The sequence below is a fragment of the Cetorhinus maximus genome, chromosome 21 (assembly GCF_964194155.1).
Source record: "Cetorhinus maximus chromosome 21, sCetMax3.hap1.1, whole genome shotgun sequence".
Classification (NCBI taxonomy): domain Eukaryota; kingdom Metazoa; phylum Chordata; class Chondrichthyes; order Lamniformes; family Cetorhinidae; genus Cetorhinus; species Cetorhinus maximus.
The window spans coordinates 88,694,469-88,766,557 of NC_135899.1; the positions used below are offsets into that span (position 1 = coordinate 88,694,469).

General features: G+C 44.1%; 1 protein-coding gene across 2 annotated transcripts; it reads left to right on the top strand.

The window, feature by feature from the left end:
• The first annotated feature begins 41,932 nt into the window (after window positions 1-41,932).
• On the top strand, window positions 41,933-50,364 carry LOC144696112 (transcription cofactor vestigial-like protein 2). 2 transcript variants are annotated; one of them, XM_078567412.1, is made up of 4 exons: window positions 41,933-42,108; window positions 43,930-44,197; window positions 48,400-48,909; window positions 49,767-50,364. In XM_078567412.1, the coding sequence occupies exons 1-4, from the start codon at window positions 42,028-42,030 to the stop codon at window positions 49,805-49,807; spliced, it is 900 nt and encodes a 299-aa protein (XP_078423538.1). In that variant the 5' UTR covers window positions 41,933-42,027; the 3' UTR covers window positions 49,808-50,364. The 2 variants fall into 2 exon arrangements, with proteins under 2 accessions (XP_078423538.1, XP_078423537.1); XM_078567411.1 differs by having other exon boundaries at window positions 49,659-49,805.
• The last annotated feature ends 21,725 nt before the right edge of the window (window positions 50,365-72,089 follow it).

The window sequence follows — 72,089 nt, forward strand, 5'->3', positions numbered from 1 at the left end:
TGAACAGTTTTAGAGATTGTCAATAACTAGCATCTTCTCATGTATTGGTACGTAATCATATTTAAATTTATGTTGTCACCAATTTAGAGACTTTGTTGATTATCTATAAGAGCTTTTAAAATGACAATGTTTTGCCAGAGCTTTGCTACGTTGGACCTGACATCTCATTCTGCAGGAATGTTTGCAATGTGTTAGTTTTGCAAGACTTTAGACGTTTATGATGGTAGCTGTAATCAGTAGAGTGATAGTATCAGTGAGTCAACTCTGACACTTTTACATTGCCTTTTAGACCCCAGAGAGAGGTGCTCTAGCAGATAGCTGAGCCAAGATTTTTTTTTGAACTAACCTTGCAATTAATGCTGGCTGAAGAGTGGTTAGAAGTTAAGGTGTTCTTGCTTCCTACACCTCCAAACTCTGTTCTCTGGCCCCACCAATGGTTGAATCCCATGCAGCACCTGAAATGTGGAGTCCACCTGTTTTGTCATCATGATATGCCATTCGCTGTGCGAGTACTGCATCAGTGTCAGAAGAGCCACACACTATCAGTGGAGAAGTATGTACACCATAACATTGCACATTCCTCTGTTTACAAGCCTGCTTAAAACATTCATTGCATTTTGTGCAATGATAGGTGTGTTTCCTGATACTGATGAGTGTGTAGTTATGAGCATTATGCCTCGTTCAAGAAGAATTGGTAGCATGTCAGTGCAGCTCATTGACTTGCAATAGGTAGCACATGGGTTGATTTTGTTAAAATCATAAGGCAATCAAATGTATTTCTGAAAAGAAAAGGGATTGTGATTGAAAGAGATGTTTAGAAGGAAAGCAAGTCGGGTAGCGGTTGATCTATCACAGTGCTTGGACTACACTAGAATGAAATTTAATTTGCACATCGTGTGCCTTCCACTGTTACATTAGTTACATGTTTAGACATTTTAAATCTATTTTCAATTGCTGGAATGCTTGGTGTTAAAACTAAGCATTCTTACATTATGATGTGATTGTTGCAATAAATCAAAAGGCGATAACTTGGGCTGCCAAGTTGTCTAACTGCTGTCAAACATATTCACAGCACCGACTTACATCATGTCCTTGTGATTTCTCTTCAGCTGTCCCACCAATGCCACTCTACTAGAGTTACAGGGCAAGTTTCTAAGTTTACGCCTGGGCCCCAGGTCACCAGGATGCAAGCACATGACTGGGTGATTTAAAACACCAACGGTGCTGTCACATCAGAGGCAGATGCTGAGGGGCTGGCAACAAGCCTCTACTTATAAATGGAAGGTGACCTCATTCAAGCACATAGTAATATGGTGACACCCATCTATGGAGGCAACTCTCTGATGAATATGACATTTAAACCATCATAAATTATCACTCTAATGTATGACAGTACACATTTACAAAACAATCTATGTCTGCCTAAAGGAGTTCATGTTAATGTTTATCATTTGCTTTTGCCTTGAGTACTGGATGAACTCATTTTAACCCTATGCACACGCCCAGACTGTTTTTATATAAAATGGCTCCATGGAGTCCTTTCGGATCCCGACTCATTCTTTTTTGTTTCCACCCCCCACCCCCTATGGCTGAAGGTGTATAAATATTAGCAATGCTTTTCAAGTGCTAACTTTGCTTCAGGCATTCTATTGCTTGGCTACAGGGGATCTACCTGCAAAATCCTCGGATACCATTGACCAATGAAAAAATGGTGCTGAAGTCCTTGCTTGCATTTACTGGAAGGCTAAGGTACTGTACATCTTTTGTTTAAGCTGCTTCATCCTTTCACAGGTGTATCTCCATAGCTGTAGCTAAGAAATGGCATTAACTTACACTTAAGTCAGTAAGGCTTTATGAGGAGTTTACTTTTTGTTAAATTTACTCATACTAGGCGTTAAAGTACAGCTTGTGCAACAGAAGTTTTACTTTAAACATGAGCTAGGGATTTCTTTTGCAGCTTGGATTTTTGGGCGCTCTTTATTTGGTCCAATTTTAACTCACTCAAAACCCATTCATTTAGACAGAGTTAAAATTAGACCCAACCTCCTTAGTTTGCCTGAAAAATGGATGCATGGGTTATTAAAAATGGGTTATCATCTAATAAAATATTTGAAGAGCTCACCATGAAGGCAGGATATGTACAATGAATGTACATGATCCCAGAAGAATATGTTTTATTTCCTTTGTGAATGGTTGCCTGTTTTAATGGATACTCTAAACCAAATCCATCCAAACCAGCCAGGATTGAAAAAGATTCAAAAGCAAAATACTCGGATGCTGGAAATCTGAAATAAAAACAGAAAATGCTGGAAATATTCAGCAGGTCTGACAGCATCTGTGGAGAAAAACAGTGTTAACGTTTCAAGTCAATGATGAAAGGTCACAACCTGAAAGGTTGGGCTGGATTATACACTGAGGGCGGGCTCCCCGAACCATAAGACCATAAGACATAGGAGCAGAAATTAGGCCAATCGGCCCATCGAGTCTGCTCCGCCATTCAATCATGGCTGATAAGTTTCTCAACCCCATTCTCCCGCCTTCTCCCCGTAACCTTTGATCCCCTTACCAATCAAGAACCTATCTATCTCGGTCTTAAATACACTCAATGACCTGGCCTCCACAGCCTTCTGTGGCAATGAATTCCATAGATTCACCACTCTCTGGCTAAAGAAGTTTCTCCTCATCTCTGTTCTAAAAGGTCTTCCCTTTACTCTGAGGCTGTGCCCTCGGGTCCTAGTCTCTCCTACTAATGGAAACATCTTCCCCACGTCCACTTTATCCAGGCCTTTCAGTATTCTGCAAGTTTCAATCAGATCCCCCTCTCATCCTTCTAAACTCCATCGAGTATAGACCCAGAGTCCTCAAACATTCCTCATATGTTAAGCCTTTCATTCCAGGGATCATTCTCGTGAACCTCCTCTGGACCCTCTCCAGGGCCAGCGCACCCTTCCTGAGATACGGGGCCCAAAATTGCTCACAATATTCTAAATGTGGTCTGACCAGAGCCTTATAAAGCCTCAGCAGCACATCCCTGCTTTTATATTCTATACCCTAGAGTAAATGTCGGGGGCTCCCCCGGTTTAACTTTTTGGGTGATGGCCCTTTAATTAGTATGAGGTGGGACTTCTGCCTGTCTCCAGGTGGATATCCTGCCTTATAGGGCTGCCGGCCAATGGGAGGTGAGCAGCTCCTTGCCACACCAGGATGCGTGGCCACTGCTGGTATTGCAGGAGGCCCAGGAGGAAGAGGAAACAATAGATGCCCTGGAACCCAGGTAAGTGCAGATCTCAACAGTGTCCACCACCAATGGCAAGGAGTCCTAATTTATGGGTCTACCTGCCTTCCCTCCTGCTCACTTGTAGCTCATAAAATTCAGCCTGTCAACTCTGTTTCTCCCTCCAGAGGTGCTGCCAAACCTGCTGATTATTTCCAGCCTTTTCTGTTGAAAATGATTCTGTTTGTTGCAAGGATTAGCCAAAATAACTAAGCTGAGTCACTTTGAGACCTGAATTAAATCATCTCTCAACTGTTTCATGTCTCCAGACATTGCCACGCAGCATGCAGTGCTCAAGGAACTGGCCAGCGGAGTAGAATCATTTAGTACAATTGGAATCCTATTTATGGATTGGTCATAGATCATTAATAGTTTTTGAAGTAATAAAGAATGCTGGTTCACATATGATTTTGCTGACTTCCATCTGTGAGCAAAATCTCCCACATAGTGTAGCTGTATTCGAATTATTCCCTTGTATAGCAGCCTTCCTTGATGCATTGCTGCCACCTGCTAATTCCCCATTGGCAATTTCTCCTTTCACATCAGCAGGACCGGCCCAGCCCAGTAAAAACTCTTTCGAGTTATCAACAGTCACAGATTGCAACTCTTTCGAGTACAATCACAGTTCTTGGTTTCCGGGAGTGGGACATGAACCCACAACCCTCTGATTCAAAGGCGAGGGTGCTATGAACTGAGCCACAGCTGACACCTCAACCCAGCCCAGTAAACATGCTGATCCTTCTCCTCAGGGCAAATTTATGAAGCATTCCCCAGGCGGAAATGATCGCAGAAGGCTTGAGGGGTGGGGAAAGAAACACTTGTCTTGCAAATTGGTCTAGACTTGTGAAGCATTGCTTCAGGGTATCAATGTTGCATTCAATAATTACTATGATTATAGTGTGTGCTTTTTTTGTACCTGTGCACTGTTTCTGCTCATTGTTAGTGCATAGGTTATCCTTGGTCTCCCTGGAGCCATCCTTCACTCTTTATTCATTTTCAGATCAGGCTGGTATAGATGGAAGAATGAGGTATGCATTTTGGTTAAAAACAAACAGCAATAGTTACACTCTAAATGGCTTAAGATTCAGTCCTTTGAATGAGTTGAAGAGTTTGGGGATATAGGTTCACAGGACATTAAGGGCAGAACCTCAGACTGTTAAAAAAAATGAATAGAATTGCAGGTTTTATCTCACGATATGGAATATAAAAGCCAAGAGGTTGTGACAAGTCAATAGAAAAACTTAAAAGACTGCAATTAGAATGCTGTGTGCAATATTGGGCTTCACACTATAGGAAAATGAAAAGAGGGGGTAGATTCAGTAGGATGCATCCTAGTGTGAGAAAATACAAGTATAAAAAAGAGTTGAAGAATTGTGCTCTTTTGTGTTAGGAAAGAAGTGTTGATCAAAAGATGGGACAGGGTAGGTGGGGGTAGCCTTTTTCCAGTCATTGAGTGGTAAGGAATGAAGGGCCACAGATACAAGACTAAAGGTTAACGATTTAGATCGGAGTGCAGGAAAAATTTCTTTACACAGAGTTGTGAGGCTATGGAATTTTCTTCCCGAATTAGTGGTTGAAGCAGAAACGATGTCAGCATTCAATATTAGGTTGGATAAACGGATGGAAGAAAATGGCTTGCAGAGATAACAGGACAGGTAACTGTGATCAGAACTATCGATCACGTGGAGAGTAAATCCCAACATGGGCTGGCGCAGCTAAATGTTATTTTTCCAGTGTTGTAACTTGCATGTATTCCTATATGTATCAAGTTTTTGTCCAGAAGTTCAGGATTTGTATGGCTGCTGTATTTGGTGAAAATGGAGAGCCTCTATCAATCCTAAATGCTTCAAGTAGCTAAGTCCTTGGAATGATTCACAGAGTTAACGTTAAGAAAATTGGAACCAGCTGCCAGTTTGATTGGCAAACATAACAAAACCACAAAAAACATAAAGAATATTTCCTGTCAGAAGATGAAAATAGCGCTTAAATATCTCAGGCCTTGAAATTACACCATGGGATAATTGTGTTGAAGCACTTACCATTAGTATAAAATTTCTTCCTCCTCTATTTTAACGTTTATTAACTCAGCATTAGCCCCTTTATTTTAAACAGATGATGCTTTCATTAAATAGAGAGCAAGGCATTCCACACAATATTAAGCTACAGCCATTTCAAGACTTTATTGAGTTAGAGAGATATTTTCCTCTTTTGGTAGGAAATAGTTTTTAGATTTTTTTTTAATGGTTTTTAAGACTGTCAATCACAATGATAGATGGTCATAATTTTCCTGCAATTGGCTCTGTAAAATGCAACTTTGATTGTGAATAACAAAAAGCAATGAATCCTGATGCACCTACAAAAGTGTTGCTTTCTCATTTAGGCATCTAAATTGTCATTAAACTAATATCACTAGTGAATATTTTGCTTGTCCAAATACAGACTTACAATCGGGAACCGAACTGTACAGTTATGTCTTAGTTGCTAATTTGTAAATCTAAATTTAATGACTGAAACATGGACATACTTACAAATGAAGTATTGGTAAAAAAAATATATATTCTTCCAGATGCTATATGCCAGCTAACTACAACCTAACATAAAATTTAAAAATTAGCCCTAAGTGACAGATTGTGTATACTTGTGTTCTACAAAGGACTTCAAAGCTAATCTGTATGAAATTTCACATGGTTTAAAAAAAAACAACATTTTACCTGTGTTATTAATAGGAAAGCGCAACAGAGGCACTTTGTACATATATCTGAATTACAAATGTAACCGTCACATTTTTACTGAGCACTAACAATGATTTTATTTCATTTTGAATAAGTATTCTCGCCTAATATGGGCATAATTGAACATATGTACATATCAGTTTAAAGGGCTTCTGTGACAAACATGAGGCATATTTGCCTATGGTTACTTTTTTATTCATCCATGGGATGTGGGCTTCGCTGGCTGGGCCAGCATTTATTGCCCATCCATAGTTGCCCTTGAGCAGGTGGTGATGAGCTGCTTTCTTGAACCGCTGCAGTCCATGTGGTGTAGGTACACCCACAGTGCTGTTAGGGACGGAGTTCCAGGATTTTGACCCAGTGACAGTGAAGGAAGATATATTTCCAAGTCAGGACGGTGAGTGACTTGGAGGGGAACTTCAAGGTAGTGGTGTTCCCTCCTATCTGCTGTCCTTGTCCTTCTAGATGGTAGTGGTCATGGGTTTGGAAGATGCTGTCGAAGGATCCTTGGTGAATGTATTTTTTAGATGGTACACACTGCTGCTACTGTGTGCCGGTGGTGTAGGGAGTGAATGTTTGTGGATAAGGTGCCAATCAAGACGATTGCTTTGTCCTGGACAGTGTCCAGCTTCTTGAATGTTGTGGGAGCTGCACTCATCCAGGCAAGTGGGGAGTATTCCATCACACTCCTGACTTGTGCCTTGTAGATGGTGGACAGGCTTTGGGGAGTCAGAAGGTGAGTTACCCATCACATATTCCTAGCCTCTGAACTGATCTTGTAGCCACAGTATTTATATGGCTAGTCCAGTTCGGTTTCTGGTCAGTAGTAACCCCCCAGGATGTTGATAGTGGGGGATTCAGTGCTGGTAATGCCATTGAACATCAAGGGGTGATGGTTGGATTCTCTCTTGTTGGAGATGGTCATTACCTGGCACTTGTGTGGCATGAATGTTACTTGCCACTTGTCAGACCATGCCTGGATATTGTCTAGGTCTTACTGCATTTGGACATGGACTGCTTCAATATCTGAGGAGTCAAGAATGGTGCTGAACATTGTGCAATCATCAGAGAACATCCCCACTTCTGCCCTTATGATGGAAGAAAGGTCATTAATGAAGTTGCTGAAGATGGTTGGGCCTTGAGGAACTCCTGCAGTGATGTCCTGGAACTGAGATGATTGACCTCCAATAACCACAACCATCTTCCTTTGTGCTAGGTATGACTCCAACCTGCAGAGAGTTTTTTCCATGATTCCCATTGACTCCAGTTTTCCTCGGGCTCCTTGATGCCACACTCAGTCAAATGCGGCCTTGATGTCAAGGGCAGTCACCCTCACCTCACCTCGGGAGTTCAGCTCTTTTGTCTATGTTTGAACCACGACTGTAATGAGGTCAGGAGCTGAGTGATCCTGGTGGAACCTAAACTGAGCATCAGTAAGCAGATTATTGCTAAGCAAGTGCAGCTTGATAACTCTGTTGATGACCCCTTCCATCACTTTACTGATGATCAAGAGTAGACTGATGAGGTGGTAATTGGCCAGGTTGGATTTGTCTTGCTTTTTCTGGACATACCTGGGCAATTTTCTCCATAGCCGGATAGATGCCAGTGCTGTAGCTGTACTGGAACAGCTTGGCTAGAGGCGCGGCAAGTTCTGGGGCAAAAGTCTTCAGTACTATTGCTGGAATATTGTCAGGGCCCATAGCCTTTGCAGTATCCAGTGCCTTCAGCTGTTTCTTGATATCACGTGGAGTGAATTGAATGAGCTGAAGTCTGGCATCTGTGACGCTGGGGACCTCTGTTGAAGGCCAAGATGGATCATCCACCCGGCACTTCTGGCTGAAGATTGTAGCAAATGCTTCAGCCTTATCTTTTTCACTGAGATGCTGGGCTCCTCCATCATTGAGGATGGGGATATTTGTGGAGCCTCCACCACCAGTGGGTTGTTTAATTGTCCACCACCATTCACAAGTGGACGTGGCAGGACTGCAGAGCTTAGATCTGATCCATCAGTTGTGGAATCACTTACCTTTGTCTATTGCTTGCTGCTTATGCTGTTTGGCACACAAATAGTCCTGTGTTGTAGCTTCACCAGGTTGACACCTCATTTTTAGGTATGGTGCTGCTCCTGGCATGCCCTCCTGCACTCTTCATTGAACTAGGACTGATCCCCTGGCTTGATGGTAATGGTAGAGTGGAGGATATGCCAGGCCATGAGGTTACAGGTTGTGGTTGAGTATAATTCTGCTGCTGCTGATGGCCCACAGCACCTCATAGATGCCTAGTCTTAGTTGCTAGATCTGTTAGAAATCTATCTAATTTAGCATGATGGTTGCGTCACACAACACGATGGAGGGTATCCTCAATGTGAAGGCGGGACTTTGTCTCTACAAGGACTCCTACCGACAGATGCATCTGCGGCAGGCAGGTTGGCGTGGATGGGGTCAAGTATGTTTTTTCCTCTTGCTGGTTCCCTCACCACCTGCCGCAGACCCAGTCTAGCAGCTATGACTTTTAGGACTCGGCCAGCTCGGTCAGTAGTGGTGCTACCGAGCCACTCTTGGTGATGGATATCGAAGTCACCCACCAAGATTACATTCTGCGCCCTTGCCACCCTCAATGCTTCCTCCAAGTGGTGTTCAACATGGAGGAAGCACTGATTCATCAGCAGAAGGCCGGGGGGATGGGGTGGGGGGTGGGGGTTGGTGGCGTTACCTGGTAATCAGCAGGGGGTGATGCTGGAAATATTAGATGAGGCTTGGATCAGTGCTGCCTATAAAGCCCTCGTGTGCAAACAACTCACTAATTCTCATTATCCAAACTCTCAAGAGAAGAGTGGCTACTTTGACGAGTAATTCAGAGAGCTGCTGGTATCCACAGAATCATACCCTTGTACAGTATACGGGATATATCGGTAATTTTCAGGTTGGCAAACTATAACTAATGGAGTGTCGCAGGGATCAGTGCTGGGGCCTCAACTATTTACGATCTGTATTAATGACTAGGATGAAGGAGCTGACCGCATTATAGCCAAATTTGCTGATGATACAAAGATGGGTAGGAAAGCAAGTTGTGAGGATGATACAAAGGGATATAAATAGGTCAAGTGACTGGGCAAAACATTGGCAGATGGAGCATAATGTGGAAAAATGTGAGGTTATCCACTTTGGCAGGAAGAATAGAAAAGCAGACTTTTTTTAAATAGAGAAAGACTGCAGACTGCCACAGTGCAGAGGGATCTGGGTGTCCTTATACATGAAGCAGAAAAGTTAACATGCAGGTACAGCAACTAATTAGGAAGGCAAATGGCCTTTATTGCAAAGGGGATAGGGTATAAAAATAGGAAAGTTTTGCCACAACTGTACAGGGTACTGGTAAAACCACGCCTAGAGTACTGTGTATAGTTTTGGTCTCGTTACTTTAAGGAGTTTGGAGAAGGTTCACTAGGCTGATTCCTGGGATTAAGGGGTTGCCTTATGAGGAAAGGCTGAGCAGGTTAGACCTATACACATCGGTGTTTAGAAGAATACATATAAGATTCTGATAGGGTAGATGTTGAGAGGATGTTTCCTCGCATGGAGGAATCGAGAACAGGGAGGCACAGATTAAATATAAGGAGTCTCCCCTTTAACATGGAAATGAAGAGGAATTTCTTCTCTCCAAGGGCTGTTAGACTTTGGAATTCTCTTCTACAGACAACAGTGGAGGCTGGATCATTGAATATATTCAAGGTTGAGCGAGACAGATTCTTGATTTACATGTGGGTCAAAGGTTATGTGAGGGGCAGACAGGAAAGTGGAGTTAAGGCACAATCAGATCAGCCATGATCTTATTGAATGGCAGAGCAGGCTCAATGAGCCAAATGGCCTACTCCTGCTTCTATTTCTTATGTTAGCCAGCACAGCCATGTCAGGCCAAGCGGCGTCCCTCTGTGCTGTATGAGTTGTATGCAGCTGAGATTAGCTACCTCAGCACAGAAAGGATGTTCTAGCCTGTACACATTAGTACAACACAACATGGTGCATTTACCCATGAGCAATGATGGATGTGGGCAGGGGAGCCCTCATATTATTGTCGAACAATTAATGCTATTGCACTTTTCATATAGTGGAACATCCAAAGGTGTTTTACAAACAAACATCAAGCAGGAGTTGGTCGGGGTTGTGCGAAGATGTGGTTGAAAAGATAGACTTTTCAAGGTGAGGAAAGGTGTAGCAGGATTTGAGCAGTTTAGAAAGTGAACGAGTTCAGAGTGCTGAATGAAGCGATGGAGACCCTGGCTGGGATTTTCCAGCTCTGTTGTGGTGGGACCCGCCGTGGGAGATTTGGCAGCCCAGCCAAAAGTGCATTGACTGTTGGCAGGGCGGGACGATCCCGCCAGGAGGAAGGGCTGGAAAATCCTGTCCTCTGTGTACTATTCTAGTCGCCGCAATATAAAAAAGATATAGAGACGCTGGAGAGGGTGGAAAAAGATTTACAAGGAAAATTCCAGGAATGTCAGGCTATCCTGATCAGGAGAGGATGAACAGGCTGGGTCTCTTTTCTCTTGAAAAGAGAAGGCGGAAGGGTGCATAATAGAGGTCTTTAAAATTATGAAAGGTTTTCATAGAGTGGATACAGAGAGAATGTTTCCACTTGTGGGGAAGGGCAAAACTAGAGGCCATCTATATCAGATAGTCACCAAGAAATCCAATCAGGAATTTGGGAGAAATTTCTTTACCCAGAGAGTGGTGAAAATGTGGAACTCGCTACCACAGGGAGTGGTTGAAGTGAATAGTATGGATGCAGTTTAAGGGGAGGCTTGATAAGTACATGAGGAAAAGGGAGTAGAGGGTTACGACGATAGAGTTAGATGAAGAATGTTGGGAGAAGGCTTGAGTAGAGCATAAACACCAGCATGGACTGGTTGGGATGAATGGCCTGTTTCTGTGCCTTGTGTCCTATGTATTTGACCGGAGTTGGAATGGAGAGGGTAAGGGAGGTTTGAAGGCCTCCACACTTATCAGGGTATGGTTGTGTTTGAAGCTTGCTTCAATGCACAGGCCCTGACACCTCTACTCTTGTGAGATGGAAACAAATGTGAGTATACACAACAGTTGTTAAAGTTCTTCATTGTTATATTTAAAGTGTTTGATCACCCTCCATGATTCACATAGACAGATTTTTGTTGGTTTCTGATCCAGCAGTGCCCCAGGACACTTTCTGATAATCTGCAGTGTGTCTTCACTCTGGACTAGCAATAAATGTACACTCTATTCTATTGATCGATACTGTGGGATTGCCTTGTCCTTGAAAACACATTTTAAAATTTACAATTTAAAGTTTAAAATTTAACTCCAATATTGACACAAAGCTGCCTATTATCTGCCCCAATGGCTGAACATTTTAGTGAGACCAAGAAGATCCCAGGTTTTGTTCTCTGGCCTCTGCTTTTTTTTCCAGCTTTCACTTGGACTGAATATCCTTGGGTTTAGCAAGGGGAAAGTGCCAGCCCAGGCTTGTGTTCCTCCTTGCTATCCACTCGCCTTTGCTGTACGGTGCAGGGATGTAACAAGATTGTCTTCTCTTCATGGCCCCTTCGGCCTTCATTGTCAGGGGGACTGCACAGGAAAAGTGCCAATTGGCTGGGGGTCCAGGAAAGCTGCATGGGGAGGAGCGTTGCTGGTACCTACGGGACTATCCCGTGACCTGCTGGATTAAGATCTGATTCTGCACTGTGAGATCTCACCTTCAGGAGAGAAAAGTTATAGAAAGGAGTGGTGAAAGATTTGACGCTATTGCAGTGTTTGGGTGCTTCTCAACCAGTTCTGAACTGGACAGGGACACGGTGCACCATAAGTCTTCACCTGTGAGGGATTTTGTGATGACAGAAAATGTCCTTGTGGATAAATAGGACCAGAAATCACCTCACTGAAGCATGTCCACTAATTAAACCCTCAGGCTGCTGATGATGCTGTAATTGGCTGGAATTAACTGCTGAGTCTGCATGAGCTTAATGATGAAGAATGTGGATGCCCGGGAGTACTTACATTCATATTTGTTAGAGGTATTCAAAATCATGAAGAGTAGGTAAGGAAAAAATGTTCCCATTGGTAGAAGGATTGAGAATGAGTGGGTACAGATTAAAGGTGATTGGCAAAAGAAGCAATGGAGACAAGAGGAGAAGCTTTTTTGCCCAGCAAGTGGTTAGGATCTGGAATGTGCTGCCTGAGAGTGTGGTGGAGGCAGGTCCAATTGAGGCATTCAAGAGGGAATTGGATTATTATCTGAAACTGAAGAATGTGCAAGATTATGGGGTGAAGGCAGGAGAATGGCACTTTGGTGCATGGCTCATTTGGAGAGCTGGTGCAGATACAGTGGGCCGAATGGCCTCATTCTGTAGCAATTCTGTGATTCTGTATTAAGTCAGCGTTTTCAAGTGAGTAGGTGAACTAACAGGTTGGCCTCCTGCAGCATTGCACATGCCAAGTCCAGGCTAAGTGTAACCTTCAGGTAAAGTGGGAGAAGAGGGTGTGAGATAATTGGATAAAGATATACAGATGTAATTCTCTCTTTATTACATTTCTATTAGAAATTCTTATGCCTACATTTATAGTGGAAATCTCCTATTTAAATCTTATGTCATAATTACATCAGTGGCGGCAATGCAACACCTCCAGAGACAGGAGTGTGTAATTACAGTGTGAAAAGTTTAATTTGGTAGTTTCCATTATAAACGTGGACACACAAATTTAAGATAAAAGAAGTTGATGCTAATTAGGCACAGACATAAATTTTCTTATATAAAAACTGTTGCACCTAACAACATAAGAGCATAAGAAATAGGAGCAGGAGTAGGCCATTCGGCCCCTCAAGCCTGCCCCGCCATTCAATAAGATCATGGCTGATCAGCCCCAGGCCTAAACTCCTCTTTCATGCCAGCTCCTCATAGCCCTCAACTCCCCGATATTTCAAACTCTATCTAACTCCTCTTTAAATACTTTCAGTGATTTCAGGGGTGGGGGGTGGGGTCAGTTGGCTCAAATAGCTTGGTGGCCGGTGTGGATCAGATTGGTGCCAATAGCACCGGGTTCAATCCCTGTTCCAGCTGGGGTGGATTTGGGACTTGCCTCCTTGCCCTTTCCATGGTGGAGGCTGTGGCACTGTGGGCTGGTCCTGTCTTTGAGCAGACAACTGGAGAAAGTGTTAGTTATCCATCATTGTCAGAATCACAGAATGGCCACAGCACAAATGGCAGCCACTTGACCAATACAAGCTTGTGTGAGCTCCCTACAAGAGCAATTCAGCTAGTCCCATTTTCTCACTCTTTCCCCAGAGCCCTGTAAATATTTTCCCTTCAAATGCCAATCCAATTTGCATTTCAAACCCCACATTTTCAGGCAGTGCATTCCTGATCCTAACCACTCATGGTGTAAAAAAGTTCTTGCTCGTGTCGCTTTTTATTCTTTTGCCAATCACCTTAAACGTGTGTCCTCTGGTTCTCAATGGAAACTTTCTCCCTATCTAATCTGTCCAGACCCTCATGATTTTGAGCACTTCCTTCAAATCTCCTCTCAACCTTCTGTTCCCTATGGAGAACAAACCAGCTCCTCTAATCTATCCACGTAACTGAAGTCCCTCATCCCCAAAACTATTCTCATAAATCTTTTCTGCACTCTCCCTAGAGACTTCACATTCTTCCTAATGTGCATTGCCCAGAATTGGACACAACACTCCAGTTGAGACCGAATCAGTATTTAGTAGAGGTTCATTATAAAATCCTTGCTTTTGTACTCTATGCCTCTATTTATAAAGCCATTTATCAGCAGAGCTTTGAAGAGACAATCAGCTTCTTAGATTGTGTGCACCATGCCCACTTTTGCATTGATTTATGTGTGAAAATATTTGTTTTAGTTTTCAGTTATATTCGTGCCATAATTCCTGTTGTTAGATGGCTGGATACTAAAACAGGCCAGCCCTCAGCTCTCAGCAGGCAAGGGAGAACTATTTCTGCCACAGTTTTGTTTTCCTGCAAAACCTTGATTTCTACCAGGAACAAAGGCCGAAATCATTCTGTGCTGGCAAAAAGTGATTGTGTTGTTCCCCAAAGCCAAATGTTTTGCCCCAGGTCATGTAACTGGTTTCTAGTATACCACACATTTAACAAGCCAGAACTGGATGCTTGAAAACCTGCATTTCGAAACACATACTGTAACTGTAAACATCCTTCTAGGCGTTGCTGTTTAGTCATGTATTAGGTTATCACTTAAGTTACTGTCTTTTAATGAGATATTAAGCCTAAATCCTTTCCGTGTCCCACAACTATATATGTACAAAACAGGGGGTTAACCCAGGACTCAATCTATTCATTATTCTATTTCTCTAGTCATACCAGTTTTAAAGTGTTGATACTTTCTGAAATGGGTCAACAACCTTCAAAATAACAGGCAAGAATAGTATCATACTAACATCAGCAATCAAAATTAATAGATTACCACAACATACCTGATTCTCAAGGATGTGCATATGACATGTGTTCTATCATACGAAGTATAAAAAAAATGATATACAGACCACAATCAAAATATTTTATCCGACTTTGCTCATTGCAAGTAGGGGAACAGTTTGTTGTTGCAGTTGTCCAGCATTGGGAGTGGGATGTGATGTTTTACTGAGACCTAGGATGAAACCGCCACAAGATAAAATATCTATTCATTACAGTGCCTGTCACAGAGCCTTCAACAGATGGTCGTCCACCTAGTCTTGACCTTAACTGTCGGCCATCTTGTACTTTTGCTGCCAGTTCTGATGTATTCATTTGCTTTCCACTAGGGAACAATTGGCCTATTGAAGTTGAAAATTTGAGATGTTCTATGAGAAAGGCCATTCTATTGTCATTGCTCTGTGCCCTTCATCATATCAGAATTATTCTGTGCCTCTGTTCATGTGCAGTCCTTTAAAATTGAGGCTCAGACGGAAGTAAAATTGTATGACCGGGTTTGCTGAAAAGTGTATTTGGTTTTGTCCAAAATGAGAGACTCGCCTTCTGAGGATAGTGAACACATTTGCCTAAGATTCAGTCGAACCATAAATCATATGCCATGGTTGAGCACAAAGTACTAATCAATTTTGAGCACTATCAGGACTGAAGATGGTAGCTTGTTTTTCAGCTTCACTCTGTTGAAATTGGCCTGTGGATTATTTGCTTAATTTGCTCAGCTGTTGTAGCAGTCACTTCTTTGCTACAAAAAAATGCATTTTGTTCAACTTCATCTGAAGCTTCTAGATTTCTAGACCATCTTCTTTCTTTATGATATTTGTTATTTCGCTAGATGGTAACTGCATTGAAGAGGGAGGTCTTATGGGGCAGTGGGTCCCTGCCTCTTCATAATGCGGTCAAACATGTTGGGTATCAACGTGTAAATCCTTCCAACAGACACCAAAGGCAGACAGTGAGAGTGGGAGAGATTCCTGGTCAGCCACGTGATGGAAAAAAAATTGCAGCCTCTACCATCATCATGCGTGTAAAAGTACATGTTGCCAAAGCAACTTGGATTCCTTGGGGGGGCTGTTTGGCTCAGTTGGCTGCTGTGGATCAGATTGGTGCCAATAGCACAGGTTTAATTCCCCTTCTGGCTGGGGTGGATTCAGGACCTGCCTCCTTGCTGTCCCTGTGGTGGAGATTGCAGCACTCTGAGCCTGGCCTGCCTTTGGGCAGAGAACTGCATGACTGCTGCCCATTACTCACCCTTCAAATATAGCTTTAAAAAATTGTTGAACAGTGTCCAGTTATTCAGTGTTTATTGCATTCTGACTGTCTATTGAATTGTTATGAATCTTTACATCACAGTCAGTAACCACAACACAAGACATTCCTTTTCAATTTTCATCTTTCCTGTCTTGTATGAAGCAAGGTTTTTCTGCAGTATAGTCCCAAGAGTGTCTGATCACCCACAGTATCTTACACAAGTAGCCAGTTATTATGTTTGAGTCTAGGTATTTTATGTTAGCAGGCTGTTTGAACATAGGGGACATACCAACAGAATTCAATCCTACCGCCTGCTGATGTTCTGTCTTTTTAGCAATGGTAGATGTATAATGAACAGGACCAGTGATCCTGGCAGAAATTTTATTTTTCCTAGTCCGAGGACCAATTAGGTATCCCAACTGCTATCCCTCCTTATATCAGCTAATTCAGTACAGACTGGGAATCAAACATGGGAACTTTTAGTACTAAAACAGTCCATAAAATAATGAAATTGTCTTGTAAAAGTGTCTTGCTGGATGAAAAATTCACTCAGTAAATATGAGAAGTTTCCCAACATAATGACAATGATTGAATGTACTGTAGTCTGTCGCTGTTTGTGTAACTAGTCTATGCTGTATTTTAGCTCGGGGCTTTTGATCTTGCACAGCGCTTGTGCAAGACAGTACAGCCCTTTTAAAACGAGTTCTTAAATGTTCGCAGTGCAATAAACCCCTCAATGATGCTGGTCTCTCTGTGAAGCTATTACAAACAGAAATATGGTTCTTTTTTCATTTGCATTATTATTGGATCTCGAACTCTCCCAACTTGATGTTAGCAGCCTATAGAGAACACCTGAGGTCAGGCTAATGGCTGACCTGTGACCTTTCCACCTTTTTCTTTGAGCAAATGGTGTGCGGCAGGAGTTCCTGTCACAGTAAAAGGGGAGGTTGTAAAGTGCACAGGCTCCCAGCGCATGGATATTCTACTCAGCTGTCCTTGGCTGCACTGAGCACTTTGGTACCTCTAACGCCCTCAAACACAACAGTGCACAGTGCCTACAAATGTATTATCAACCCCTATATGTGAAATCTTACTGGAACATGTTTTTTATTCTTTCATGGGATGTGGGTATCGCTGGCAAAGCCAGCATTTGTTGCCCATCCCTAATTGCCCTTGAGCAGGGGGTGGTGAGCCACGTTCTCAAGCCATTGCAGTCCACCTGGTGTAGGTACACCTACAGTGACGTTCGGAAGGGATTTCCAGGATTTTGACCCAGCGGCAGTGAAGGAATGGCGCTATAGTTCCAAGTCAGGATGGTGTGTGGCTTGGAGGGGAACTTGCAGATAGTGGTGTTCCCATGCGTCTACTGCGCTTGTCCTTCTAGGCGGTAACGGTCGCAGGTTTGGAAGGTGCTGTTGAAGGAGCCTTAGTGAGTTGCTGCGGTGCATCTTGTAGATTCTTCACCCTGCTGCCACCATGCATCAGTGGTGGAGGGAATAATGTTTAAGTTGGTGGATGGGGTGCCAATCAAGCGGGCTGCTTTGTCCTGGATGGTGTCAAGTCTCTTAAGTGTCGTTGGAGCCGCACTCATCCAGGCAAATGGGGAATATTCCATCATACTCCTGACTTGTGTCTTGTAGATGGTGGACAAGCTCTGGGAGTCAGGAGGTGAATTACTTGCTGCAGAATTCCCAGCCTCTGACCTGCTCTTGTTGCCACAGTATTTATATAGCTTAACAGATGTGTCGAGATGTTGCAGCTTTCCAAAGCCTCTTAAATCTATACCAACTTTAATAATGTGCCTCAGCAATTCCTTTTCAATTAGCATTGATAAGCTGATTTGAAAACTACACGGAAATATTTCTTCTGTTCACTATTTGCAGCAAATATTAAAGCTGTTTTTAAAAATTAAATTTATGAGTTCAATGTAATTAACAAAGTGCAGAAATCTTCCTTGAAGATGGCAGTCACATTTCTGCTAAAATTGCAATTTATTTTCTGTCCTAAATGGAATTTTGAGTTTTTTAATTATCTTTTTAAAGTCACTCTCTTTATTCATTTTCAGATATTTGTACAATAACAAAATGTCAATTTTGGATTCTGTTTTCGTAATTGTCGTTGTTGTCTGTCCCTCGATTCGTGGCTGACATCTGCTCAGGGTCGTGAGTTTCTGCCAAGGGTCTTCAAGGGCAGAATTTTTCACTGAGCGGGCGGGTGCACGCCCGACCTGCTCCAGTGTAAAATAGCGCGTGATGACGTTGGGCGAGCGTTCCGATGTCATCGCGCACTTGCACGATATTTTGGTCGGCTCTTCAGTGCTCTAGCCCAACTGGATGGATGGCTGCTGGGTGACAAGGGCTATCCTTTGAAAAGATGGCTTATGATGCCTCTCCGCCACCCAAGAACAGAGGCAGAACAGCGTTACAATAGGAGTCATGCCTCCACAAGGGCAGTGATAGAGAGGACCATAGGTCTTAAGACGCGCTTCCGATGCCTGGACCATTCAGACACAGTGCATTACAATACCCTCCAGAGTCCAGTGTCCAGTGTCATTGATTGTGGAGAGCGCAGCATGCAACCACTATCTGGCACTGGCAAGGGGGGGACCCACTGGAGGAAGAGGGTCTTGACACAGCTGCACAGGCCACAGATGATGAATCCAGTGATGAGTCAGAAGAGGAGCATGATGAGAGAACGCTGAGGGCGTGGAGGCCCACCTCAGTAGCCTCCAGGGTGGCAGGGACACCAGGGACGCCTTGATCCAACGCTTCTTCAGCTAGACTGCCAAGGATCTGCTTCCACCTTGTGCCAGGCTGCCGCCTCCATCCCGGATGTCAGAAATTCCCGTCATGTGAACCCAAATTCCATTCAATGCCTTCGCAATAAAGTGTCCAGCCACTCACGTCCAGCATTACACACTGGCATACCCTACACCAGAAAAAAAAGGGTGAAGCATACTCAGGCCATCAGAACAAAAGCAAATTTAATGTTATTGTCACATTGAAATCATTATGACAATTACTGGTGTTGATGTCCACACTAGCAGACATATAAACCAAACATAAATAAACAGAAAATCACCCGTGAACTGTCCCTCAAGTGCTCCTGGTGCCTTTAACTTACGTTTCTGAGTGCTACGTCTTGGTGCTGCTGCCCCCCCCGCCCTCACTGGCACTGGCATTGGAGGCAGCCTGCTGATTCTGCTGCCTTGATGACCTTGGCGGTCGTCCTCTGGCCAGTGGAGCCTGTGCTGCCCCACCTGGGAGGGAGTGGCCAGTGCCATGGCTGGCATCACCCTAGTCATCGCAGCCTCATCAGATGCCACAGTCACTGGCAGAGGGGCGGAGGAGCTGCCCCATCATCCAGGGCGCCCTGAGAGGAGCCCACAGAGATGCCAAGCAGTTTGCCTCTGGACCTCCCTGCTCACCATTGATGGACGGGCACCTAGCTGAGATACTGGGTGCCTCATCCATCGCCCACATTGGCACTGACCACCCCTGAGGTCATTGCCTGTGTGAGAGCTTGCATGTCTGAGGGCAACCCCAGGTACCCCTGGTTCTGTCCCTGGAGCTGCCTCTCCATGAGAGTCGCCACTCTCTCAATGGAGGAGGCAGTGCGCTCGGCCATGAGGGTCAACGCAGTGCTTATGCTCCGCATGGACTCCTCCACAACAGAGACCATGGCACGCAGACTCTCATGAATCTCCACCAGAATCTCCCGCACATCTGCCACGTAATGGACAGAGGCTCATCATCTGCCTTTGACCCAGCATTGTCCCTCTGACTGTCTGTGCCCTGGGCACACTCTGCTTCCCCCTGCACCTCAAGCGAGTGTGAAGTGTCCTTACCAATGTGCACCGACATTCTAGCCACCGATCTAATGCCCACCACGGTGCTGGTATCTGCGCTGGTGCCTGCTTCAGAGAGCGGGCATGATGCAGGTGCAAACAAAGCCCGGTGGTCCTCCGCCATCAGGGGTGGCTCTTCAGGGTCCGGAGAGTGAGTGCGAGCTGGCGAATCTAAGGGAAAACAAGGACATGTTGTTAGTTAAACTCATCACACTGTCACTGTGCATGCCAGGCACCCTGGTGTGACAATGGAGATCTGCATCATGGTGCCATCGTCTTTCAATGATCAATGGGGACTCCAGGTTCAAGGTTCCCATCAATGAAGAGACTACACTAGAATGGCTGCACAATCCGAAACTTTCACCTCTGTGCACTTCACTCTCACCTTCACCTGGCGCCCCTGCCTCTCCACGCCTGGTTGCATGTGGAGCGTGCCAGCTCTCCAGCTCTAGGGCGTCTTGCTCAAGTCTGGTGAGCACAGAAGGTTGGACGGCCCCCGCCTGTACGTGCCCTCTCTGCCTGGTTATGGTTCATCTTCTCCTGAAAGGACAAAGGAGCACTGATTAGTCCACTCTCTACCTGCAGCGCCATTGCAGCCTGGCCAACCCCAGCTGAGGAAAACCTTGCAGGGAATGTCCGAGTCGTGGCCCTCGAGCCGCAAGGCACTCAGTCCAAGCAGCCAGGGCTCACCCCATTGGCCAACTCCGATGTCACTGACAGTTGGCACTCAGGCTCTAACACCCCTGAGGTCCGTGGGGGGTGACGGCCACACCTTAACACTTCTGCACACTGACCCATGCCAACACGGTACTCACCCTTCCTGAGTGCAGCAGGTCATTGAACCTCTTCCGGCACTGCACCCATGTGCGCCGCACCGCGTCATGGCTGCTGACCTGCGCTGCAACCTCCTCGCATGCTCTCTTTGTGATGTGTGGTGGCTTCCTCCTCCCATCTCTGGGGACAAGGGTGTCCCTCCTGGCAGCCACCACCTCCAGGTGGACCGCGAGGCACTAATCTGAAAGTGGGGGTGAGGGGTCGAGTGCTCCCACAACCTGCCCTCCCGCCTGGCATCTCCAGCTGCACTCAACTCCATCACTTGAGTTTGCTAACACAGAGCCGACATTCTCCCATTGTAGCCTTCCAGGGGCTGCCTGTGCCATTTTTAAACCTGCTGCCAACAGGCACCCGCCCCCCCCCCCACCACTCGTCCCTTCCCTGCCAGTGGGGAGCTGCATTTTACGCAGGGTGAGCTTTAATTGGCCCCCCCAGCGTGAAATCGCGGTCGAGGGCCGATCACGGGCAGCAGCCCGTTTCCTGGCCGATCCAGGGCCCACCGATCGCGCCCACCCACCGATCTCAAAATTCTGCCCCATGTGGCTGAACAGGCCGATTCCCCGCAGACCTTGGGACACATGGGGCAGGATGTCCCGTGGGGTAGTGGGATCTGGAGTGCAGGATTTGCTTCCTTTCCTTTCCTCCTTTGCCCCCATTCTGCCTCGTCATTAAGACGTTGTGGCTCAAAGCGTGAGGCAGCTTGGCGGACAAGTTGTCGCCATTTTGAATGATTGGTAACGAGCTCTTTCAGTCATTAATGTCAATGCTGCCGCACTTCAAGGAGACCTTCAGAGTGTTTTTTGAATCATTTTCTTTGTCCTTGCCTGGAATTTTGGCCATTTGAGAGTTGAGAAAATTGGAGGCAGCAAAGACAGTTTGTGGCCAAGTGGACACAGTGTCCAGTCCATTGATGTGGTTTTTGTATTTGTCCTTCTGGTGGGAGAGGCTGTTTGTTATAATGAAACCATACTGAGGGCACTTTGTCAGGAGAAGGACATCATTTGCATTGTCTTTTCCCACTCTGTTTTTCCCAATTCCAGACATCAGAATCATGGCCAACCCTGGCACTAAAGTCCTCCAGAAAGATGTTTTTTTTTTGCTGCTTTTGAGGTGGCAGTAAGGACTTTGGCAAGGTCAGAATAGAAAATTTTTCCTTAACATCTTCATCGGAGTCAAAGGTCAGGGCTTAAGAGCTGATGATGGTGACATATGGGTTACAGCTGAGCTGTAGACAAAGTGTCACGAGTCTTTCGTTAATACCAATGGGGAATTTTGGCAGAGCATACAAGATCCTATTCCAGATGGCAAAGCTAATTCCATGGGCATGAGAGTCACTGTCAGCCTTTCCTTTCCAGTAGAAGTTGTGTCCCCATGCTTGTCCCTTCAACTGCCCCTCCCCAGGAAGGCAGGTCTCACGAAGGGTATGATATCAATTTGAAGTCTTGATAGTTCATGTCATACAATCACAGTTCTGCTCTCTGTGCGCTCAGCTTTGAGATTATTCATGAGTGTTCTAACATTCCAAATTGCAACATTTAATGTTTTCTTTCTTTGATCACAATGATGGTGATCCCACAGGGTGTGGTTCCCCAGCCAGGAGGAAATGGGGTTGGTCTATTTCTAGGGCATCTTTTCTATCCTCCTCCCCATTTGAATGAGCAGAGGGTATCCTGAAGAGGACTGCTCAGTCATAGATGCTGCTGCTCAAAGACACCTCTGTCACAACACAGGTGTCCGACAACTTTCCTGCATCTGTAACCTGTGCACAGATCCTTGATCGGGGACTCCCAGGTTCACAGTCCTGTCTCCATTGCCAATTTTCCATCGCCACAGGGCTTGGCGAAAGGACCCTAGTGGAAGCCTGTACGTGACTTTAACGTGTGGCCCTCGGGGCACTGTCATTGTCTACAACATCTTGACGGGCTGGTGATCAGATTTTGATGACATGTCAAACCACGATGACTGGGACCACGTGCTGCAGCCGCCTCCCACTTTGGCAGCTGATGAGACGCACGGTCTTCCTTCCCCTTTTCTGACATTGAGGACTTTTTGGACCGCGCTTTGTCTGACACCTCTCCAGACCTTGCTGACATAGGTGACTCTATCAGTAGCAAGGAGCTCCTAATGTTATTGCACAAGGGATCGGCAGGGTGTAAAAGCCTCTCCATCATATCAGGGTGGCAATCCACGGAGAAGGGTTTTTTTGATAGCCCAGTATTTTAAACGGTTATCCGTGTACATCGTTTAGCTGTTTGAATCAAGCTCATTTGGGAACAGCTAGTCTGGCCATGCATTGCATACATCACTAATTCAGCGTTTCCCCCCATCAATTTATCTTCATTGTATGTAAAACTCACAGGAACACATACTTTCCTAAATAGAACTTTACTGTGCCAATCAGGCTGAAGTGAACAAATTGCAGCCGCTACATAGCACATGTAAACACTTTAGCCAGCAGATACCTTGGTGCAGGGTATGCGTGTATTACTTTCGCTAAGCTGTACAGCTCACTTCTGTTAACCAATCAGAAGCCAGTCTACACACAGTTCAAATGCATCTACTGACAAGTTAAATTGAGATACTTCTTTATTGAATGAAATACAAAAATTCCTACACTCTTGATTTACAGCACATTCGTCTTGAGAACATGTTCTAGTGCCAGCAAACTGACAGAGCAATTAGTAAGCGTTAACTTGGAACACTGTTGCTTTATGAAGCTGCGTTGTTTATTTTCAATGTATCGATTTAGTTTATTGGTTTATTTTTAACCTGAGTATGTTTTGATCTGCTTCAGATTGGATTCCCACTTCACAAAAGTCTGTCACCACCCTAACTTGTTTCCTAGTTTGGTCATTTTGCGGGTAATCAGCCCTTATGAAAAATTAATGACACAGCAAAGACAAATGATTTGAAACAGCTGTTGTAGTTACTGGCTATAGGTTGGAGCATTAATAAGTTTACTGTCACTGCAACTGTTGTTGCTGCATCTCTGCAAAGGTTCCGCCAGTCTGATTGACTGTCAGCAGCTGTCATTCACATCCTTATACTTATCAACATGTGTTTGTGGTGCCTATCATGTATATTGTATATTGTCCCAGCAACTGTCTATGTAACCTTGTTAAGTTGAAATGATTTACCATGAGTCTTTTAAAATCATGTGTTCATTCAGTATTTTTGTGTAGCACATAAGTCAGCCGCTAGGCCGAATTTTACCAGCCCTATGGGGCTAAGAGGTGGGAGGGCTTTCAAAATGACAGAGGAAGACATTGGGTGGTGTGCCTGTCATCTTCTTGCTGTCATGCCATATTGCCAACGGCAGGAAAGTTGGCAGATGGCTCACCACCTGAAGCCCGATTGAGCCTCTTATGTAGCCAATTAGCCGTATCCACTGGCATTTGACCAGCACTATATGTAACTAACTGGACTCCAATTTTTCCAACTGACTCTCAGAATTTGTCACTGGATTTTTCTTCCTGATGTAATTAATGTTTCAATATATTATATTAAAAAATATGTACACAAATATCAAATTATGACGCGTTATCTACTGAATATAGTTAATTTTTTTGCCTATTTCCCCAGGGTGTCTGCCTCACCCCTGCCAAACTTGCACCAGAAAATCTATGGAAGTCCAAGGTTAGTCTCCTTAAGTGTTGAACATTTTAAAGGAATGAACTCCACCCCAACCAATTGGGTTAGATCAGGTTAAATTGGGAAACGTCTGATGCAGTAGTAGTGGAGGCTCACACTACATGCCAAGAGTTCAACCCTGCAGATTTCCATCTTATCAATTCTCATCTTCTACAGATATTCAAATATTCATCATTCACCATTTTGTATGTACACCTGGCCAAGCAGGTGTGCAATTGTACATGTATTATGACAGTATAGACACATTCAAATAATCAGTATGAGCCGTCCTCTGATATCTTTTAGAAACACTCTTTGATTTTATTTTTTGCCAATTCATCCCCTTTTCTCCTTTTACTCTCCTCCGGAAATTGCTGGTTCCTGCTGGGCTATGATTCGTTGTGGTCCAGGCTTTCCACCATGAGTTTTGGCAAGCTATTTCCACTGTGAAGGAGCGATTGGGGGGCCAGTGGTAGGGGCAGCATTGCAGCCAAGTCCAATTGTGTTGTTAGCCAAGATTCCCACTTTTTGCCTGGGGTGCGTGAATTGTGACCAGGAGCTCTGATTGATCTCCCCCCACCCCCAAAGCCGCACCAGTCTGCGGGATGCTAAAGCAAATTGGATCACCCCATCTTCCGCTTCAATTAACTCAGTGCTGACTGGAAATTAAACTTGAGATTTTTTTCAGCTCTGACACCCATTGTCATTACCATTCGAAGTACTGGAAGAGTTCCTTGAACACTTCCCCAGTAGTATTAACAAACATTTAAATTTGGGCCCAAAGGCTGTTTCCTTACTAACATTTTGCTATGCAATTACAGGACCTTGTGCACTTTATATGAGGTATTTAATTATTAATAACATCAATTCCAAGCACCATTAACATAGTTCAAAACATACCTCACAGTAGGAAACCAGTTTACAAACGCTTTCACTTCTAAAGAGAGAGTGGGGAGAGAATGTTGAACTGATAAACTACATTTAACAACTAGCCTCGAAAGCAGTTTTATGTTTTTATTGTAAGATTTTGGAAATGGGATATGCAGCTGAAATATATAGAGCGACATTCTCCAGATCTTTTGCATTTGCACAAGCCCAGTTTCTAATGGTGTAAAATGCAAGCTGAGCATAAATACAGCAACAAACTTTCTGTCCCACATGAGTGTACCATGTTATTATTGACTGTTTGTTCCTTGACCACTCATTTGCTTCTTTATTTTAAAGATTGCATGACCAAAAGTAAAGCAGATCCTAGCCATTCTGCTGAGTTTTTCCAGGTATTTTTGTTTTTGTTTTTGTTTTTGTTTTGGATTTCCAGCATCCGCAGTTCTTTGCTTTTATCTCTAGCCATTCAAATTCCTGGATCCCTTAATTGATGTTGACTTGGTGGAAGCTCGAGTCAACAATGGAACATTACAGTCGACCTCTGATTAGGGAAAGGGGAAATTAGCCGGGATTCCTATTCCAGATCATTATTCAGTGACTCGTGCTGAAAGGTTAGACATAGGAATGATACCTAGGGCTCAAACGGTCAAATAATGGAGACAATTTGCATGGCCTAAGCTTGTATTCCCACGAATGATCTAACTGAGGTGTTGAAAGTGATTAAAAGATTTGGTATGGTAGATAAATAAAGAACCAATTTCCTCTGGTGGGAGAGTTCAGAACAAACAGCAGTAATCTTAAAATTAGAACTTGGCCATTCAGGAAGCATTTCTTCATAGAAAGTGTAGCAGAAACCTGGAATTCTCTTCCCCATAAAGCTGTTGAGGAAGGGGAGCATTTGAAGATTTCGGAACTGAGATTGAAAGATTTTTATTAGGTACAGGTATTAAGGAATATGGAACCAAAGCGGGTAATTGAAGTTAAGATACAAATCAGCCCTGATCTAACCGAATGCTGGAACAGGCTGAATGGGCTGAATGGCCTCCTCCTGTTCCTATGTTCCTAAAGTGCCCAATAGGCATTCAGTGGGGAGGTGATTGAGTGTGACTACGATGCCTTTCATGGTTGAAAAGCTTATCAGCTCTGCGTGACGCAGCTCACAGAAAAGAAATGGGTAGTAAAACAAGGTACAAGAGGCTACTCCTGGCGCCATACCCTTTTCCTACTTCTTCCACTTAATTAGCACCTTCAGGAGGAAAAGGAAGAAACTTGGAGGGGGCTTAAAAAAGAAAATTGCTGGGAAATCTTCACCTTTCGAAACAAAGATGTTGATGCCGATTTTACGAGTGTGAGGTATTGGTGCTTCCCGGTAGCTGGTGGGCAGAGCTCCTTAAAGATAATGTCCAGTGGTAGAGTTGATCTTATTATCCTATTGGAGAGTAATCAGCCGAGGGCTCCAAGATTAACATCAGAACTCAAAGGATTGAGCTATGCAGAGCAGTTCTAAACTCTAGCAGAGAAAACCACAATGCTTTAAGATTATGGAGGGGTTCAGTATGGGGAAAACAAAGCTTTCCTGTCATCTACACTGGGAGCACAGATTCTAGATAGGATAAAACTAAATAGGCAACTCAGCCAAAATTCCCTCAACAAAACAGTGTTCAATGTGTGGAAAAACTACCAGTGCAAATAGTTGAACAGAAAAATATAGTTATTGAATTCTCAAAAAGATGCATCCTCGTGTATCTTTTGAGAGGCTCATTGTAGATTTTTGATTACACAGTGCTTGTGGGAGCGTTCAGCTTTCTTGACATAACGTCGTTTGTGTTGAGTGCAAGGTGAGTGGACGAGCTGAGGCAGCTTGTTTAGTTTTGGTTCCTGAGCATTAGTTAAGCCTGGGTGTAGGAAGGGTGGAAGGTCCTGCTTTACTGCGGCTCCTGTTGGTTTGAGTTATTGCTACTCATGATCAGTGAATGAGAGAGGTCAGTTTGAGATGAGGATGGACGCAGACTACTTGATATTTCTTCAGTTGCAGATGGAGCCAAGCATTAGTTGCAGTGATTGGGCTGTGCCTTATGTATGCTTCAGTTATGTTTGTTATGGAGAGGGAGACACTTCATCGTAAGGAGAAGAAGCATTTTGAAATCAGTCAATATGAGGGGTTCCAAAAAGTAATGGGTAAACCCTAAGTAACTGAAAGGATTCATAATTGTTAAAGTGATAGATGCCTTACATGAGAAATTAGATGGGCAGACTAGATGCATCTAGGACCACCTGCCTAAAATACATTACAGTGCGATTGACTAATGGTGTGACCCTATTTTTTTCTAAAATGCAAATGAACAGCATGTAGTTTAAAAGATGAACACAATGGTACATTATAATAAGGGCTTTCTTTCAGTTAGCAAGGCATAACTGACTACCAATGCCCTTTTAAAGCGTGAGTAAAATCTTGCAAAGCTCTGTGCTGTGGCTCAGTTGGTAACATTGTCACCTTTGCATCGCAATGTTCTGGGTTCAAGTCCCAATCCTGGCTCTGTGCACAAAAATCAAGCCTGGCACTCCGAAACCATAGGAAGGGTATGCCGCATTATCAGAGGTGCTGAGTTTTGGGTGGGATTCTAAGCCAAAGTCCCATCAGTCAGCTTGGGTAGATTTAAAGATGACACTGTTTCCAAGAAGAGCAAAGGAGAGCTCAGGTGCCCTGGCCAATATTTATCTGTCAACCAACTTCAGAAAAACAGATTATTTAGCCATTATCATATTGCAATTTGTGGGAGCTTGCTGTGTGCAAATTGGCTATCACATTTCCTACATTACAGAATCACAGAATTACACAGTGCAGAAGAGGCCCTTCGGCCCATCGAGTCTGCACCGACACATGAGAAACACCTGACCTACCTACCTAACCCCATTTACCACTTTGCCCATAGCCTTGAATATTATGACATACCAAGTGCTCATCCAGGTACTTTTTAAAGGATGTGAGGCAACCTGCCTCTACCACCCTCCCAGGCAGCGCATTCCAGACCATCACCACCCTCTGGGTAAAATAGTTTTTCCCCACATCCCCCCTAAACCTCCTGCCCCTCACCTTGAACTTATGTCCCCTCATGACTTCAACTAAGGGGAACAGCTGTTCCTTATCCACCCTGTCCATGCCCTCATTATCTTGTAGACCTCGATCAGGTCACCCCTCAGTTTTCTCTGCTCCAACAAAAACAACCCAAGTCCATCCAACCTCTCTTCAGAACTTAAATGTTTCATCCCAGGCAACATCCTGGTGAATCTCCTCTGCACCCCCTCCAGTGCAATCACATCCTTCCTATAATGTGGCGACCAGAACTGCACACAGTACTCCAGCTGTGGCCTCACCAAGGTTCTATACAACTCCAACATGACCTCCCTACTTTTGTAATCTATGCCTCGATTGACAAAGGCAAGTGTTCCATATGCCTTTTTCACCACCCCACTAACATGCCCCCTCTGCCTCCAGAGATCTATGGACACACACGCCAAGGTCCCTTTGTTCCTCAGAACTTCCTAGTGTCATGCCGTTCATTAAATACTTCCTTGTCAAATTACTCCTTACAAAGTGTATCACCTCACACTTTTCAGGGTTAAATTCCATCTGCCACTTATCTGCCCATTTGACCATCCCGTCTATATCTTCCTGTAGCCCAAGACACTCAACCTCACTGTTAACCACCCGGCCAATCTTTGTGTCATCCGCAAACTTACTAATCCTACCCCCCACATAATCATCTATGTCGTTTATATAAATGGTGAATACTAGGGGACCCGGCGCAGATCCCTGTGGTATGCCACTGGACACTGGCTTCCAGTCACTAAAGCATCCTTCTGTCATCACCCTCTGCCTCCTACAACTAAGCCAATTTTGAATCCACCTACATCAAATTACAACAGTGACTACATTTCAAAGGCTCTTCGTCAGCTGTAAAATGCTTTGGGATGTCCTGTGGTTATGAAAGGTGCTATTTAAATGCAGAGGACAGAAGTTTCAAGGATACGTTTTTTGAGGGGGTGGGAGATAACAGCAGATGTTTTTTTCAATATAACTTTCCTAAGGCATGATGCCCAGACAACACAGTCTGCCAGATGCACTGAATCCAATGTAACAGGGCATACAATGAGCAGGAGTAGCCTGATTCACTTTTTGTCATCTCTTTTCCTCCCTCTGCTTTATTATTAGTGTTCACACTGGTTAGTAATGAAAAGAGATCATAACCCTGCAACACAGCTCTAACCCCAATCGCAAATAGAATAAAATGACAGCCACATGGTTTCTGGTGATTTGGTGGCAATGGTCCAAACCCTATAACCCAATATGTAATGCCTTCATCCGGTCAAAATGTAGTGTTAATCAGAGCTACTTTTGCCTGTGCATCCTCAAAATTGCAAATGGTCCAGCAGCTGTTATGCTTAATATCTTGCCATGCCTTTCTAATTGAAGGGAGCTTTCTAATAATCTTATTTGGGCAAATAGTGCTATTGTTAATCCATCACATTGTTCCAAAGATTAATTATCTGTGCAAACATTAAACCCACATTTAAGAGGTGAAAATTAACTGTTGGCTCTCTTGCACTCTCTTCTACATCCCTGCATTCAGATGTTGAACAGCCTTCCCTGCATACACAGGAAGTTAGGAACTTCGACATTTTACACACTATTAAAGTTCTACTTTAATACAATGTGCATCAAGGCATAATTTCCATTGTCAGGCAGCAGTGCAAAGCCAATAGCAGCAATATGGCTGTGCCCTAGCTCTATTATGTTTACCCCTTAGGCATTTAAGAATTTAACATTTGAAATTCTACTTTTTCTGCTGATGGTTCAGAATATGGAACTTACCCAACGCAGGTCTGCTGATCTGCTCTTCAGTTGAGCTCTAAAATGTTATCAATTGATTTTCAACCAGAATACCTTTACCAGTGGCCAGTTGTTGGTCAGCCAACCCAACTCTTGAACTTTTTTCCAGCCAATTGCTAATCTTGAGTAACAGTCGTAAAAGGACATGGTTATAATATGCCTCTAAGAGTTGGCAGCATGACATCCCTGGAAGAGAAGTGCGTCATGCGATCCAGTCTCGGGCTGGGGTTTTCTGACCCTGTCGTGGCGGGACCCACCGCGGGAGATTCGGTGACCCAGCCAAAAGTCCATTAATTTTGGCCGGACTGGACAATCCCGGCAGCGGGCGGGGCTGGAAAATCCCACCCTTGGTTTCACTTTTGCCTTTGAGCAGAGCACACACACACACACACACACACACACACAACTCTGCTGCTGATGTCTGCAAGATTTCTACCTACGTATAAATATTCTCATGTGCCTATCCTAAATAAATGAACCCACGATGTGTTTACACAATCCCTTATGAACAATTGGTGTTTATATCGGTATAACAACCCAACAGGCCTGTCTCACAACCATGGCTATCTCCAGCGATCACTATAACCTAGCAGTTACTGTTGTTGATACTGAAAGATAAATGCTTAACACATTCGTACAACATTCTTCTGTCCACAATTTTCGTGGAGGGATTATGCCTTTCAAAATATTCACAGGGTGTTTGTCCATTAATGTTGTCAACACTCATTCATAGGCTCATACCTTCTTAACAACTGATAGAGCTACAAGCCAATGTATGGGGCTTAAAATAAAAGGAAAAAGGACTGAATGGGGCTTAAAATAAAAGGAAAAAGGACTTGCATTTATATGACCACCAGATATCCCAAAACGCTCTACAGCCAATTAAGTACTTTTGAAGTTATAGTCAATGTATATAATGTAGGAAACAGAGCATCCAATTTACACACAGTAAACTCCCACAAACAGAAATGTAATAATGACCAGATAATCTGTTTTTGTATTGGCCTGGACTCCAAGGGTAACTCCCCTAGTTTTATTCAAAACAGAGTCATGGGATCTTTTACATCCACCTGAAAGAACAGGCAGGGCTTCAGTTTAACATTTCATCTGAAAGAAAGCACCTTCAACAGTGCAACGCTCCCTCAGTGCTGCATCGGTGTGTCAGCCTGCCCTAGCTTATTGTACTCAAGCCTTAACGTGGACACCAACCTCTGACTCAGAGGTGAGTATGCTACCCACTGAACCATGGGTGACACAACACTGTATGTCCATAAACTGGTTACTCGTCTGACCAATCTTGACCAGAAAATGATCATGCAGAGAGGGATAAAATTAAAATAAAAACAATTAGGCAGAGGGAGCAATAATCACTAAATAAGTGTGGAGGTCACCATGAAGCTGAAGCATGCAGAGTTTGACACTCACTGAGCACTAAACTTTGAGAAAATACAACTCATATCACACAAATTGACACCAGTCAACAGATGCGTACCCACTACGACATTGCTGTGAAAACAGATACATTCAGGCTAGTCCACAATGACCAAAAATCTAATGCCAAAAATAACATCTATCTTCAGAGAAGATTCTCCCTTTCAGTTATCCACAATTCATCCAACATCAAATAGTGTCACAAAATTTGAAGAAAAATACAACTTAGCACGTGTTCCATTTTTAAAGAAACGGGCATACTGAATTCAAGCCGGTTTAAATAGTTTTGTTTATGCATAAATACATATGAGGTGGTGAACCTGCGTGACTGGTAATACACTTGCCTGTGAATCACAAAGTTCTAGCGTTAAGTCCCTCTCTAGGGCTTGAGCTCAAAAATCAAGTCTGACATTCCAATGAGGTACTGAGGGAGAACTGCACTGCTGGTGATGCTACATTTTGGATGTTAAACTGAGGCCCCATCTGCCAGATCGGGTGGGGAGAAAGGACCCCCATGGCACCATTTTGAAGAAGCACTGTAGAGCTATCCCTGGTGTCCTGGCCAATATTTATTACTCAATCAACATAACAAAAAGCAGTTTACCTGGTTAATAACACATTGCAGCTTGTGGGAACTTGCTGAGCGAAAATTAGCTGCTGTGTTTCCTACATTACAACAGTGACAACACTTCAAAAAGTACTTGTTGGCTGTAAAGTGCTTTGGGACACGGGGGGCTGAATTTTCCCAGAATTGCACTAAGTGCGGTAGCGGGCGGGTAAAATGGAGTCCTACCCGCCGATGAAAATGGCGGGTTTTTACGCCATATCTGCCCAAGCCCGTCTCATTATATATTCACTCCCGCAAAACACGCCGTTTCCATGGCAGGCGGGTTTCCATTCGCTCGCTCACAGCATCACGCCGGCCTCCATCTTTAAAAGGCAGCCGCCAGCAAAGCGCTCATCGCCACCAGCTCACCACCGCTGCCTGGGAGACACGACCAGCAAAGGCAAAAAGACTGCAGCCCCACCCCCGCATCAATGATGGGTCCCTCGAGCGACTGTTGGATGCCGTGGAGGCCCAACGGGACTTGCTCTAACCCCGGTCTGGCCGCAGGATGGGTAGCAATGTCACCAACCCGGTTTGGGAGGCAGTGGTAGCGGTGGTCAGCACCAACGCCCTTCAGAAGAGGACAGCCACCCAGCACCACAAAAGGATGAATGATCTCCTTCGTTCCACCAGGGTAAATCACTCTTTTCATCACTCCCAACTCTCTCACTCACAAACCCATCACACACCCACAGGGCCCTCACTCACTGCCAGTGCAAGGGACATCACCATTCACTCTCTCACACACACTGTCATTGTCCTCATCCTGTCCATGGGACCCCTCACCGCCTGCCCAGGCCAGGCATACTTATCATCTGGCCTGGCAGGCATCCTGATAAACTCTCCCCAACTCTATCCATGCAGGATAAACTGGCTCACAACAGGAGGGAAAGGTCACAGACAGATGGGGGGAAGCTGGAAATCAAAGTGCTCACAGAATTTGAACACAGAGCTATCCAGCTGGCTGGCGATGACTGAGGCCGGTCCTGTGCTGATGGTGAGGTTGGCGCTGCTCTACCAAGTGAGGATCCAGCAGTGCAACATCCATCAGATAACCATACTGTGAGTGATGTGTCCTCTTTCACAGGCCACTGCCAGGCACTAATTATCTCCCCGTGCTTTCACAGGCACATCTGGGAAACAGCAGACAGAGTCCATGACCCAGGGCCTCCAAGCAAGCTCCGAAGAAACCTCTGAAGAGGAATCTGGACCCTCCCTGAAGTCCCGTCACAGCGTCACCCACACCCTCCACCAGCGCAGAGACACACACCTCGATGGGACCTAGCTTTAGAGTAGCCCCGGGACCACAATCTGGTGAGCACATTGCACTTTCTGATCCACAGCAGGCGGAGGCAGGGACTCCCCAGGTCCCCGACACTCGGAGGACTGCTGGAGGCCAGAGCCGGATGACGATCTTCTGGACTCAGTCGTGTCTCAGTTGCTGGAGCTGCAATGGTAAGCTCGGGAACATCAGGAAGGGATGTCCACTGCACTCCTCAGACTGCAAGGCACGATGGAGGAATCCGTCTGTCTTCAGGCTGAGATGGTAGCGCTGGCATTGCCAATGCACTGAGGTCAACACTGGCAGGATGGCAGCCTCCATGGAGACCTTGGTCCAGGAAGTCGCTCCTGCACTGCTGCGCGGGCTCAACTCCATCACTGATGCCATAGTTGGCCTCCAACAATGTGTACATGAGAGGGTCTGGGCAGCTTGATCTCACTCCAGCTACCCCTTCCTCTCAGGGAGTCAGCCCGACCCTCAGGCACCCATTGGGAGGAGGATCAGCAGGTGCACATCCCAGGGCCATCCACCCAGGTGACTCTGGGAGTGACCGGCCCAACCGAATCCCCACTTCCTGTGACCTCCGCAGATCCAGCTCCACAGGTCGAGGAGGGTGCCACTGCCACACAGCAGGACCCTGAAAACAGGCTGGGGCCGTCCCAAGTCTCAGCCCTCCAGAGGACACCCGCCAAAGTCATCACAGACAGGGCGTCACAGTCAGCAGGCTGCCTCCACCTCCGCTGTGGATTTCCAGGGAGTACCAGGGTTAGGAAGGCTAAGGAGAATTAGTTGCACAGCCTGGGCATGGGTGTTAATCACATACATAATGTTCACTATTGTCAATAAACTCCCAACAATGTCTCCCTGTGGCTCCTATTCTGATGAGCAGTGTTCATGTCACTCAGATGTGAAACCTTTCTGCACAAAATAAAAGGCAGGTGTCTCAGTCCAGGGCCTCTTCCCTGTGCTCTGTGCAGCCTTCAGACCACAGTGATGGTCCAGCCTCACACTCCCTGGAAACATTACTGATGCCTGCACCTCGATGGTGCTGGTCATTGCTGCCAAAATGTAGCGGGCAAGCGCCACAGAGTTCTCTCATTCTCTCTGTGTGCTCTCAGCACCTTTAAGGTGGGGCTGGCCCCCATCACATCAGCATCTGCAACCAGTGATGCTGTGCACCAGCTACTGAAGGGCTGAGGTGCTGAAGGCGGACACAGCATCAGGTGCATCTGAAGTTTCATGGCTGCGTCTCTGAGATGGCCCTGATCATGGAGTGCAAGCAAGCTGCCCTCGGCCAGACAGGAGTCAGACATTCTCAGAGGCCATGTGAAGATCTATGGAGTGTCCTCACTGCATGTTGTCATCATCCTCCTGCGATCAAGCAACTATTAAGACCTCCACTGCATCTCCATGACAGGAGAGGGTATTGGCGCTGAGATAATTCAGACAAACATTCACAACTGCAACGTGAGGATCTATGGAGTCTCTTCACTGCATGTCGTCATCATCCTCAACAAATCTGGCAGCTATGAGGGCCTCCCAGGTGCGCCTGCCTCATCTAGCCAATGCGAGAGCCTCATCCCCATCGTTGTTACCATCGAGGACCCCCTCACCCTCAACTCGTCAGCATTCTCCTCATCTTATGGTGAGCTGTGGAGAACGCTGCTGCTCACTTACCTCAGTTCCCGCAAAGTGAAGGCCGCCAGATGCACGTCCCCTGGGTGCTGTTGTGAAACACGTCGCTGTGATTTCCCGCCATTGTGGACGGACGATATGCAGGGTTCCAAGATCCTGGCGGGATGGCCTTTTAATGATACGCTAATGGATTCCAATTAGCTCCCCGCTGACCGATGGTGGGAAATTGCAGCCTGTCGTCAGCAGGCTGAGTGGAAGATCGCGAACTGCCTTCACACCATCGTGAAGTGGGTCCCACCATATTTTCCACACATGCCGCCTATCACACCCACCGCCAGCGGGCTCCGAAAATCCCACCCTGGGCGGCCATGTAAAGCATTATATAAGTATCAAAAACACCTGGAAAAACTCAGCAGGTCTGGCAGCATCTGCGGAGAGGAGCACAGTTAACGTTTCGAGTACCGTATGACTCTTCAACAGAACTAAGGAAAAATAGAAAAGAGGTGAAATATAAGAAATATATATAATAATATAAGAAATATATATTTCACCTCTTTTCTATTTTTCCTTAGTTCTGTTGAAGAGTCATACGAACTCGAAACGTTAACTGTGTTCCTCTCCGCAGATGCTGTCAGGCCTGCTGAGTTTTTCCAGGTATTTTTATTTTTGTTTTGGATTTCCAGCATCCGCAGTTTTTTGCTTTTATCATTATATAAGTATGTTTTCTTTACTTCAGGTTCCTTCTTGCGGGGATGGTTTTGTCTGATATGTCGATGAATTTATATGCGTTCGTGATAGATTTCAACTGATTTCTAGCAGAATCATACAACAGTCTTAATTCGCTAGGAATAATGATCAGAGAGATTTTTTTCACCCTGTTTGGCAGTTGGTAACACACAGAAGAAAGCTGCCTCCTGTGGTTCTATACTCAGTAACAACTTGCATTTCATTCCCGAGGTGTTTCACAGAGTGTAATCAAAATCCATAGATGCTGAGTTAAAGAAGGAGCTATGAGGACCAGTGACCAAAACATTTGGGCTTGAAGGAGGATCCTAAAGGAGGAGAAGAAAGTGAAGGTGGAGATGGGAGAGAATTCTAGGCCATGGAACCTAGGAAGCAGAAAGCGAGGCTGGCAATGGAGAGGCAAAAGGAATCAGGATATAGGAGGCCAGAGTCAGAGTTTAGGGGAAAAGGGGACTTGCAGAGATAGGGAGGGACAGGGCCTTGAAGGAATTTAAACACATAGATGAGAATTTTAAATTTAAGGCATTGGGGACCATGACCAATGTAGGTCAGTGAGCACAGGCGAGGGGATTGGTGCAGAATAGGGTAGGGATAGCAGATAAGCTGAAGTTCACAGAGGATGCAGGATGAGAGGCCAACCAGAAGAACGTTTGAATGGTCAATTTGGAAGCGGCAAAAGCATGAAGAATGGTTTTGGTAGCTGAATGGACTGATGGAGGAGCAAAGGTTACAAAGTTTGTAATAGGCTTGTGTATGCTGGAGTTTAGAAGAGTGAGAGGTGACTTGATTGAAACATACAAGATCCTGAGGGGTCTTGACAGGGTGGATGTGGAGAGGATGTTTCCTCTTGTGGGAGAATCTAGAGCTAGGGGCCACTGTTTAAAAATAGGGGGCCATTCATTTAAAACAGAGATGAGGGGAAATTTTTTCTCTCAGTGAGTTGTGAGCCTTTGGAACTCTCTTCCTGAAAAGGCGGTGGAAGCAGAGTCTTTGAATATTTTTAAGGCAGAGGTGGATAGATTCTTGGTAAGCAATGGGTGATAGGTTATAGACAGGATGCAGATTTGAGGTTACTACCAGATCAGTCATGATCTTATTAAATGACAGAGCAGGCCCGAGGGACCAAATGGCCCATTCCTGCTCCTTGTTTTTATGTTCGTAGTTGTTGTAGGCTGCCTTTTTGTTGGAGTGCTCCAGAGTCAGAAGCTCAGCTCAGAGTCCAGTAAATTGTGGAGGTTACAAACTCATGCCTAGCTTTCAGCGCATTGTTTCATCAAACACAATGTACAGGAGAACATGCGGCATATGCGATGCTTTTGAAATTGAGGAACTGAGGTGAAAATTCAAGTCCCACTGGCTATGTTGAACACTGCCAGGGTTGGAAAGGGTGGGAGAGAACACAAGTTGCATCAAAAGAAGTTGAGTAATTTCAAGACTGATTTTTAAAAACCTGCCTATTTTAAAATGATTTAAAAACTGGAAGTCAGGAATTCACAGTTCCGAAGTGCTGAAAAAGTTGGAAGGTTTGAGTTTGAGCCAGCAACAGTAGAATGAATATTGATTTCAACACTGTGCGAATGGAATGAGGTGGGAAAGCATGTAGGGTGTGCCTGATATGTTTACCTTCTTTTCAAAAAGAAAATTAGCAACCAAAAGCAGAGTTTTAGCCCTTTATTTTGAGAGTAAAATTTAGATGTTAAAAAAAGACCCACCCTTATTAATAACCTGACAGGAATGTAGCTGCAAAGATGTTCTTGTCATTGAGTCTTAAATCAGAAGTAACACAAAGCTGAGACCATACCAAACAAATCCTGGATATTTCACACTCCTCAGCCTAGTAGGAGAAATACATTTTTGGTTTGCAGTAATCCCCTTGACAACTTAACACACAATACGCAAGCATTGAGTATGTCAGCCTGTCAGACAAAAATCTTAAAAGCATAGAATTTTTTTTTTGTATAATACAACATTCCCCACCCCCCACCCCACGCAGCAATGCATCTCAGTTGGGCATTAAGATAATATTTCTTTTCAATTTTACAACTACTGGTGCTTATCAACTTAATAAATATTGTCCAATATTTATGTGTTATTTGATTAAATGTTATGTGAATGACAGCAACAGCTAGAATCATATCAACTCAAATGATAATTGGGTTTATCTTAAAGTGCTTTATTCATGAGATATCACCACTGTGGGTCAATTTTATCCTTTTTAAAATATAAGATTACAAATTTGGTTTTGAAATTAAGCTATGCAATATTTGCCTTCATGCAATTCCCATATTTATATGAATTCTCTGTGAACTATTTTACAATGTCCCTGTAACAATAGCCACAAGAATTCCACCAACACTCAGCCATTGCTACCTTGCTAGTTGCACTGCATAGTTACAAGGTGTTTGTTTCTAAATTATAGCTGGTCCTTTTCACAGTGTCTGCTTTTCCTCCGAACTGTTTGCTTCGAATAATGTCCTTGTTGTACTAGTACAGCCACTGACTGCTTTCTTGACAAAAAACGTTGGTTAATTTCAAAATGATCAAGTTTTGTAGATATGATTATCTGACTCGTCTGTGCAAAGCAAGGGATGTAACCCCTCAAAGAAGTCGTTTACAGAATAAAAACATTTCAATGGTCTCATCTTTAATCCATTGGGCATTTTGTGAGAAAAGATTTACATTCTTTTAGCACCTTTCACAATCTCAGGATATCCCAAAGCGCTTTACAGCCAATGAAGTACTTTTGAAGTGTTATAAACACAGCAGCCAATTTATGCACAGCATACTCCCACAAACAGCAATGTGATGATGGCCAGAGAATCTGTTTTTGTGTGTGTGTGTGTGTGTGTGTGTGTGTGTGTTTGAGATGTTGGTTGAGGGCTAAATATTGACCAGAACACTGGCAAAACACTTCTTCCAAGTAATGCCATGGGATCTGCTCTTGTGAGGACAAGCAGTGTTCTTGTTTAGCATCTGAGAGCATTTAAAGAGGAGGTAGATAGATTTTTGAAATATTGGGCAGTTGAGGGCTATGAGGAGCTAGCACAGAAGAGGAATTGAGTCCAGGGGCAGATCAGCCATGATCTTATTGAATGGCAGGGCAGGCTTGAGGGTCCGAATGGCCTACCCCTGCTCCTATTTCTTATGTTCTTATCTCATCCAAAAACTGCACCTGGACAGTAAAACCACCCCCTCCACCTCCCCAGAATTGTCCTTGAGTGTCAGCCTTCATTTATCTGCTCGACTCCTGAAGTGGGACTTGAACACACACCTTTCTAACTGTGCATGAGTGCATACAATAAGTGCCATATTTGGATGTCTGAAATAATGCCTCATGATTTTAGTTGATTATAAAAGTTGCATTACAGCAATACCTGTATCGCTTGTAGTTAAGTACCGATTCATATAAGTTGCTATTTCTGAGATTATGGAACTAACCTGGAATTGACAACCAGTCCATAGTTAGAGGCTGTGTTGTCACCAGATTGGACTTCTGGCTGCTAGAGCTGTCAGAATGTCCTGTAATCATAAACTAAAGTTAAGACAACACTAAATGACATCATTTACCACCGGGAGCTCAGGGTTTACACGCATAAACATTTTATTTAATCCTCCCAAGGGAAATAGAATTATTATCTTGATTGTGAAAACCACCTAGACTTGGAATATAGAGTTCATCAAACTGATTTTGAGGAGAGGAGGCTGGGAGAGGGGGAGAATGAAGAAATTTCGGTAGTTTAAAAAATGGAAGGAAAATAATGTGCTTATGTGGCGGTATAGGGTGGCATCACAGAATCACACAGTGCAGAAGAAGCCCTTCAGCCCATCGAGTCTGCACCGACACGTGAGAAACACCTGACCTACCTACCTAATCCCATTTAACAGCACTTGGCCCATAGCCTTGAATGTTATGATGTGCCAAATGCTCATTCATGTACTTTTTAAAGGGTGTGAGGCAACCCGCCTCCAACACCCTCCCAGGCAGTGCATTCCAGACCATCACCACCCCTTGGGTAAAAAGGTTTTTCCTCACATCCCCCCTAAACCTCCTGCCCCTCACCTTGAACTTATGTGCCCTCGTGACTGACCCTTCAACTAAGGGAACAGCTGTTCCCTATCCACCCTGTCCATGCCCTCATTATCTTGTAGACCTCGATCAGGTCACCCCTCAGTTTTCTCTGCTCCAACAAAAACAACCCAAGTCTATCCAACCTCTCTTCATAACTTAAATGTTTCATCCCGGGCAACATCCTGGTGAATCTCCTCTGCACCCCCTCCAGTGCGATCACATCCCTCCTATAATGTGGCGACCAGAACTGCACACAGTACTCCAACTGTGGCTTCACCAAGGTTCTATACAACTCCAACATGACCTCCCTACTTTTGTAATCTATGCCTCGATTGACAAAGGCAAGTGTCCCATATGCCTTTTTCACCACCCCACTAACATGCCCATCCGCCTTCAAAGATCTATGGACACACACGCCAAGGTCCTTTTTTTCTCAGGACTTCCTAATGTCATGCCATTCATTGAATACTTCCTTGTCAAATTACTCCTTACAAAGTGTATCACCTCACACTTTTCAGGGTTAAATTCCATCTGCCACTTATCTGCCCATTTGACCATCCCGTCTATATCTTCCTTTAGCCCAAGACACTCAACCTCACTGTTAACCACCCGGCCAATCTTTGTGTCATTATAGTAAACTTACTAATCCTACCCCCCACATAGTCATCTATGTAATTTATATAAATGACAAATAATAGGGGACCCAGCACAGATCCCTGTGGTACGCCACCGGACACTGGCTTCCAGTCACTAAAGCATCTTTCTGTCATCACCCTCTGTCTCCTACAATTAAGCCAATTTTGAATCCACCTTATCAAATTACCCTGTAGCCATGTGGGACCTTGTCAAAGGATTTGCTGAAATCCATATAAACTACATCAACTACACTACCCTCATCTACACACCTGGTCACCTCCTCAAAAAATTCAATCAAATCATCCGGACCTGGAGATTTGTCCACTTTTAAGCCTGCCAACACCTCCAATACCTTGTCACTCCCTATATCAATTTGCTCAAAAACCTCGCAGTCTCTCTCCCCGGGTTCGATACCTTCATCCTCATTCTCTTGGATGAAGATGGATGTGAAGTATTCGTTCAACACTCTAGCGATGTCCTCTGGCTTCACCCATAGATTGCCCCCTTGGTCCCTTATGGGCCCTACTCTTTCCCTGGTTATCCTCTTCCCATTGATATACTTATAGAAAATCTTGGGATTTTCCCTATTTTTACCAGCCAGAGCTTTCTCATATCCCCTCTTTGGTCTCCTAATTGCTTTCTTAAGCTCCACCCTGCATTGTCTGTACTCCACTAATGCCTCCGCTGATTTGCTTCCCTTGTACCTGCTAAAAGCCTCTCTTTTCCTTCTCATCATATCCTGAATATCTCTGGTCATCCATGGTTCTCTGGGCTTGTTACTCCTTCCTATCACCCTAGAGGGAACATGTTGAGCCTGTACCCTCCCCATTTCCTTTGTGAATGTGGTAATATCACTAGACTAGTAATCCAGAGACCCAGGTGAATTCTCTGGGGACATGGGTTCAAATCCCACCACAGGAGCTGGTGGAATTTAAGTTCAATTATTCAAAAAGACTCGTCTCAGTAACGGTGACCATGAAACTATCATCGAGTGTCAAAAAAACCCTAACGTCCTTTAGGGAAGGAAATCTGCTGTCCTTACCTGGTCTGGCCTACATGCGAGTCCAGACCCACAGTAATGTGGTTGACCTCTAACTACCCCCTGAAATGGCCTCACAAGCCACTCAGTTCAAGAGCAATTAGGGATGGGCAACAAATACGTGACTTGCCAGCGATGCCTACATCCCAAGAAAGAATAAAGAAAAAAAAAAATTCCCATTGGAAATCATCCATCCTACCTGTCACATGCTCAGGGAATAACTGCTTCATTTCCACAAAGACATTAAATAAAAACAAGTATTAAAGTCCCGCCAGTGCAGACTCGACGGGCCGAACGGCCTCCTTCTGCACTGCAAAGAACCAACAACAACCGGCGTTTAATTCGTGTACCCTTCTGATTTTGTTTTTGTGCAGAATTCATCTCTCGGTACCAGAAGAAGCGATCACTTCAATGAGGATTACTGGCGGTTCATGACTTTCAAGGGGCTGTTCAAGTCAGAGCCCACGCCAACCCGTCTCACACACACCACACACACAAAAAAAAATAACCTCTTCATTTGCATGTGTCTGTGTTGCTGCTGACGGCTATTGGTGCAGATAAACTCACTCTGGGAGGAGCGGGATTGCTGGACACCCAGAGAAAAATTGTTTGCACTCTCCTGCACCCGGAGGCTGCCAGTTGCTTTGACGGCACTGCTGTCACTCAACTCACAGGCTGGAGTTTCTCTCTGTCGGCGATGTGAGACCATGGAGCTGTCACCTGCCTGAATCTGGAGCCTTTCCAGTACATGTACTCTGTGCCCCACCATGAGCTGTTTGGATGTTATGTACCACACGTATGGAGCGCATCATCCTTACTTTACAACCACCCCAGCGTATGCAACACAGGTAGGGCAGTGAGATGGACAGCTTCGACCGGAGATAGATCGCTTCTCGCACAACCGGTGCCCCTGGTTAAAACAAAAATGTTTACCACCCTACTGCCGGAATAGCCTCTTGCCTGAAATATTTCGCTCCTCGCTGGGACAAATTGCAGCTTTCAAGGTTGAGGTTTTTGTGCGTGTGTGTGTGTGTGGAGATTGAGGGTAAATGGTGCTGAGACACAGGTTTAACTGAACGGCTGGTTGCAGGGACTGAAGGGCCTGCTGTTGTCCTGAATGTTTGCAATCTGTAATCTTAACTCATCTATTCTGCCTATTTGAAAAATCGCCCGTACAAACTTGTTTAAACTTGATGATCTCATGGAGTTGAGAGCCGCACCCCCGGTCTGGGTCAGAGGAGCCCGCATTACCATTGCCTAAGTTAAAGCCCCCCCACCCCCTCCCCCACCTTCCCCCCTTTCAGGGGTAAATCAGTAACTGCGGCCGATTAGTTTGCCGCAATGTGGTCAGTTAGCGGGGGCTCTGGGTATAAATCCTGGGCGGTTTATTCCGAGCGTAAAAAACACAGGGAAAGTTAAATAGTCTGCATCGTTCTTTAAACTTTCCTGAAGTTAAACTTTATTTTTAATAAGTTCCCAACTTTGTTTTCTCTGGTTTCAGTTTCCTGTTTGTGTTTACTGTTCCCGCTGGTGCTGGCATGGTTCAGTATTACCCAGCGCTTTGGCATCGATCAGTGAGTGAGTGAGTCATCGATCAATGAGTGAGTGAGGCAAAGATCAGTGAGTGGGTGAGGCAAAGATCAGTGAGTGAGGCAAAGATCAGTGAGTGAGGCAAAGATCAGTGAGTGAGGCAAAGATCAGTGAGTGAGGCAAAGATCAGTGAGTGAGGCAAAGATCAGTGAGTGAGGCAAAGATCAGTGAGTGAGGCAAAGATCAGTGAGTGAGGCAAAGATCAGTGAGTGAGGCAAAGATCAGTGAGTGAGGCAAAGATCAGTGAGTGAGGCAAAGATCAGTGAGTGAGGCATAGATCAGTGTGAGTGAGTTGGTCTCCGCGTTCGGTCAAACGTTTTATTTCGACTTGTGCTAAAGTTGACATTTTAACCCAACCGGCGCTTTCGTCCTGAGTGTGTTATGCACGATAGGGGCCGTGAAACCAGAGGAACTTCTCTCCCCATTGGGACCATGGTGACATGGGTCTGACAATCACGGGCTCCCCCCAGCCTTGCTTTCTCTCTCAGCCTGTAGGTCGCTGTGTAAAGCACTGACCTCCGCGGGGGTGGGGAGAGCGGCTCCCATTGGCAACCCGGGGGTGGGGAGGGTTTGTAATAAAGCCCAGGGTTCTTTTATTCCTGGAATCAAATTATGTCAGACCCGACACGTCGCTGTTTAAAAGGGAAACTGGGTAACAGAATCGGAAAGAATTTCTCCAATCCGACAGAGAACTCTTTCCACTATCAAAACGAGCGCCGCAGAGTAAAATCAGAAAAAACACTCCGGGGGAAGACTTTCCTATTACAGTTAAGTACCGCAAAGCGAACCTGGGCTCTCAAATGCTGGGTTTGGGCAGATTTCACGGGTTCCTATAGTTCGTTAATAGACACCTTGCGAGTTTGCCGCCGGTGGGGTCATTTTCCGGTTGGCACATTGTAAATCTAACTGGGGAGAAGTGCACACGGGTTCCAGCAACCGAAGGTGTGATTTGGGGAAACCGGGGATTCACGTTGTTTCAATCCCGCGCTTGCACTCTTTTAGCACAGCAGGTAATGTGTCCAGCCCTCCGCCCTCTCGCTCCTGGTCACTCTAACGCTCTGCCATCTAAATTCTTCCAGGCTTTCTCAGTTTACCCGCCCGTGCAGGAAGTCACGATGGAGGTCGTCCCCTGCAGCGCTGCCCACCCTTCAGCCCCGAGTAAAGAGGACGCCCTGAGAGAGAAGGAGAGACCCGAGGCGGAGTACATTAACTCCAAATGTGTCTTGTTCACCTATTTCAATGGGGACATCAGCAGTGTTGTGGATGAACATTTTACCCGAGCGCTAAGCAACTACAACCCTGAAACCAGGAACTGCAAACTCAGGAAGTCCAGCTCGGGATCATCAGGTAAAATGATTTAACCGCCCCCGCTTCACAGACTGGCTGAACAAATGACATTTCTTCAGTTTGTGCTATCCCAGAGTGACTATCTGCCTCTTGCTTTCCCCGTTTTTCAAGAGCAGGCCCTCAAAAATGTATTTCTTTTGTTCATATATTTTTGAATTGTATTAACACTTAGACGATCTATCCGGACACTCAGTTATTTGTTCTTTATCAGGTATTTGTGGGGGCTCTGAGCGTCAAGCAGACAAGCTTTCTAAAGGGAGTTCCTGGCCATTTGAGTTTAAAAGACTACTAAGGATCTAAGTAAGAATGAAAATTGCAGACAGCAAGGTCGATGTTTGAAAAAGAGAGCCCGTTTCTTGGCCTTATGAAAATTATGAAATAAGTTCACTACCTTAAACAATTCCTCCCAGTGCACATTCACCCTGCTATTTTACACTGAATGGCTTCATCACTTGCCCGGGAATGTGGAGCTTTTACTCCCATGCAAATAGGAATGACACTAAACAAGAACACGGGCCCGCTGGCTTCTAAGAGAAAAAAATACTTGCATTGATATAGCGCTTTTCACAGCCTCAGGACCTGCCAAAGCGCTTCACAGGCAGTGAAACACTTTTTTTAAAAAGTAAGCTCGCTGTTATAATGTTATAATGTAGGAAACACAGCACAGCAAGCTCCCACAAACAGCAATGCGATAACGACCAGATCATTTAGTTTTTAAAATTGATGTTGCTTGAGGGGGGGGTAAATGAACTAAAGCCGAAAAAGACCTTACGCTTTCCTAACGTTGTAATAACTGTTTTGATATTTGAATAGTACATTTCAGCAAACTTAAAGCCCCTCATAGAGTATACAAGGAGTAGGACTAATTGGACAGCTCCTTCCAAAAGAGCCGAATGGCTTCTTCCTCTACTCCATGATCTTGTGATACGAAGACATTAACCCATTATCGATGTTTATTAGGATAGGTAAAATAAAACAAAACCGCTGGGTTCACGAGGATTGCAAGCGTCCCAAGTAACGCTTTGAGTGAAGACACAAATCAGCACATTTTGTAACGTTAATATTCTTGAGATTCTCTCATACCTACATTTCCGGAAAGGTCTCAAGAAATTTCAGTTTACCGTCCTTAAAATAGCCCAAATAGACCACAAATAATATTTGAGTATCCCAAATAATATCTGACTATATAAACAATATTTGTATTCCTCCGCCCCCTTGCCGAAGCAAAATTAGCAAAATGTGACAACACTAATGAGGTCAAGTTTCCAAATAAAGAACTGTGGGGATTTAATGATTGACCAGTGATATAATCCACTTGAAACTCCACCCCTTCCTGTTCATTATTTTGTTACCTCTCGTGTTGTTTAATGGTGAACATGCGTGAGCAAATGGGGATTCAGCAGCTTCCATGCTGCATCTTCACTCAGTCATTTTCAATTATACACCCCGCTAAATATAACGCGAGTTTCCAAAAACGATTTTATGTTAATAGACTCTCATCTGACCTTGTGGCGGCTCCTGAATACTGACTAATAATAGGATCCTCGTGCACTCGACCTATTTTAAGCATTATACTGATTAATGCTGTTTTTTTTTTAACATTCTAAGTTCCTATAGTAAGTACCCAATTTAATATAGCAGGAGATCCCAGAGAGAGCACATCTCCTCCTTCACAGCATTGGGAGGAAGGATTGCTACCGGGGTTATAGTCATTGCGTTTAACACGTGGATCAGGGGCCGTCATTTACAATCTCCCCCCTCAAAATGATAACCCCATCCGCCAAACGCAGCAGCGCTTTTCCTGAAAGAGCTGACAAAATATTTGCTTCAGAGGCAGCACGTACTCGATGGGCCGAATGCCCCCGCCCCGCCTTGTTGTGCTCTTTCACCAAAGTCCTGAGATTTGCCCCCCATTTCCCCACTCGCCCAACAAAGTGTCAATGTCAAAATAAAAGCAGGGGCTAAAAAAAAACAGCTGGATAAATTGACCTAATTGAAGATAGAGTCTGAATTTATGCTGCACTTATTGGGAACTTGCAAATGGGTGTGAGGTGGGTGTGGTTGGGGGGTGTGAGGTGGGTGTGGTTGGGGGGGGTGTGAGGTGGGTGTGGTTGGAGGGTGTGAGGTGGGTGTGGTTGGAGGGTGTGAGATGGGGTGTGGTTGGGGGGTGTGAGGTGGGTGTGGTTGGGGGGTGTGAGATGGGGTATGGTTGGAGGGTGTGAGATGGGGTGTGGTTGGAGGGTGTGAGGTGGGTGTGGTTGGGGGGTGTGAGGTGGGGTGTGGTTGGAGGGTGTGAGGTGGGTGTGGTTGGAGGGTGTGAGGTGGGTGTGATTGGAGGGTGTGAGGTGGGTGTGGTTGGAGGGTGTGAGATGGGGTGTGGTTGGGGGGTGTGAGGGGGGGTGGTTGGAGGGTGTGAGGTGGGTGTGGTTGGGGGGGTGTGAGGTGGGTGTGGTTGGGGGGGTGTGAGGTGGGTGTGGTTGGGGGGGTGTGAGGTGGGTGTGGTTGGGGGGGTGTGAGGTGGGTGTGGTTGGGGGGTGTGAGGTGGGTGTGGTTGGGGGGTGTGAGGTGGGTGTGGTTGGGGGGTGTGAGGGGGGGTGGTTGGAGGGTGTGAGGTGGGTGTGGTTGGGGGGTCCGCCGATTCAGGCTGCTGGTGGATTAGATAGTTCGTGGTTTCGCACTCATTCCTCGCCTTTTACAGGTATTATATTTAGAGACAAGCAGTAACAGGCAGAGTAAAATTATCCCAGACCCAGTTAAATTATCCCACACCTAGCTAAACTATCCCTAAGATAAAAGCAAAAAACTGCGGATGCTGGAAATCCAAAACAAAAACAAAAATAAAAATACCTGGAAAAACTCAGCAGGTCTGGCAGCATCTGCGGAGAGGAACACAGTTAACGTTTCGAGTCCGTATGACTCTTCAACAGCCTGTTGTCATACGGACTCGAAACGTTAACATTGTTCCTCTCCGCAGATGCTGCCAGACCTGCTGAGTTTTTCCAAGTATTTTTATTTTTGTCTTAAACTATCCCTAGATCAGTTAAATTATCCCTGAACCGGTTTAAATTACCCCTAAACCAGTTAAATTATCCAAAACTCATTCATAGTATCCCTAACCTAGAGTTTCAAGCAAGCGTCCACAGACCCTCGAGATTCATAAGGGCATCCCGGCGGCTCATGAGCTCATCGCATTTCTGTCTGTCTGGGTTCAGGGGTTTCACAACAGTGTCTGGAGAATGTCGGCTTCTATTCTCTGTCAAAAATAAAAATACCTGGGAAAAACTCAGCAAGTCTGGCAGCATCTGCGGAGAGGAACACAGTTAACGTTTCGAGTCCGCATGACTCTTGAACAGAACTAAGGAAAAATAGAAAAGGGGTGAACTATAAGCTGGTTTAATTGGGGAGGGGAGTTGGGGTGAAATATTCTCTGTCTGTTGACTGGCTGGTTTAAGGGTGGGGGTGAAATATTCTCTGTCTGTTGACTGGCTGGTTTAAGGGTGGGGGTGAAATATTCTCTGTCTGTTGACTGGCTGGTTTAAGGGTGGGGGTGAAATATTCTCTGTCTGTTGACTGGCTGGTTTAAGGGTGGGGGTGAAATATTCTCTGTCTGTTGACTGGCTGGTTTAAGGGTGGGGGTGAAATATTCTCTGTCTGTTAACTGGCTGGTTTAAGGGTGGGGGTGAAATATTCTCTGTCTGTTGACTGGCTGGTTTAAGGGGGTGGGGGGGGTGAAATATTCTCTGTCTGTTGACTGGCTGGTTTAAGGGGGTGGGGGGGTGAAATATTCTCTGTCTGTTGACTGGCTGGCCTGTTATTTCCGCCACTGTGCGCTAATAAAGACAGGGATTATTTTTGTTTTTCGCCATCTCGCAGTCTTTCTCTACATAACTGACACCATCTTCAGGGCGGGGGTGGTATCAATACTTAGAATGTTAACAATTAAGCCCTATCTAAATATTGACACATTGGGAGTGTGCCCAGAACAATAACATTAACCTAATTACTACACGTGAACAGCTCAACGCGTGGGTTTTGTATAACCGATTCCTTAAAAGAAAAGGCAAGTTTTGCTTTGTAAAACCGATTGGACCGGCTCTGCGTAAATATTAAGACCGGCTCGCCGATTTTAATGGATGTTCTTCTGTAAAATTATAATGTAAGGTGATCAGTCAGTGACTCATGGGTTACTTTATCTTTTTCAGAGGGTTCCTCACTAACTCAGCGCAATTTCCCCGCATCTTTCTGGGACTCCAATTACCAGGCACCACCCCCCGCCCCAGTCTCGGTGTCGGTCTCGGCCGCCGGAGCGAGTGGCGGCGGCGGCGGCGGCGGCAGCAGCAGCAGCAGTAGCAGCATGAGTTCCCCGCACTCGGAGCTTCACTTCGGATCCACGGAGCCGTACCCGGCCGCACTGCACCCGCACCTGGCCCAGCCGCCGGAACATTGGCACTACCCGCTGGCCGCTCCGCTCAGCCCGCAGGGCTCGGCGTACCACCACCCCCACCACCCTCACCACCACCACCCCAGGACTATACACGAACTCTACCCGGTCAACCCCAACCTCGACCCCCGCTACAACTCCTTGCTCGTGCCGGCCCTCCGCTCCAGTCGACTGCAGCCGGCCCTGGCCGGCCAAGAGGCCACCTCCCACTGGACGGGGGTCTTCCCGACTGCTGAAGTGACACAGACTTTAAATTTAAACGTGGAAGCAGGTAAGGCAAATTTTTAACCCGAGACCTGGAGTCCGGCTGGAAATGTGAACCTGCCCTTGGGGTGTAGGACAGGATTTCTGATCAGTCATACTGATACCCCCGCAGAATTCAAAAAACAAGACCCAACACTGAATCTGCTGTTATTCTAATCTTTGTTGGAGACACTTTGTTCTGCAAATTGTACTTTAAAGATAGTTTTTACATTTTTTTAAAAAAAAAACAAATATTCCCCCTTTTTCCCGTCTACTCCCATGTTCTTCATGATTATTCGTCTTAATCTTTATTGTGGAGACGGTTCGCATTAAAGAGTCGTCACATTTCGACTGAAGACGGTTTTCAGTTTAAAAATACGACACTTTGGCCATTAATCCCCTGTCACTCTGGGTTTTTCACTCGCCTATTAAGCTTTGGAACTGACATTCCCTCACCTGAGAGCCTATGCTCTGGTTTTTCAGCAAATAATTTGATTATGTTCCCATGAGTTGCTCTCCCCCCCTTTTTTTTTTACAGAAGGCTTTGTATGTGATAGATTCCTCTCCGAGGGAACAACTGTAGAGTTGGGGCTGTAGAAATGGGCCCTTTTCTAGGAGCGGGTACAAATTTTAATTTAACGAAACCATTGGTGACAAATTGGCTCCCGGACTGTGTGCTTCCGCTGGGGTGAGGTTCATTCCTTTTATCTGGTTTCTTTCACTCATTCTCTCTCCTTCCCCCAACACCCCCCACCCCCTGTCTTTCTTTCTTATCAGGTCTTCGGGACCATCACAAAGCCAAGGATGTTTTCTGGTTTTAGACATATCTGGCAGCCCAGTGTTAAGTGTTCCGGCTGTAATAATGTACTGTGATCTCGGTTACAGCTCGTCGCTGCTGTCTACCTGGCGGACCTCTCTTCAGTTGATTTTTCTGGAGGACTTTGGGGCCACACCTAGAGACCACGCACACAACAACAACAAAAAAACACACACCCGTTTGTACATATTCCCCGTCAGCAACGAACTCGGGGCTAGGCTTAGCTCACACTGTGGGGAGTGGGGAACTCGAGCGAGAAGGTTGTACGGAAGAACATTCGTTGAGATTATCCCAAGGGAGGATTTCTGCAAGAGGGTTAAGCAATTTTCACGGTAACTCTTCATCTCTTGCTTGACTCTCTCAAACCAGCCGAGAAGCAGGACTGAAAAAAAATACCATGTCGCAGCTTTTAACATAATGCAATTGAATTTTCGTTTCCCCCCTCTTTTTTGTGATTTTGTTTTTTTTTGATGTGAAGAATTCGCAGTGATTAAAGGGGAAAAAAAACACTTGACGATTCATCAGTGGAACATTGTGTTCTTTGGGTTCTGTTCTTCCAAAGATTTTGCTGAGAAGGGTCACCACACCCAAGAGTTGGAATTACTGCACATGTAACAAGCAATGGCGCAAATGGTGCTGCGAAAATAAAACGATTCCTTTTAAGAGAAAATAACCGCATCAGGGATACATTATATCGATTGATTTTTAAACTCGAGGACTGCAGCGGGTAGTGGAGATGAATTGATCATCTCATTTTCGTGAAGGTGTTACATGACGAATTGATCGGATTGCATTATTGACAGAACCAGTTTGACCAGCCAGGCACAGAGGGCAGCTAGTGTCCGCGCACCTGGCTGCAGCTACTCCTGGAGGTTTGATCACTTGACTTCTGTCACTGTTCCTGCATTTGCCCTACCAAGGGTCCCCTGTAGTTGAGTGCCTTTTGTAAATAGGGAAGTCTTATTACAACTGTACAGGGCGTTGGTGAGGTCACATCTAGAATGCTGCCTACACTTTTGGTCTCCTTACATTCTCGCATGGGAAGCAGTTCAGAGAAGGTTCACCCAGCTGATTCCTGAGATGAGGAGGTTGGTTGTCTTATGAGGAAAGGTTTGGCAGGTTGGGCCTGTGCCCATTGGACTTTAGAATAATGAGAGGTGACCTTATAGAAACATCTAAGATTCTGAGGGGGCTTGACAAGATGGGTGCTAAAAGGATGTTTCCCCTCATGGGGAATCTAGAACTAGGTGGGTGGGGGCACAGTTTCAAAATAAAGGGTCTCCCATTTTTTTTTATTCATTCATGGGATGGATGTGAGCATTGCTGGCTAGGCCGGCATTTATTGCCCATCCCTAATTGCCCTTGAGAAAGCGGTGAGCTGTGTTTTAGATGAAGATGAGAAGTTTTTTTTTAACTCACTGAGGCTTGTTAATCTTTGGAATTCTCTACTCCAGACAGAAGAGGAGGCTGGGCCATTGAATATATTTAAGGCTGACTTACAGGCTTTCGATCTACAAGGGAGTCAAAGGTTATGGGGGGATGGGGGGGCGGTGGGGGTGCAGGCAGGAAGCTGAGGTTAGGGACACAGTCAGATCAGCTGTGATCTTATTGAATGGCAGAGTAGGCTTGGCCCACTCCTGTTCCTATTTCTTACATTATGTTATGCCTTGGGTTTGTCCAATAGCTGTTGTGTGAGGAGTGTCCCAAGAACCAGGAGAAAAAGATAGCAAAATTGGGAGAAGGATTCAGTGGAGGAAATCAGAAGTGGTGGGAACTTCGATTCCATCAGTAAATAACAATTACTCATAAATTGTGCTGAAAACCAGTGTAAACTGGTGATGCTTAGATATATAACCTGTAGCAATAGGTGTGAACCCCAATATTGTACCTGTGACTCATAGTAATTGTGTAACTTGCTAATATTCACCCTATAACTACAATCAAAATGCTCCTGCACTGCATACGTGTAGTCAGGTTCCCACTATGACAGACCCCCATCTCGCTGCTTATCACCTTGGACTCTGGTCTTGTGTGAAGCTTTCAATTCTAAACTGGGATCTTTAGTCAGATGATCTGTATTTTGACTTCACATGTCAAAACCGGCTGGTGCAGACAATCTGACTGAACTGAGATTGTGCAAATGTCAATGTCCTTGGTACTTAGGACAGTTGACACCGGGCACGTCAGCCTAAACCCAGCTCAGAACCAATGCTTCTAAAGTAGTCACCGCTCAGATTTAATAAAGGAGAATTTTCATTGAAATTACAGCACAGGAGGAGACTATTCATCCCCAATGCCTATGCTGTTCTGAGGGTATTTTCTATAACCACATTCCACCCTAATCCTTTAAAATTCCCCCCTTTCAAATACATGCAATAGCCATTTGTAATAAAGTACATCAAGGTCTCAGTCCTCAATTCACAAACCTTCCAGTAAGAATTGTATCTCTGTCTCCTTGTTGCCCATTCAGTCACTAGCAGAAATAATCTTTCACCAGTTACCCACAATCAAATCCCCAGAATTTGCTCACCCCTCCTATGGACTGTTCCTCTCTCGGCCAATGTGCTCTCTCACTGTTATTGCTGCTCCAAGTCCTGCTGGTAATGCTGGACCCCATGCCCAGCCCATTCCAAAGTCCCCCTCTGTTTTCCCCCTGCCCACCTGAGTTCCAATCCTCTGATACCCTGTCCCCAGATTGCCCCCCCTCACTGCCCAAGTGACAGCACTTTTGACCCCCAATTCCCCCTCTCCCTCTCCCCGACTCCCAATTACCATCACTTCCTCTTGCCCACCCCATCTCCAAACTCTTGTCCCGCCTCCCTCCCACAATTCCTCACCCCACACCTCTCCTAGCTCTCTCTCTCTCCCCACCCCCACCCATGCAAGACTCTCGTTAACCCGCCAATTCGGTTTCTGGTCACATGGCGATATCACCAAGCTGGCAGCTTCTCTATAGTGGCAGGCAATAGCATCATGAAGCAGGGCAGGGTGCTGCTGTGGTTGATAATTGAGAACACAGACATCTCTTGAAACTGCTCGCAGCAGTGTCGCATTCTGGTAGACACCTGAGAACTCGGAGGACTGGCAGCCCTGAACGTGTATCACTTTTGGATTGAAAGCAGCAGTAGAATATGCAATAGAATATTGGAAAGCATTGTCAGGCACAGTTGAAACTTTAGGCTTCTGTGAGAAACAAAAGGTGAGGGGAAAGGGTCAGTAGAAATGAAGACAACCAATACCAGGAGATGGTATGAGTTTGTTGAAGTGCAGTTTAAAGCAAGAAGAAAATCAGCTGATCTGACCAGGATGTTTTTCAGTTTCACAGAAACCTTGTTAAATGGTGAATCTTCAGGCTTTATTTGCTTATCAAGATGTTAATAGCGAGAAGCGAAAGCAAGGAGTTATCAGTGAGTGGACTGGCAAATCCAAAATGGTGTGTACTGTGACATGATGTAACTGCATGGTTATGAACGCATGGTGTATCTATGGATAAGATTTTCACCTCTTATCCCAATTTCCCAAAGAGCAGCCAATGGCTTCGGGTCCCTAACAACCAACTGGCTTAGTCCTTTATATCCAAATAGTGCTGCAGCTGTCCCTAACCACCTAGCATGATCAAGCTGGTATATCCCTGGGTTAGCATGGAAGCTGTTCACAATTAATGATTGATGGTTGAGTTAGAGCATGCTCTGATTTACAGGCGCCAGCCATTTTTTAAAAATGTATTTGTTCACAGGATGTGGGTGTTGCTGGCTGGGCCAGCATTTATTTCCCATCCCTAATTGCCCTTGAGAAGGTGGTGGTGAGCTGCCTTCTTGAACTGCTGCAGTCCATGTGGTGTTTGCACATCCACAGTGCTGTTAGGGAGGGAGTTCCAGGATTTTGACCCAGCGGCAGTGAAGGAACGACGATATATTTCCAAGTCAGGATGGTGAGTGACTTGGAGGGGAACTTCCAGGTGGTGGTGTTACCATCTATCTGCTGCCCTTGTCCTTCTAGGTGGCAGAGGTTGTGAGTTTGGAAGGTGCTATCGATGGAGCCTTGGTGAGTTGCTGCAGTGCGTCTTGCAGATGTTATGCAAGATACCATCTTGTTATCCCTTGTTTTTTTGAGAACAGTTCTCAGGAACCCAACAGTTTCTACATTAGTGAAAAATCTGGTCCCAGTAAGCATTGTTGTTTCCATCACAGCTTCTTGTTCTGACAAACTCTTTTGGTGCTCCCAGATAAATTGCAAAATCATTTGGTTAGCTGGTGCTGTGCCAGTGGCTCAGTCCAAACTCCCTCTGGTTCATGGTAGGTGGTATTTAGCTTAAAAGATGTCAAGGGAGCTGGCATTTCCAGAGAATGAGAACGGGCTCCATGCCAATCAGGTGTTGGCCATTCAGTTATAAGGTCCTCTGCCTTGCAATGGGGTGTAATATAAGATTTATTGGTTCCCTGGTAGCACACCCCCCTCTGTGTCAAAAGTTCATGATTCAAGCACCACCCCAGATGCATAACCTATATTGACACGTCAGTCCAATACTAAGGGAGTATGACGTTGATGATGGTCATCTTTCAGATGAGGTCCTGTCTCCCTGCTCAGGTGAGCATAAAAGATCCAATGGTGCTATTCAAAGAAGAGTATTGGAGGCTTTCCTGGTGTCCTGGCTAATAATTATCCCTTAACCAATATCACTTTTTTTTTAAAAGTCTGCTCATGTACCTGTTTACTGTTTGTGGGACATTACTGTGCACATATTGGTTCCTGTTTTTCCCTACATTGTAGCAGTGACTGCATTGGCTGTAAAAACACATTGGGATCCTGATGTTGTAGAAAACACTATATAAATACAAGTATTTTCCTTTTACTTAACTTGGATTAGATGTTTAAATCTTCCCAGTGATTTGTGACTAACGCACAAGGCTGCTGCGATGAATTTCTTCCTTAAAAGTGAAACTATTACCAAGATCAAAAAATTACTTCATCTCGCCATACACTTCAAGTGTTGACATCATATTACAGTTTATAAGTTATTGAAACTGATATTGGAAAAATCATTGGACAACTAATTTAGGTGCAAGTATTTTACTGCCTTACACAAGCTTCTGCATATTTAGAATATCTGTAATTATTTGAGGCATTGTGTTCATGGCAGCTGGTCAGTCTTTGCCTTCGATGTGGCTGGTGTTTTGATGAAAATTTCCAGGAGCAATAATATTTTTTGTAGCTACACTGTCTGTTTGCATACTTGTTTAATTTGGTTCAGTGTAAGTTCGTATCTAACTTTCTTGATTCAGTATAGTGTGTGTGGTCATGATGATTGTCAATACCATCAGTTATGACTGGCCATTGGACCACTTTCATTCTACTGAAGTGGATTTGTTCTGTGCACAACAGCCACTAATTACAATGTTGCTCCCCAGCCAACTCTACATATGTCTGCTCCTTCTCTCTTCCTGTTGGCTTCTCTTCTCTTTTTCTCCCAGGAACAGATCTGCTTTGGCTAAGTACTGTTCATTATTCGTCCTTTTCAGCTCCTGCATGTAACTTTCCTACTAAAGGCAGCAACTCAGCTATCCATTCACTACCTAACTCCTGCTTGCTTACCCAGTATCAGGAGAGGTCCTTCAGTATTTAGAAATAAGTTTTTAATTTAACTACACATTAGCATAAATTTCTTACTGGTATGTTTTCTTTACTGTGAAGTTGCCTTCCTCCTATTGCAGATGCCTAATTTTGCATAATGAGCTTATGGAATGACCTTCTACAGTGCATCATCAAATAGATAATGGGGCATTCTTAGAAAATTAGACTAGAAAATTTAATTCTCTGAACAGAACATTGTTTTACAGTTATAGTAGCTTCTGCAATGACAACTGGAGACCCTGGAGAATTATGTACATATTATGAAGGTCTCTTTTCTCTTCTCTAATGGGGGTAGTAGTTAATAGTACCAGTCGTGCTCAGAAGATGTACATTAGCAACACACAACTGATCTCCGATGCACTAATGACATTTCAGGCTCTCGGAACAGTGTGAATTTTGAGAAATAGCGTCCAGCAGATCTCAGTCATTCTAGTGGGTCTGCCTCAACCCTAGCCAGGTGAATCGAAGATCTGCAGAGTGGAGTGTGTTTGCAATCAAGAGTATCTAAATGCCAGTCAAATTTTCTAATGTTGTCAAAGAGCAAATGTGACAACCATCTCATGGTCCAATAAGCTGCTGAGTGAAAACTTTTTACACTGTTTGGAGTGGACACACAGCTAATCAGAATATTAAACATTATTGATTTAGCAGTTTCACTCCTGATTTATGCTAATAGCTTAGTGCCATTGCAAAGCCAAGACAGTGGTAAAGTTCTGGGTGCTATTTTTGAACAGCAGGACTATCAGGACAACAGAATAGAAATGCCATGTTGCAGAGCAATGAAGTTCTTTCAACCAAGTACCCTAACCCTTCATAATTCCCATTGCATACATGAAAGGAAAGCTTGTGACATATACAACTAATAAAGGGTTTCAAGTCATTTACGCTGGTTTGATTTGAACAAAAATAAATTAAGGATACAACTTAGGCTTTATTCAAAGAGTCCTTATTAATGTTAGCCAAGGTGCTGTGTGAGTACAATTACCAATTTAATATGCAGTGCCAGTGTTCTAAATAAGAACTATATCTGAATTCAGTTTATTATTGTAAATACAACAACAGGGGAATGAATTTAACTACCTAGAGGTATTCTTGTCCTCCATTTTTATTCCATTTAAATGTTAATGTTTTGTGTTCTTTCTCTCGGAAGAGAAGCAAAGAAGTGTTTCCCTCAATGCAAATGAAACCTTTTATTCTACCATTGCACAATGTGATTAGAAAGAATTCCTGGAATGTGAACTTTACATGCCTAGGTTATTTCTGAAGGCATTTTATTACTACAAAATGCAGCATTTATCAACTGTTTTTCCATCTCTGCCTTTCAACTTTGAGAGAACATGCTAAGTGTGTAAGATGTTGGATGTTATACCTGTGCTTAATCATCTGTCTCAGGAAATTTAAAGATAAGAGGTCAAGGCAATGCAAACTGTATAGCAGGTTATATTGGAGTGGATAAGCTTGATAGACCAAATGACATTTTCCTTTATCATTATTGTAAAATGGTTCCAAGCTTGTCCTGAATTCCATAAAAGATCACTTTAATATAGAGCTTGCATAAAGCACGGAAGAAAACTATTGTATGACACATTTCAAAAGTCTTTTCTTTTACAACTTTTCATGATTTTCATAATTTTATTAAATTCTTTCACTCATCCTTTTTTATAATTTAGAAGCTAACTGTCTTGCAGTGAATTGTTTGATTGCATGTATATATCAATGCTTACCAAGACAGTGCTTCTGTGTGAAATACATATTCATTTTTAATCCAACAACAGTATCAAGTTTTCTCAAGTCAGGATTAGATCAAAGCAGAAGTCTTCCACATTATCCCAAATTGCTGGCTAATGTTTCTGCTTCTCAAATATTAATAAATCCCAAATGTAGATGAAACTTTTGATCTTACCAGTTTTGAGCTGAGATTTGTACATACAAGCATATGAATCAGCAGGAGTAAGCCATTCGAACCCTCGAGCCTGCTGCACCATTTAATAAGATCATGGCTGATCTGATTGTGGCCTCATTCCCATCTACCCCTGAGAACCCTTGACTCCCTTGTTAGTCAAGAATCGATCTACCTCTGCCTTAAAAATTATTCCTCCACTGCTCTCTGGGGAAGAGAGTTCCAAAGACTCACGACTCTTCAAGGAGGAGGTGGGGGGGGTGGGATTCTTCTCACCTGTCTTAAATGGGAGACCCCTTTATTTTTAAACTGTGTTTCCTAGTTCTAGTCGCTCCCACAAGGAAAACATCCATTCAGCATCCACCCTGTCAAGTCCCCTCAGGATCTCGTATGTTTCAATAAGATCAACTCTCAATCTTCCAAACTCCGATAGATACAGGCCCAGCCTGTCTAACCTTTCCTCATAAGATGACCACACCCTCATCCAAGGTATCAGTCGAGAATTTCAGACTCTGGATTTCTGGATCATCCTGTGTTCTGCTTGATTGTATTTTTGCTGGTTAATGCCTGTAACTTTTTACAAACTCTCTGCTTTTGCTGCATTATCGTGGACACTTAATGAGGTATTCCTAAACCAAGAATTCATGTTCACTGGGCTCAGATGACCTACATTTATTTAAGATCTTTCAAAGCCACCAAGTACAAGACTTCCAATCTCTTCAGGCTGGATTTGATGCAATGAAATGTGGTTCTAAAATACTTCAAATCATTTAAATTTTAAGATACGTGTTGCTATTATGGACAGATTATTCATTTATTAACACAGGAAACAGTGCATGTGGCCATTGATTACATTTTTCATTGTAAGAATAGCTGCTTCTTAAGATGGTGGCAACACGGCAGCTGCAATAATACCATTCATATGTTCTTGGAAAAATGAGGTCAGACACCATTCCCGGCCATCATATATATCAGGGCTTTCCTTTGATGGTGAGGTTTCACTAGTGGAAAACTTTTTTTTGAGGGCTGGAGTTTTTATTATATCACCCAACTGCAGCTCTAGGTGGGTTGATGATGAAACATCACTTGTATATCTAGGGGCATTTTACTGAATTGAGCCATCCGATTACCTTGATTAAGTACAACATTAACACAGCAATAAATAGGGGAGGGCAATTTTTTAAAAAAAATATGCAAGGGGGTTGCAAATGACTAGAACTATGTATGTAGCGTAGTTATCTAACTATGGTGCTTCCTTAAAATTAAATATGACACAAAAGATAGAGAAACCACCTTTTGTGAAGGAAAGATCTGGATTTTCTTATCACAGAATCAGAGATTCACAAAATGGTTACAGCACAGAAGGAGGTCATTTGGCCCATTGTGGACTGCACTGCCTCTCCAAAGGAGCAATTTCCCTAAAGCCACTCCCTAGCTGTCTTCCCATAACCTTGCACATTCTTCCTTTTCAGGCAATAATCTAATTCCCTCTTAAATGCCCCCATTAAACTTGCCTCCACCACACACTCTCAGGCAGTGAATTCCAGATCGTAACCACTCACTGCATGTAAAAGCTTCTCCTCATATCTCCATTGCTTTTGCCAACTACCTTAAATCTGTGCCCCCTCATTCTTGATCCTTCCACCAATAAAACTATAAATTCATAAACTTATAAATCCACATATTGTCAAATTGAAATACCTCTTTAATTTGAATGAAGGCTGAAATCTGTACATTAATCAGATGAACTTTACATTTAACATACTGATATATACATTTAATGACTCTTTACATAGACGCTGAAGTTGCATTTTATTAAAATTAGAATGGTGCAGCTGCAAACAACACAGTTGACTGAAAACTTGCCATACCTACTCTGAGCCTTTTTTTTGTACTGGTATATTGGTATTAACACTAATCTAACTTTACTTTGCACTAACTACATTATGCTGCCTTATATAGATGTCAATTACATTTTAATTCAGGCTCGGTTATTTAAGCACGTGTGTTTATGTATAATCAGAACAAGCTGAACATTTAGTAGGACCATTGTTCCATCATGAGGAGAGGCCTTACTTGTTCATTTGTCTTAAAATTTCTTTTTTATATTCATTCTCAAGATGTGTGTGTCATTGGCAAGGGTGCCTATGTTGTCAATCTCCAGTTGACCTGCAAAGTTGATCCTTGCCACTTAGCAATTGTTTTACAACTGAATTGTTTGCTAAGCCACTTCAACAAATGCAGAGAGAATTGTATTTACATAGTGCCTTTCATAGGCTCAGGATGTCCCAAACCATTTTGCAGTCGATGAAGTACTTCAAGGTGTAGGCACTGTTGTAATTTAAGAAGTGTGACATAGTGTAGGACTGGAGTTACGAGTAGTCTAGACTTGGTAAAGGTGGAAAGTTCTGCTGCAAGAAAAATAGTGAAGCAGCTGGGTTTTGACAATAATACAACCGTTTTTGGTCATTCTCATTGGTGCCAGACAATTTATTAGATTCACAGATTTCACAACATGTCACAATTGAATTTGAACTCAAAACTCCACCAGAATCACCATGTAACTATACCACAGATAGCTTTTTTATTTGTTCATAGGCTGTGTGTGTCACTGGCTGGGCCAGCATTTATTGCCCTTTATTACTGCCCTTGAGAGGGTGGTGGTGAGCTGCCTTCTTGAACCGCTGCAGTCCACATGGTGTAGGTACACCCACAGTGCTGTTAGGGAGGGAGTTCCAACATTTTGACCAGCAGCAGTGAAGGAACAACAGTGTAGTTCTTAGTTAGGATGGTGAGTGACTTGGAGGAGAGCTCCCAGGTGGTGGTGTTCCCATGTGTCTGCGAGCAGTCACAGTTTTGGAAGGTGCTGTCTAAGGAAGCTTGATGAGTTCCTGCAGTGCATCTTGTAGATGGCATTGTGCATCAGTGAATGTTTGTTTGTGGATGTGGTGCCAATCAAGTGAGCTGCTTTGTCCTGGATGGTGTCAAGCTTCTTGAGTGTTGTTGAAGCTGCACTCATCCAGGAAAGTGGAGAGTATTCCATTACACTCCTGACTTGTACCTTGTAGCTGGTGGACAGGCTTTGGGGTCAGGAGGGGAGTTACTTGCCACAGGATTCCTAGCCTCTTACCTGCTCTTGTAGCCACAGTTTTTATATGGCTAGTCCAGTTCAGTTTCTGGTCAATGGTAACCCCCAGGATGTTGATAGTGGGCGATTCAGTGATGGTAATGCCATTGAATGTCAAAGGCGATAGTTAGATTCTCTCTTGTTGGAGATGGTCATTGCCTGGCATTTGTGTGGCATGAATGTTCCTTGCCACTTGTTAGCCCAAGTCTGGATATTGCCCAGGTCTTTCTGCATTTGGACATGGACTGCTTCAGTATCTGAGGAGTCGTGAATGGTGCTGAACATTGTGCAATCATCAGCGACCATCCCCACTCTGACCTTATGTTGGAAGGAGGGTCATTGATGAAGATGGTTGGGCCTAAGACACTACCCTGAGGAACTCCTGCAGTGATGTCCTGGAGCTGAGATGATCAATCTCCAAGAAGTACAACCGTCTTCCTTTGTGCTAGGTATGACTCCAACCAGCGGAGAGTTTCCCCCTGATTCCTACTGACCCCAGTTTTCTAGTGCTCCTTGATGCGACACTCAGTGACACTGATGTCAAGGGCAGTCACTCTCCCCTCTGGGTACAGTGTCATTACTTTTCAAACAAAGCTCTGTCCAATTATGCAATGTTATGAAATTGAATCACCAAAAGTATAGAAGACAACAGTCGGGAAACTCATATTCCAGCTGAGGGCAACCACTTCTCTCATATTTGCAAAAAATAAGTTTGAAACAATATGGGTAGAGCAAACCTGAGATTGCAATGTCAGCCCTAACTAAAACACAATCTTAGCCATTTCTTCCTAATTTTCAGATAGTTATAATGGTCCTAATTGCTGTTCATCATTTCTGTCCTTTCGCTGTTGTTGAATAATGATTTACCAAAGCTTCACTTTCCTTCATTATGACCTTTTGATTGTTCCCTTGATTAATTTATAAGAATAAAGGCTTTAACTTACTGTAAAATGGTTTGAATGGCATTTTGATAAAAGTAGTGAACAGAAGGTAAAAATATTCCCTTATTAAACAATCAAAGCACTTTGTCCTGCATAAAGAACTACTGAAAGGAAGTGCATCATCTATCATCAGTGACAGCGGAACATTGCATGCAATGTAGTCCTCTTATATTTTGACTGCTGTCTACCTGCACTATACAGTCTGTGTTTACAAATGTCTAACCTCTGACAGATAAGGGACCTCATACTGATGTAGATACACATGGCATAGGATTAACAGTAGAACTTCAAACAGTTCATATCAGATGCTGTTTGGAGTGCGATGAGGGAAACTTTGATCTCTGAATTGAAATGTATTGCTGGTTGCTAATGGATCCGCAAATTCTATTACCCCTTTTGCTAACTCATTGGAGTGAAGTTACAATTTGTATCCTTTTATGAGCTGAGTAATTTCTTTGTCCTATTGGCGCATTCTGACCATGCTCCACACTAGCTTGCACATGATCTTTTACATTGTCTACAGTAGAGCTAAGTATACATAGAAAGAAGGTGGAATGTTAGACCCTTTGTTTGCATGGAGTTTATTTTCATCTTGGTCATTGTGAGCATATTCTGTGTTCAGATAAGACCTGGTTTCATCTAGGTCTTATCTGTGACCAATTGCAATGGTGATGCGCTGGAGAGATCTTTTTCAAATGTAACAAAACCTTCTTCAGACAAATAGACTCCACAGAAACCTGGCCAGCAGCCACTATTTTTTTTCTTATTAAAAGCCAAATCTATCCATCGCGGGAATAAAGAAACACAACATAATTAAAGAATGGGACATTATCTTAACGAATGGCCTGGATCGTTCCATTCTATTGAATTGCACTTGGCTTTTGCTGTTATTTTTAGTCTAAGTTTTGTTTTCAACTTAACCCTTTCGAATAAAATTTCAATGCTAAAATGAATTTTCTATATAGAGGTTTTGTCGCATTTTAGATGTCCCATTTCAAATTCAGTCAGGAGTATAAAGAAAGCCATAAAAACAAAAAACTACTGCGGATGCTGGAAATCCAAAACAAAAACAGAATTACCTGGAAAAACTCAGCAGGTCTGGCAGCATCGGCGGAGAAGAAAAGAGTTGACGTTTCGAGTCCTCACGACCCTTCAACAGGTCTGTTCTGTTGAAGGGTCATTGGACTCGAAACGTCAACTCTTCTCCACCGATGCTGCCAGACCTGCTGAGTTTTTCCAGGTAATTCTGTTTTTGTTTTTGTATAAAGAAAGCCAGTTACTTCATCCTGGGGGTCAAAACCTGGGGGTACCAAAAAACTTACTTTGGTAAGTTCCTACCAAAATGTCAGTGTCAGTTACAATTTCATGTTAATTTCTTTGCACCTAGAAATTTACAAGAACATTCCAATTGTGATCTTTAAAGGAGCTGGCCATTTTAAACACAACTGCACTTTAGCAACAGCACAACACATGGTGTAATGCACTTATTTTGGGAGGCCATTGTCTCCCACGTAGATGGCTATACTAAATCTGCAAGCAGATGATCTATGAGGTGGCGTCTCAGGGCAAACAGCATCAAGGTGGTCAATACAAATGATACAAGAACACCCTAAATACGAGGTTTACAAACTTCTGCATTACAGGCCACCTCTCTTGGGGAGGTAAGCACTGAAATTTGACATGCTTTGAGGGCCATCCAGGCCAAACCCTCAATGTCTAACGTGCCTAAAGGAAGGCGAGAGGTGGCTCAGCTGCAGAAGTTCCCCCAAGCACCAGCAACAAGAACATGAACTACCAGTTCTGTGGACGTCCACGCCGGTCACACCTTGGGCTCTTCGGTCCTGAGACAGCTCACTGAACACAATGAAGTCACATACAGCTTGGACATACTCGAATAACGAGGAGTCTAAAACCAATGTACTAATTATTATAGAACAATGCCATGGGGGACTCTGTGTGTATTTAGCACATCTTTCAAACTTGAAAATGCAGCATGCAAAGTCAGAATCTCACACCAGTCTGATTGTGGTGAAAATGTGGAACTCGCTGCTCCATGGAATGATTGAAGCAGGCAGAATTCTAAATTTGAGAGGGGGGGCGGGGCTTGATACATCCATACCCCTATGAAGAGGGGATTAGGGGCAGGGTGAGAAGAGGCAATTATAGTGGAAGGAGAAAACAAAAATAAAAATACCAGGAAGAACTCAGCAGGTCCTGCAGCATCTGCGGAGAGGAACACAGTTAACGTTTCGAGTCCGTATGACTCTACCGGATCTGCTGAGTTTTTCCACGTATTTTTATTTTTGTTTTGGATTTCCAGCATCCGCAGTTTTTTGCTTTTATCTATAGTGGAAGGGGGCTTGTGCTGATTATAAAAAAAACTGATGAAGACCTGTTGGGGTGAATAACCTGTTTGTTTGCTGTAGAATCTATTTAGTTCTGGCTAAAAATGACATTGAATAACCCTATTTTCCCCTTTAGTCCCATTATCGATCTTAACTAAGAGACTTTCTCTAAAATTGGTTTTATTTGCTTGACTTTAGGTTATTTAGAGGGGTGAATTAATTAAGGCCTTAAAAACAATAAAGGGGTATGGCAGGATAAGTGGGCAACAAATATATCCTCGAAGGGAAATGCAGAATAAGAGGGCATAAATCTTAAAACTTTAACTATGTCATTGAAGAAAATTAGGAAAGGAAAGAATGTGCATTTATGTAGCACCTTTCAGGAAATCTTTGACCACTTTACAGCCAATGAAATACTTTTGAAGTATAGACACTGATTGTAACATGGAAACAGGACAGCCGTTTTGAGTCTAGCAATCTCTCTCAAACGGCAATGAGACAATAACCAGGTAATTTGTTTTCATTGATGTTGGATGAGGGCTAAACATCGACCAGGACATTGGGGGAAACTTCCTGGCTTTTCTTCAAAATAGTGGATGGGATCTTTTACATCCCCCTAAGCAGGGAGATGAGGCAGCGGTGTCACGTTTCATCCAAAGGACAGTACCGTGCACTGGAGTGTCGATCTGGATTTCACTGCGACTACTGATATAGCCTCGGTACTTCTGGATGCCAGATGATGTCATCTGCCCGCACATGTGCAAATGCATCTCGCTACATCATGCCATGCATAGGCATTTGGTGCTGTTGATAACATTTCAGATAGCATCCACATCCTTCCCACTACCATTCTATGGTGTCTAAGGGTGTGGGAAGGAGGTAGAAGAGCGCCATGCTGGTATAAGGAAAAGGGAAGCGGGCAGGGGAGCTTTCATTTACTTATGCAACCTTAGCCAAGACATTTCAATACTTTATTGCAATTATATAAGCATTAAATAACAGTTATTTAATGAACAGTTTCTGACAGTGTGTCAATTAAGCAGAACCAATTAGAACTGGACTAGCCAGTCAGCCTACAAGGTGATGTTTGTAAGAACATTTAGCGTTCTAACTTCTTGCTTTCTTTTTGTGATTCCTCTCGCTAAAATTTAAAGCTCAGACTTACTAAGATGGGCATGTGGCTTTGTGAAGTTTTGCTGTCGATTTGACTTTGTTTACTGCCAGAAGAATTCTGAGTCACCACCAAAGTTTATGTTATTCACTTCCAGTTGTTAAGTTCTTTAATTGCACAATGCCATCAGACATTCCAGTTTGATTTAAACTGGGCAGCACATTTAAATGTGTTAAATTATAGTTTATCGCATGACCATTAATGCTAATTAACCACAATTTACCTTCAGAAATTGCCTTAACACATATAAAGCTCTACAAATACACACATTCCAGTTAGCCAATACAGATGGGAGCTGGCCTATTTAAAAGACATTAAATACACAGAATCAATGCTGAGGCCATATGCTATGTCATTTATTAGCAGCATATGGTAAACATTCCTGGTGAATAATTTCATGAGCTCCAGTCTGCAATTGTTGTTGTCACAAATTCTTACTATGTGGTTTCTAGAGTTTTTTTTTTAATTTTTGAAGTTTATAATAAGCTAAGGTAACATTTTGGTTTTGGACTCATGTCCAAGATGGTGGTTTGTAAATTAATGGCAGATGATACAACAACAACAACAACCTGTATTTATATGGTGCCTTTAATGTTATCAAATACCCCAAGGTGCTTCACAGGAGCAATATAAAGCAAAATTTGACACCGAACTACATAAGGTGATATTGGATGACCAAAAGTTTGGTCAAAGAGTAAGACATTAAAGGGCATCTTAAAGGAGGAATGAAAAGGAGAGAGGCAGAGCAATTAAAATTGGGGATGCTCGAGACCAGAATTGAATGAGCACAGATATCTTGGTGGGTTTGTGAGGCTGGAGGAGATTGCAGAGGTAGGGAGGGGTGAAGCCACGGAGAAATTTGAAAACCAGAATGAGGACTTTAAAATAAAGGCATGGTTTAACCAGGAGCCATTGCAGGTTAGCGAGCACAAAGGGTGATGGGTGCACAGAACTTGGTGCGAGTTCTAAAGGGGTCAGCAGATGATGGGAGGAGAGATGGATAGGTAAGGAATAAATGGCATGTTATGAGATCACATTATTTCAGATACAAATACACTGATGGGGGAAACAGTCTGTTTGCTTTCTTATTTAAAATTAAGGCAATTGAGACCAATTAGTACAGGACTGATGCTAGTGTCTTTTGGCAAATCCAAGACCAGACATAGATAGAAGGCAGAGAAGAATCATAGTTTGATTTCAGGGATTCCCATTTGCCTGATTTAAAAAAACAATTGAAAGCCTTAATAATCTGAACAACAGAATAGCAAAATAATTCGGAGGGTGGGGGGGAGACTTATTTAGAAAGAATATTAAATGATTACCAACTACTAGATAGTTCACTAGAAAGCCACCTTGTGAGGTCCCATTATAGACAGCTGGAACTTTAGTTGATGTCATCACACCAAGTAGAAACTGAATGGCCTCCCTTCTGTACTATACCTTCCACTGATTTTATGATTCTATGGCCGGAATTTTCTCACCATGTAATTAGCCTCACTGCTAGGACCAAAGCGGGACCAGAGACACTGCAAATGTGGGTAGCGGGACCCTGGGCGGTATTTTACTAGCAGCGGCCAATTACGGGGTCATTATCAGGATCACCGCCCAATTGAGGACGGAAGCCCTCCTTGCAGAACTGGCCGCCCAACAAGAGGACGATCAGCACTGCAGCCTCAGTAATGCCACCGTTAGTGGTGGCCACTGCTGAGGCTCCAGGAAGAAAGAGAGGACACCTCTGGACACTGAAGTGCCCTCGAAGAGGGCTTCCAACGGTAGTGCCATAACAGCAGGTCAGTCATTGCCAGTAGTGATTTGGGCCAAAAAGGAGGATCCCCCTGGAAATGTGTTGGGAGGCCACCAAGGTTTACCCAGTGGTCAGCCTATATGGGCAGCATCTCCCAGTGGGATAGGAGGTAGCCCTTAACTGGGCAAGTAATTGGCATAATTGGCCGCCCAATGGGCAGCAACATCACTGAGGCTCTCTCTGCCGATAGTGTCCTGTGGCAGCAGAAAGATGCGGGCTCCCCTCCCGCCGCCTTCTGCTATTTTACCAGCTCTCCCGCCTCCCAACCCATCTTCATGGGGCAGGATTTTAACCAGCCCTATATTTCTTTTATTGTTATCTTCAGATTGAATCTTTAATCGGTTAGTCGCTGTCACATCAGGAAACCCTTTGAGTTCTCTTAGTCAGTTTGTTATGTGCATTAATGTTCCTATGGTAACTCATTAGCGTGTCGTTTTGACAAGGTACCACTTATATGCCGCAATGAAGAAGTTTTGATTAAATCGCACGTTTTCTTTAGCTTGGCTGGGAGTATTCAGCAACAAAAAGCCATAGAGAAGGTCAACACTGCTTTCTAGATCTAATGGGATGAAAATGGTGCCCAGTTTTAAAACTGTGAATAGAAGTTGGTCATAGAAGGTGTTTTCTCCTCCAGTTCTTTTATTGGCTCGGATTTTGTTTGGCTTTGACCTTGGAGCTGTCTGTTGGAAATGAATCCTCCACTTTCCTATTTCAGACGGTTGACATTTTGTGAAATGCTCTGTTCTCCCGAGAAGCAGCAAATACCATCGGGGAGCCGCTCCGCTCGAACATGCCCCTGACTCGATGCTGCCCCCACGTTTCTCCTGGGACCTCCCGAGCCCAGCTTTTTCCAGAAGTGCGGAGCCTCGGAGAGTGCGGAGCGCAGGGACCCTCAGAGACCTTCATCACAGCAAGAGTAGAGTCGGGGATACAGGGACACGTTCCCTTGTTTTACAGCTGTCCTATGGAAAACTTAAAGGTCCAGTTTGAGTATGAGTGAACGAGTAGAGGGTTAGGATGGACAAATGGGTGTGTAGGTAGGTGGTAGGTGGGTGAGGTGGTCGTTTGGTCTGCGGGATAGTGGGGTCAGGTCCGGGGTGTAGTCAGATGGTCGACAGTAATTGGGTTGGGACGTGGGTGGTCGGGTCGGAAGGGTAGTTGGCCGGGAGATTTATCAGACGTTCGGGGGAATAGTCGGGGGATCAGTGAGAGTATTTGGGGTCAATTCTGCAGTTACCCAGGAGCTAGACTAGGCTTTAATGTGCCTAACATTTCCTGGGTAACTATTCAGGTAAGTACAACGGGATCTGTCCAAAGTCCCTGACTCTAACTCAGAGTCAGAGACATTCGTGGAGGGTCCCAGGGAGCAGGGGAATTGCCCATCGAAAGTTGAAACTTCCCGGGCAATTCCCAAGCAGGTCCGAACATCGGGGCTTCCACAGGGTCCCGACAGTCCGGTCTCCAGCAAACCAGAGACTTGGGCTAATCATTCACAAAATTTAGACCTTTTACATCTATGATCAGCAAAATGTTTTTTTTTTTGAGATGTAGATAACATCCCAGACAAGAGGGCGATCATCCTGTTATTTAAATGTATGATACAGGCATCATGAATTTTTATCAAATCCGAACAAGTTGGAACCCTCCCCTCTACAGGCTCTTAGAGGAAGTAATGGGACATAAACACAACACACGTCACACAACTGAAGACATGCAATGTTCTGGTGGCCCGGGCAATAGCTTTTCTTGCGGGAAGCAGTTGACTAAAAGTAAAGATGTTCGACATTCAAGTAGTTCATTTCATGGTGGGTATGTTGGGCTCTAAACGTTTCTAAAGGGTTGATGGTAAATAGTCCAATGGCGCTGCTTTGCAGCGAAGAATAGAAGCCAGAGAACGAATGGAACAGTGGGCTCAATATGAATAAAAATAACGTGGTAAAATAAAGGACAAGGCCAGTCTGAAATTAAGTTCCAGAAAATGAGGATTGTGAAAATGGAGTTCTGACAGCCAAGGCAGGTCAAGAAGCATACATACAGCAACAGGCTGCATGCTAATGACATGACCCATAATACCAAGTGATTAGGATGCTCCAAACAGCAATGCTCTATCATACCTTATTACAGGTACAGAACACACAATATACATTTGCTTTAAAATCAATGCATTTTTATCATTCAGAACATGATCAGCCCTGTCGGAGTAAGGGAGAAAGTAATGAAGTCTAAATCAGGGTTATGCTGCATGTATGTGAATGCACGGAGTATAGTTAATACAATTGGGGAGTTACAGATGCAGTTTGCCATGCAGAATTATGATGTTGTGGCGATAACAGAGACCTGACTCAAGGAAGGGCAGGACTGGATGTTAAATATTCCTGGGTGCAAGGTGTTCAGGAAAGATAGGGCAAGAAGTAAAGGAGGAGCAGTGGCAGTATTGGTGAAGGAGAACATTGCAGTGCTGGAAAAAGAGGATGTCCCAGAGGGTTCAAGGATAGAATCGATCTGGCTAGAACTAAGGAACAAAAAGAGTGCAATTACATTGCTAGGTGTAGTTTACAGGCCACCAACTGATGGGAACTGATGTAGAGGAACAAATCTGCAGGGAAATTACAGAGGTACAAACATTATAGAGCAGATATAATAGGGGACTTAAATTATCTGAATATAGACTGGGATATTGGTAGCGTAAAGGGCGAAGAGGGGCAAGAGTTCCTAGATAGTATTCAGGAGAATTTTCTACAGCAGTATGTGTCCAGCCCAACAAGAAAGGAGATACTGCTAGACCTGGTTGTTGGAAATGAGGTGGGCCAAGTGGATCAAGTGTCAATGGGGGAACATTTAGGAGACAGTGATCATTGTATCATAAGATTTAGGATGATGGCAGAAAAGGACAATGGGCTATCCAGAATAAGAATAATTAACTGGGGGAGAGCCAACTTCAATGGCGCAAAAGCTGAGCTGGGCTAGATATACTGGAACCAAAGGCTGGTGGGAAAACCTATAGCTGAACAATGGGCTATCTTCAAAGAAGAAATGGCTTGGGCACAGTCAAGGCATAATCCCTCAAAAGGGAAAGGTAGGGCAAACAAATCCAGAGCTCCCTGGATGAAAAAGGAGATAGAAATTAATATAAAGAAGAAAAAGTGTGCTTATGACAGGTGCCAGGTCAAAAATCCTATTGAAAACCAAGCTGAATACAGAAGATTGGAGGTGGAGAAGCAAAGAGGGATTATGAGAAAAAACTGGAAGCCAACATAAAGGGAAATCCCAAAGTCTTCTATAGGCACATAAATAGTAAAAGGGTGGTAAAAGGAGGAGTAGGGCCATTTCAGAACCTAAAGGGGATTTACACATGGAGGCGGGGGGCAGGGCTGAGGTGTTAAATGAATACTTTACCAAGGAAACAGATGCTACCCAGGCCAAGGTGACAGAGAAGGAAACTCTGTCACTAGAAGGGCTCAAGATCGATAAGGAGGAGGTATTGGATAAACTCTCAGTACTTAAAGTTGACATGGACCGGGACCAGATGAGATACATCCAAGGATATTGAAGAATGTAGGAGTGGAAATTGTAGGGGCACTGGCCATAATCTTCCAGCCTTCCCTAGACTCAGGGCAGATGCCAGAGGACTGGAGAGCTGCAAACAGTACGCCCTTGTTTAAAAAAGGCTGTAAGGGTAAACCCAGCAATTACAGACCAGTCAGTTTAACTTCAGTGATGGGGAAACTTCGCAAGACAATTATTCAGGATAGAATTAGTAGTCACATGGAAAAATGTGGGTTGATTAGAAAGAGCCAACATGGATTTCTAAGGGAAGATCGTGTTTAACTAACTTGCTGGAGTTTTTTAAAGAGTTAACAGGAAGGGTTGATGAGGGTAATGCTGTTGATGTGGTGTACATGGACTTTCAAAAAGCATTTGATACAATGCCACACAACAGACTTGTGAGAAAAGTTGGAGCTTGTGGGCTAAAAGGGACAGCAGCAATATGGATACAAAATTGGCTGAATAATAGGAAACAGCGAGTAATGGTTAATGAATATTTTTCAGGCTGGAGGAAAGTTTGTAGTGGTCAGGGGTCAGTATTGGGACCCTTGCTTTTCCTGATATATGTTAATGATCTAGATCTTGGTGTGCAGGGGATAATTTCAAAGTTTGTGGATGATACAAAACTTGGAACATTGTAAACTGTAAGGAGGACAATGTAGAACTTCAAAAGGATATAGACAAGTTGGTGGAGTGGACAGATAGGTGGCAGATGAAGTTAAATGCAGAGAAGTGTAAGATGATTCATTTTGGTAGGAAGAACATGGAGAGGTATAAAGAAAGGGGTACAACTCTAAACAGTGTACAGGAGCAGAGGGACCTGAGTGTATATGTACATAACTCATTAAGGGTGGCAGGACAGGTGGAGAGAGCAGTTAATAAAGCATACAGTATTCTAGGCTTTATTAATAGATGCATAGAGTGCAAGAGCAAGGAGGCTATGCTGAACTTATATAGGACGCTGGTTAGACTTCAGCTGGAGTATTGTGTACAGTTCTGGTCGTCACATTATAGGAAGGATGTGAACACATTGGAGAGAATGCAGACGAAGTTTACAAAAATAGTTCCAAAGATGAAAAACTTAAGTTACAAAGATAGATTGGAGAGGCTGGGACTGTTCTCCTTGGAGAGGCAAAGGTTAAGAGGAGATTTGATAGAGGTGTTCAAAATCATGAGGGGGCTGGACAGAGTAGATGGGGAGAAACTGTTCCCCCTCATAAAAGGATCGAGAACAAGAGGGCACAGATTTAAAGTGATTTGTAAAAGAAGCAAATGTGAAGTGAGAAAAAACTTTTTCACACAGCGAGTGGTTCCGGTCTGGAATGTACTGGCTGGAAGTGTGATGGAGGCAGGTTCAATCGATACATTCAAGAGGGCGTTAGATGATTATTTCTATTTAAATAATGTACAGGGTTACGGGGAAAAGGCAGGAGAATGACACTGAGTCATTTGCTCATTTGGAGAGCCGGTGCAGACACGATGGGCCAAATGGCCTCCTTCTGCATCATAACAATTTTGTGATTCTGTTTTCCATATCCTACATTTAAGCACTTACAAAAGAAACTAATTCTTCCTTAATCATCAATTAACTCCTTTGAAGCTGGAAATAATGGTGGAAAAATATACAAGATTGCAATTTACACACACCATGAGTTCTAAATGCTGTTCCAATCCTATTCTGTATTCTCAGTAAACCTTTACAACTTAGTTACTGCAGAGACATACACATGTGAAGATTTTGAAAGGCTGTCTGTAATCATGCCGAAAGTCTGTTGAAAGCTAGTTATTGTAAAATGGCTGAATATTCCCTTGTTCATGGAAGTCACTAGTCCAGTACCTGCTGTTTGTGAGTCACAGAGATAGAGTATGCCAGATGGGTACAGAATACCAGCATAAAAGTTTCTCAGATCACTACCATCCACACAA

What these genes read in the sequence shown, in the direction of transcription:
- LOC144696112 (XM_078567411.1), top strand. Translation starts at nt 42,028, where the DNA reads ATGAGCTGTTTGGATGTTATGTACCACACGTATGGAGCGCATCATCCT. An exon ending in CCCCAGCGTATGCAACACAG is followed by an intron (nt 42,109 to 43,929) that starts GTAGGGCAGTGA and finishes AAATTCTTCCAG; the next exon opens with GCTTTCTCAGTTTACCCGCC. An exon ending in AAATTTAAACGTGGAAGCAG is followed by an intron (nt 48,910 to 49,658) that starts GTAAGGCAAATT and finishes CTTTCTTATCAG; the next exon opens with GTCTTCGGGACCATCACAAA.